The 72,089-nt window shown below is 36.6% G+C and overlaps 1 pseudogene; it reads left to right on the top strand.

Annotated features, from left to right (window-relative positions):
• Positions 1-47,855: 47,855 nt before the first annotated feature.
• On the top strand, positions 47,856-49,681 carry LOC150021313 (T-complex protein 1 subunit eta pseudogene; annotated as a pseudogene).
• The last annotated feature ends 22,408 nt before the right edge of the window (positions 49,682-72,089 follow it).

The following is a 72,089-nucleotide window of genomic DNA, read 5'->3' as shown; positions in this document are numbered from 1 at the left end:
TTAGAATTTTATGTAGGGAAGGTCATGTAATCAGAGGGTATTTTAGTAAGCATGAACACTCTGATAAAGTTCTGGGGGTGCTAATAACATCCTTTTAAGGCATTTTACACTATCCAGCAAGCTTTCAGGTCTTTAGTGTTCATTAAACAAGATATACCTGATGTGAATAAATTTGCTTTGATGGGCAACATACTCCTAAATTAATTGAAAAATGATTAAATGAATTACATAATGAACTATACTGCATAGAAAAGTGGCTAAAAATTTCTATTCTAAATCTTCTCATTTAACTATGGCAGCTTTTAAACCAACCTCAGCAAGTGGCCTTTTTTATTTTTCACAGTCCCTCTTTATAAGCTCTTGTTGTTTGCTTTTGTAAGCTTTTAGAGTGATTTACTAAAGTTCAATTATTTCTTATAACGAGATCAATGTTACCACCAATCTGCTGCAGGCTTAAGTGTTCTGTTCAATGTCATATGAGTCAGAAGAGAGGATTATGCATTCTTTCATTTAAGGTGAGCACAGTACAAGAATTTAATTATAGTGAATATCATTTTATAGTGTTGCATTGCTTATATTGTAGTATCTTGTCATTTGTTTTGAAATTATAAATTTTTTTGTGTCATTGAATTAACCGATTTACTTAGTTTGTAAATAGGCATGTCATTCTTCTGGCACTGAAATATTAAGAAAACACCACTATCATGTGGCTGCACCTTAGATTTTATGCTGGAGAGGATAAAAGCTTACTGGAATCTGCCTGAGAAAGTTATCTTTTGCTACTTTGAGGGGAAAATAGTGGCAAATCATTTTTGCAAAACTCTGTGCCTTATAAGAAGTATCCCCCCCCCCCCCAAAGATACTTTTGGTTCTGGATTCTTCCACCAAAATTTGTCTTTGCCTAATGCTTCTCATTTTAGGAGCCACTTCAGAAATGGCTGGTACTGTTACAGAGTGGGGGTCTCAAAAAATTCCCAGATCCTGCGGGTTGGGGGATGGGGAAAAGGGAACAGTTTTTAAGATGCCTTTGCATGACTATGGCTAGTAGCAGCTTAATGTCTCAGTCATGCAAATGTTTTGGTTCTTCCAAAGCCCCAAGAAGATGGGAGGTGTTTTGACCACGGAATGGTGCAGAAAGAGAATACTGAGCCTGAGCAAGGGTCTGTGAATGGTCAGAACTGGTTACCACACCCACTGCATCACAGGACTCAATCAGGGATTTAAAAATAGGTGGCAGACATTTTGGCTAAGAGAACACCATGAGACTTAGAAAAGAAAGGGAGAACTCCATGCAGTTTACAAGGAGAGCAGAGGAGAACTCCATGTGGCTTTGAAAGGGCAAAGGGAGAACCATGTGTGATCCAGTGCAACATTGCACATGTTTTCCTGGACTGTTATATGGAGACTGATGACACTATACCCTAAATCCTGAAGGAGAGAGCTGCCAGATAAGGGATGGGGAACTTCTGAGCATGTTTTTGGCTTCTAGCCTTTTGGGGAGCAGGGCAAGTGCTGGGTCCCATGGGAGAACAGGGCTCTGAGCTGAAGTGCTCACTGTCCTCCCCAATTAGAATATTGTAAATAAAGACCTGTTTGCCTCAACACTAGTTGTTGGGTTTTACACCAAGGTGCCATGTGAAAGAACACCCTTTCATTCTGTAACAATACCATAAAGGTATCAGCTACAATAAGTATTAAAAATCTTGGATAACAATCAAATTTTTTTTAAGTTTTAGATATGTGTAGGGTTTAGTTCTTATCATAAAACAGAATATTTTAATAAATAAGAATTTATAGACTCTTACCTTGTGTAAAAACATATGATCATTCTTGAGGCTTCATCAAAAACATTTTTCATTTTCCTTTCAAGGTTTTATGGTAAATTTTCAAACTTTGTTTTCTTTTCTGTCCTGCTATGAAGAATGACTTTAAACTCTCAACTCTGTTAAGATTCTATGTCACATTTTATTCCATAAGGATATCTTGATAAATTCTGTTATCTACTGGACATATTCTACTTCAACCTGGTTGACCTAGTTAAATGCCATACAGAATTGAAATACTTTCAACAGAGGAAGAAATAATGACAAGCAGACTTTAAGTATATCTTTATCTCTATCCAAAATTCAGTCTGCAATCCTCATTGACACTGGAACAGGAAGTGCCCAATAATAGGACCTTAGGATTCTGAAAGAGAGACAACCTTAAAGATGGTTAGAACAAAATTTCCCTTCTCCACTCTAAATGTATCTAATTACATACACAGCAAGAAGATCCCATGGCAATATTTGACTCAACTTCCTCAACATCAAACTTATCATTATCTCCAATACCCTCACATTTTCTCATGTTTTGTGTAGCCATTTGTTGGAGCACCACTACCAATGCAGAAACCTTGATGTCCTTTCTTCATGACCCCTCTCACTCATGCTTTCTACATACTAGTCAACAAGACCTGAATAGCCTACTTTCTAAATTTCTTTCCAATGTATTATCTTTTCTCCCTCATTTAAACAGTATCTTGTTAGGCCTCTTCAAAATTCTTCTCAACATATCTTTTTCCTCCTTTGTTATTTTATTTTTAATTATATTTTATTGATTATGCTATGACAGTTGTCTCAATTTTTCCCCCTTAACCTCCCTCCATCCAGAACACCCCACTCCCTCAGGCAATCTCCACACTACTGTTCATGTCCATGGGTCACGCATATAAATTCTTTGGCTACTCAATTTCCTATATTGTACTTTATATTCCCATGGCTATTCTGTAACTACCAGTTTGTAATTCTTAATCCTCTCACTTCTTTACCCATTCCTCCACACCTCCTTTCCATTTGGCAACCATCAAAATGCTCTTTGTATCCATGATTCTGTCTCTGATCTTCTTGTTTGCTTATTTTGTTTTTCTAGATTCAGTTATTGATATATATATGTATATATAGGCAGTTTATTGTTCATAGTTTTGATCTTCTTCTTAAATATGTTCTTTTAACATTTCACATAACAATGATTTGGTGATGATGAATTTATTTAATTTTTTTCTTGTCTGGGAAGCTCTTTATCTGCCCTTTGATTCTAAATGATATCTCTGCTGGGTAGAGCAATCTTGGCTGAAGGTTACTGCTTTTCATAACTTTGAATATTTCTTGCCAATCCTTTCTAGCCTGTGAAGTGTTTTTTGAGAAATCAGCTGAAAGTTATGGAGACTTTCATAGAGGTAACTGCTCTTCTATTGCTACTTTTAAGATCCTCTCTTTAACATTTGGTATTTTAATTATTATGTATCTTGGAGTTGGCCTCTTTGCATCCATCTTGTTTGAGATTCTCCATGCTTCATGGACTTGCATATCTATTTCTCTCACTAAATTAGAGAAGTTTTCTCACATTATTTTTAAAAATAATTTCCAGTTTCTTGTCTTTCTTTTCTCCTTCTGGAATCCCTATGAGGTGAATGTTGGAATACTTCAGGTTTTCCAGAGGTTGCTTATACTATCCTCAGTTTTTTTAAATTCATTTTTCTTCTTGTTCTGATTGCTTGTTTTATGCTTCCTTATGTTCCAAGTCATTGATTTAATTCTCAGCTTCATCCACTCTACTGATGTTTCCCTGTAAATTGTTCATTTCAATTAGTGTAGCCTTTGTTTCATTTGGGCCATGTTTCTTTGTTTCCTCATTTTGGCAGCTTCTTTGTGTTTGTTTGTATTTGTTAGGTAGAGCTGCTATGACTCCCTATCTTGGTAGCATGGCGTAATGTAGTAGGTATCCTGTAGAGTCCAGTGGCACAGCCTCCCCTATCACCCAAACTGGGTTACTTGAGGGGCACCCTTCGTGTGGGCCGATTACACCCTCCTCTTGTAGCTGAGCCTTGGTTGCTGTTGGCAGATCAATGGGAGGGATTTATGTAGGCCAGTCAATTGCAAAGACTGGCTGTGACCATTGACACCAACCTCAGCTCTCCATAGGGGATCAGCTATGTGGGAACAGGGTGGTGGTGCTCTGACTTGGCCTGTAGCTGTCCACTGGGTGCACAGGCTCTGGGGGTTCTTGGGTGATGAGGGCCAAGGTCAGCCCCTTCCTGTGTTCTGCCTGTAGTCATCCTGTCTGAGCTATAGAGCAATCTGAGATGGCTTCTACTTATGCTGGGATTGGAGATTCCCAGGTGAAGCCAAGGTGTGAGTCTTAGCTGGTTATTGGTAGTGCCAAGCTTAGGACCACTTAGCAAGAAATAAGGGGTCTGAGGGCTCACTGAGGCCAGCTATTGCTTGTTTAATAGGATTAAGGAAGTTGTGAAGCATGAACCAAGATCAGCCATTTATATAGAAAAGTCTCTTAACAGCTTGGGTGGGCCCGTAAGTTCGGTGGGATGGAGTCTCTGGGGAACTTCAGGGAGAGACAAACAGTGTTAGCCAAGTTGATGGAATCTCAGATATGGTACCCACCTGCTGGCCCTGTGGCTCTGTTGGGGGGAGAGTTCAGAAAAGAGACAATGGCTTCTGCCTGCCTTTCTGTCTGGGAGAAAGCTATTGCCCAGTTTTTGCCTTGATTCCAGACACTTCAGTTCCTTCCTGTATGCTGCTACTCCAAGGCTGAAGCTCAAAGGAAGTGAATCTGAGTAAGTGCATGTGTGGATTCTTTGATAGGAACTGCTTGGGACTCCAGAAGTTTCTTCAACTGACTCAGTCTCCACTGGTTTTTATAGCCAGGAGTTATGGGGACTTACCTTCTTGGCACTATAACACTAGGCTAGGGGCCTAGTGTGGGGTGGGACTCCTCATTCCTGAAATATCCCTCCTGAAGTTTTATCCACCAGATGTGGATGTAGGTGGTTTCTTTAATTCTGTAGTTGTCAGATGCTATTCAACTTGATTTCTGATGGGTCTGAGTGATGGTAGTTCTATAATTTAGTTGTAATTTTGATGTGGTTGTGTAGAGGTGAACTGTGTTTACCTATGCCACCATCTTGACTGGAAGTTCTCAATATAGTTAAATCATAAGTTTAATAAGATCAATGATAATTTTTAACTTATGAAGTATTCCTTCCTGGAAGGGGAGAGAAAGGAAAATTCTTTTGCAGAGGCATGCACATTTCTCTCTTGGGTTGATTCCAAGAGATGCCCACTCCCTAGAGTTCAAAAAACAAAACAAACAACAACAAAAGTGGATTTGGTGAGTACTGTATATGATCCTTTCAATTGTCTGTTAGTATACAGACATTGTAAATCAGTTTTTAAAGAGCCATAAGAAGTGGTTTTCTTTAAAATAGTTTTCTTATGGAAGAAATATTAATACTCCTACACAATTTATTTGAATTTGAACCCTCTGAACCCCTCATTCTTGGTATTACTCACCAGTAACTCTGAACAAACTGCCCACCTCTGGATTTTGGTTAACTCAATCTGATATCATTCTGGTTGCATCACACATCCATAAATAGGCAAATGAAAGCCACAGGACACTGAATGGAAAGACAAAGGCTTTTTCTGTTTGTCTTGTTTGTAAGTGTATGCCAGAGTAGAGAAATCATCAAAGATTTTTTCTAAAAATAACTACAATTAACCACAGATATCTCACTTTGATATAATTCTGCTCATTGGTCTAATCTCATTATATCCACTTTTAACTATTTTTATTGTTGACACTACTTCCGGTCCTTCTTTGCTCCTCTCTTTGCCCGCCTCCACCCAGCCCTGCCCCATTTCCTCTGATCATCACCACACTGTTTTCTGTGTCTATGGGTTATATATATGTATATATATATACTTTTTTTTTTTTTTTTGGCTAAGGCTTGTTTTTTGTTTGTTTGTTTGTTTTCAGAACTCAAGATGAAAAATTGGAACTGGCTGGCTTTGTGGAAAGGATTGAAATTCCAGCCTTCAGCAACCATTAGCAAGCATCAAAGAACTTGTGCTCGCTAGATTTAATGCCTTAGTCATAAATAAGGGGTAGAGTCCATACCTGACTCCTGAGAAGTTATGAGATGACTAGCCCTCTGCTTCTCTGACAAACACCTCTGAGGTGCCTTAGGGCACAAAATAGTCTCAATCAAGTTAGGACCTAACCCATTTTCCTTTAGGATTTTGGCAGAATAGCATGCTCCTATCTATAAGGACACTGTAACTCTCTAAGCAGAACCATATTGGATATTTTCAGCATACACTCTATTAAAATGTGCTGTATAGGGGCCAAAGCAACTCTCTTCCACCAGCAGCAACACAGTAGTTGAGGATGTCTAGCACGCACATGACCACAAAAGGCACTGACAAATTTGATATGGAAGCTCAGAGTAACTGTCTAAACTATAGATGTGTTATCCATAAAATTTGAAAAAATTTTAGTGAAGATTAAATGAAGGTACACTTTAGAAATCATATAGTATAAGGTACATATTAAACGAAGACACACTTTTGTTATTCTTCTGCCTAGTATATAATAAATGTTTATAAACTATTGTTATGTGGTTGTTGGTATTATTTCCTATGTGCACAGCTGTGAAAATATATTCTTCATTTCCCTAAAACAACATTCTTCTCAGAATCATCCTTTATATTTTATGCAAACAGATCACTGGGTATCCATTCACTAGACATCTGAACTTTGGGATGAAATCAACTTACATCTTCAATCTAAAACACCTGTAACATCAGTTAACTCCTCAGCGCCACTTTTTTCCTCTTTGTAAAATGGGAGTTAAACTATCTGCCTTCTTCCTAAATATTATGACAAAAAAATTGCTTGTTATTTTTCCTTTTACTCTTTTATGTGAATTCAAAAACTCTTTCTGAATAAATATAATATGCCAGATGATGAACTGGGCAATGGGAGTAATAAGAACTAAATTCAGTGCTTGTCTTCAAGGGACAAAGGTATGAAAACAAAGGTATTTGAGGCAAAGTAGTATTAAGTATAATTAATTTTCTATGGACACATATTAAGTGTAAGAGTATGTGGAATAGGATTTTTCCCTTAAGCCTAAGTGTGTTTGTGTGATTTAGCTATTAATAATAAAGTTATAATAAAATTTATATCACAAAGTAGTTTAAATTTGATAATATCTATTTAAATAAGAGATGGGCATGAATATTTAAAATGTCTAATAGCACATTGACTCATTGACTAATTTGTATTCTCTTCATGAAAAAACATGATCATTAAAAGATACAAAGCTATTACTAAAATTTACCTAGGACTTAAACTTGCTTTAAATCTTCTTTAGAATAAATCACAATTTTTAGAATTTTTAGAATTTCTGATGCTGTATGAATCTACTATTATGCAAAAAGTCTCAAAATAAAATCATGACTCTTAAAGCCATAATATTTTTTTAAAGATTTTATTTTATTTTTAGAGAGAGGGGAAAGGAGGGAGAAAGAGAGGGAACAAAACATTGATGTGTGAGAGAAACATTGATCAGCTGCCTCTCACATACCCCCAACTGGGTACCTGGCCCACAGCTCAGGCATGTGCCCTGACTGGAAATCAAACCAGCAATCTTTTGGATCACAGACTGGCACTCAATCCACTCAAACCACATCAGCCAGGACTAAAGCCATAATATTTTAATACTAGTATTAAAATTATCTTTAACATGCTTATAACCCAAAATTGAATTTCTATCACAAAGTCCCATTATTTATCTCCATAAATACATAAAGTAACGTATGACTTCCCTTGCCATTGTCACATGCACTGCTTCCTGTAAGCAATAACTGCTGATGAATTCAAGACACTCCTGGTTATACACCTTTCAATTTTACATGAAGAGGTAAGAAGAATCTGTATTCTAACTTAATGGTTCTTTAAAGATGATGTTTTAGGAAAAAAAAGTTAGAAACATAGACTTAGGTTATATGAACATTAATTTAATAGATAAATAATTTAATTAATTAAGGCATGTAAACAAGGAGAAGACTAACAGTGATAAGGGGGAAGGAGGGAGGGAGAGAAGGAGGGTAAGAAAGGGAAAAGTCTAGTTAAAGAACATGTATAAATGACCCACAAACATGGACAACTGGGTGGGGACTGATGGTGGGAGAGGGGGTGGGCTGGGGTGGGCAATGGGGAAAAAGTGGGACAAGTGTAATAAAAAAATTAATAAATAATCAAATTTTCTTTTGCGTAATAGATAATTTAGTGGCTTAATTTACTTAAATTTGAGGGTGAATAATATTGATCTGAAGTAGTTTCTAATTTTAATGTTAGTATTTCTACTAAAGTGCTGAAACTTTTATAGATCAATATTTTTTTCCAGATATGTTCAAAGAGCCTATTTAGGTGTTTGAACTGTAACCTTGTTCACATTCTATTTTGAGTGTCCCTCCAAACTCAGATCCCTCCAATGTAGGGCAAGCTGAATGCCTGATCAGAAGAAATAAAGCGATAATGACCCACAGTTTTAAATCTTTTGAAAACTGTCAACTTCTTATTTTCTTGAAGATTTTATTCCTACATTTAAAAAAATTTTGTTTTTAGTTAAATGCAATTCAGTATTTTTTGAGGATGTAGTATATTCTTAGTACTTTGTTGGGTGTTGAGAGGGAAAACAACATATGAAATAAGGCTATAATAAAGGGCAATAATCACTCCTTTATGATTATAATTTCCACTCCAGTCTTAAAGTTGAATCTGATAATTTTGAACCATTTTCTCATATTGACTTGAACTATTTTATCACTTAAATTTTTTTCCTCAGCCTTCAATTTGACAGTCATTACTGGAGGAGCTACTCTTGGTTCCATAGCCATTCTTTGATTTGTAGGCCCTGATGATCTTATGTACTTTTTTTTGTCCATTTGTTTCTTCTACTTTGTTCGACAGATAATTTACTCCGTATAACTAGGCTCATTTGGGGAGAGAAACAAAAGAAATATGTTTTTTCAAAAACATATCAAAGAAAGTCTGTTATTTCAACACTTTTGGTGGTTTATCATCTGGATTGAGCCATAAAAATTCTTTATAAAAATATAATGTACCTGTATACTTTGTGGCTTAGATTGTACCACCAAAAACAAAGAAAAAAGAAAATATAAATGTGACCTTTGTTTCTAAAGCATACGATGATTTTTATTCAAATAACAAAGGAAGAGAATCACTTAAATACTTATGCTAAATATTTGTTTTAAAGAACCAAAAAAAAAAAGTCTTCAAAATTTATCATTAAAGTTCTGTCTAGCAATCATGCTTTCAGATTCTCTTTTGCCATAATTTGAAATTGACCTAAACAGATATGGATTTCCTAAAAATGAAAAACATATGATACAGAGTGACTGTTCAACAGGATATATATAAACTTTTTGTAGGCACTCTGTAGGCTCATAAAAATGAAACTGTATCTGCATTTATAATGTTAAGAATTATGTTTATCATATTTGTATTATATCCACTCCAGTACTTTATGGGAAATGAGCTCTGATAAAGTTATCAACCCAACAAAATTATGTGACATTTAAATTATTGGTCGTCGTCGGCAGCCGTCCGTCTCGAGAGACGATGGTGTAGCTTCTTAAGAGTCTATCTGCACCGCCGAGAATGGTTGTGCAGTCCGACTCGGGAGTGACACGGTATCTGTCTCCTCCCGTGTTGAATCGACATCTTGCGATGACGCTGGAGTGTCCTCTCCAGTGGAGCTGAAGCTACAGAGCCTGGGCAGGGTGATATGGAGGGTCTGCTGTTGCCCATGCAGCAGACACCCCCTCTCTTCGCAGCTGAAGGGTCCAAGGGAAAGACGGAGTCAATACAGCTTGGGTTCAGGTGCGCCGCAGGAGTTGCCGGTGTTGACTACAACGTCAAACCGCCTTAGGGACTCCGGCTCCGGATTTTCTGTCGGGGTTTACTCCCTTAGCCTTTCCCCTGAAGAGGTATGCCACAAGGCAGCGGAGGTTTTTTGGAGTCAGAGTTTTCCTTCTCTGATGTGCCCTGACTGGAAGATCGAACCAGCGACACTTAGCTCGCAGGCCGACGCTCAATCCACTGAGCCAAACCAGCCAGGGTTAAATTATTGGTAATTAAATAATTATTGCTAAAATCACTTTTTTCCATGCATTTCAGATATTTTCACTCATCTGAGTAGAGTAATGCAGAATTTATATTAATATAAATTTTGTTATGTTAATATAGTAAATATAACAGCATTATAAGTTGGAAAGTAAGAAAGCACTGTCAGAAATTTAAAATGCTCAGTAGCCAAAACATTTTCCAAACTAATTTTATTTTTTATTTTTTTCCAAATTAATTTTAAACATTATTTTTATAACTCATTATGCAATCATGTTATGAGGCAAACTCCATTTATCCTTTGTTGTTATTCTTCATGGCAACATTACAATGAACACTAAGTTCAAGAGATTAATCAAAAGCAAGATATGTAGCCAAATTTATTTGTATTTGGTAAGGCCTCTTTGAATTTAGAAAGAGATATCACTAGTCTTTTTTTTTCCAGTAACTTGGCCAAGGTACTGCCAATAGGAGGCAGGCCCAAGGAATTTCTTTCTTTCTTTTTCTTTAAAGTATATTTCATTGATTATTCTAATACGGTTGTCCCAATTTTACCCCCTTTGTACCCCCCCTGACCAGTACCTCCCTTCCCTCCAGCAATACCCCACCCTTAATTCATGTCCATGGGTTGTGCATATAAGTTCTTTGGATTCTTCATTTACTTTGCTATTCTTAACATCCCCCCATCTATTTTGTACCTACCAGTTATGCTTCTTGATCCCTGCACCTCTGTTTCCATTCTCTCTTTTCCCACTCAAATGATCTCCATATCTATGATTCTGTTTCTCTTCTGGTTGTTTGCTTAGTTTGTTTTTGTTTCTGTTTTTTTTTTTTTTTTAGATTCATTTGTTGATAGTTGTGGGTTTGTTGTTATTTTAATATTCATAGTTTTGATCTTCTTCTTAAATGTATCCCTTTAACACTTCATATAATAAGGGCTTGGTGAAAATGAAATCCTTTAGCTTTACTTTGTCTGAGAAGCACTTTATCTGCCCTTCTATTCTGAATAATATCTTTGCTGGATAGAGTAATCTTGGTTGTAGGTCCTCGCTTTTCATCACCTTGAATACTTCTTGCCAGTCCCTTCTTGCCTACAGTTTCTTTTGAGAAAGCAGCTGATAGTCTTATGGAAACTCCTTTGTAAGTAACTTTCTTTTTTTCTCTTGCTGCTTTTAAGATTCTCTATCTTTAAACGTAAGCATTTTAATTATGATGTGTCTTGGTGTGGTCCTCTTTGCATCTAGCTTGTTTGGGACTCTCTGTGCTTCCTGGACTTGTACATCTACTTCCTTCACCAAATTAGGGAAGTTTTCCTTCATTATTTTTTCAAATATATTTTCAATTTCTTGCTCTTCCACCTCTTCTTCTGGCACCTCTATGATTTAGATGTTGGTACATTTAAAGTTGTCCCAGAGGTTTCTAAGACTCTCCTCATTTTCTTTTTTTTTTTTTATTTCTTGTTTCTTCATTCTGTACTGGTTGACTGCATATTTCTTCCTTATGTTCCAAATCATTGATTTGAACCCCGGATTCATTCCCGTCACCTTTGGTTTTGTGTGAATTTTCCTTTGTTTCATTTAGTGTAGCCTTCACTTTTTCCCTATGCATTTGCCATACTTAATATTTCTGCAAGCATGTATGTTTGTTAGATTGGCTATCTCCCCCTTGCTTAGTTTTTCCTCTGGAGCCTTGATCTGCTCCCTCTTTGGGGCCATAGTTTTCTGTCTCCTCAACTTGACATCCTCCTGAGTTTGCCTCTGTGTGTGAGGTAGTGCTGCACACCTGTTACATTGTAAAGTGTAGAGCCTTAGGTATTTGTCAGTGCTGGGCAACTGGTTTCACAGCCTTTTGGGGCTATATGTGGGGGAGGCATCAGAGAGGGAACAACACTGCTTGCTTGGCACTAGCCCCTTTTCTAGTCACTTACCTGCTTCTTACATGCAACTGGCACCCCTCTAGTTGTCCTGGTGATGGTTCCCAGAGTGGGTAGTTTGCGTATGTTTTAGGATCATGAGGATCCTCTAAATGGACTCTCCTCACACTGGTAGTTTCTTCTGCCACTCCACCCCCACTGGTTTTCACAACCCGAAGCAATGAGGCTTTGACTTCCTGGCACTGGAACTGTGAGCTGCGTGTCTGGCCTGGAGCTTGGATTGCTCCCCAGGTGCCGCCTCTGGCTTTTATAATGTGTGACTGCTCTTTCTGCTGGCCAGCCACAGCCACTGCCTTGCCAAGCCATTGCCACACCACATCCTCTCCACCCCAGCTCCCTATCTCTACCCTTCCAACCTGTCTGGATGAGAATTACTTCTTTATATCTTTATTTGTTGCACTTTCATGCAGTTCAATTTTCTGGTAGTTCTTATATGAATTCCAATATACAAATATTGGCTCTCCTGCTGCCAGCAAGTGTCCTGAGACAGAAACCAAGAAGGTGAAGTTATACTGCTGGCCAGCCCAGCTTTTTAAAAGTTCTAAAATGATATAGAAATTATTTCAAATAATATCACTGACCTCTTGGTTTCCCTCAATATTATAGGAATAATTTCAAAAAGTGTCAGTGACCTTTTACTTTCCCTAAATGTTAGAGTAGAAAAAATGTGGTTTTGAGTCTCTATTCTACTTGTAACATGTAGTACAGTTCTAGATTGTATGAGGTATTTATATTCTTGTAGTAACCTTTATACAAGTCCTTACAAACTTATAGAATAATAATTTACAAAAGTGTAAGGTACATATTAAATAGTAGATAGAACAGTGCCTATGCCACTGATATAAGAATTTAAATACAATATGCAAATACTAATTTGGTAAGGATGATACTAATTTTGCTGGATTATTCAAGAAAAAGTTTATATAGGAGAATTCAAGTCACAGATTAATAAACTATTAGAAGTAGGACCAAAAACAGACACAACCTAATCTGACTTTCCATTTTAAAGATGAACAAAACAGAAGGATAAAAACCATATGACCATATCAATAGATGCAGAAAAAGCATTTGATAAAATCCATCATCCATTTCTGACCAAAATTATCAGCAAAGTAGGAATAGAGGGAATATACCGAAAGATAATAAAGGCCATATATGAAAAAATAGACTGGAGTGGAAGCATGTACTGGAACATTCATTGAAAGAAGAAGGTACTATCATTATAATGTTTGTGGAACATTAGGCTATGGAACTTAAGTTCTTTTATAGGCAATAAAAGTTTGGAGGTTTATAAATGGGAAAATGAGATGGAAAATGTGATTTGCAAATAATAACTTTGTGACAGTGGCCAGGGAGTTGGGGAAATATAAAATAAAGATGTGGAGAGTAGTTAGTATAGACTACTGTGTAACCCAAGCATGAAGCAGTAAAAGCTTTATTAAAATATGTTAAAGGTAAATCAAACTGTAACAATGTGCTGGGTTCATTAAGGAGGAGTGGGAGCAAAGTGTCAACAATGCATCTGAGCTTTAATTCACAACATTCCAGAAAGAAAAAAACTACATTAAAAAATGAAATCAGAAAGGGAATTTAGATTATTTTTTAGGGCAAGAGAGTGAGAGCAGAGAGGGTTGATTTAACTCTAGAATTACTAATTTTGAAAAAAATGGAAGTCTATCTAAAATTAAATATTAATAGAAATAATAACAGCACAATTAACTTCTGGAAACTTTTAAGGGTAGAATTTGCCATTTAAACAAGAATTTGTTTTTTGTTGAGAGTTACATACTTAGAAAGTTTTAGGTTCCACAAGTTAAGTCTAGAAAATGGAAAAAACTAGTTTAGCAATGCTAAGTGTGACCTTTTGGATTTCTCCTGTCATCTCAGAGGAGCCCAAGGGCAGAGGCAACAGAAACCAGACATAGATGCAGGACATTGTAAGGTGTTGTGTTAGGGATTTTTGTGAGTTTCTAATCTTCCTCTAAGGGTTAAATGGAAAACTGATTGACAGAGAAGTTTCCAAAAGATTTTAAGTCCTATAGAGGTATCTTCTCCAATAGAGTCAAATGAAGGAATGTCAGGAATCATTTATAGGGTTGACATGTCTGGCCTGAAAGTGGGGCATTTGCAGATTGATACCTGACTCACACCTTAAAAATGTCTAAGGGCAAGAAGCTGTAGAAACTATGCAGAGTGAATAGAGGAACAACAGTGAGAACAAGTGAGGTTAAACGTGTGGAATTTTGGTGGTCCAATCCATCAGTTCAGCCAGCTATGGTGGAAGAGAAACAGCTCTTTAATTTATTTTTTCTTAAATTATTTTCTCTGTAGTTCCAACAATGCAAGAGAATTATAAGTTCATGAACTTACAAGTTAACAAAACTAAGGATTAAGTTTTAAAAATGTAAACCCAGGGTGAGATAGGCATACACATATGTCTTCAGAATATATTTGATGAAAATTAGGGAAGGGCCATAAAAGTAGAACTTTAGGTGAACCTTCCATTTGTGACTCATTTTATTTATTAATCTGTTTGTTGCATTAGGAATGTCCTGATTTCCTCATGTGAACCAAAACAGAGCCATTCTATGGATTCTGAGAGGGCAGAACATCTTTTGTTTGGCCTTTTCTAGAATATCAGTCCCTTATTTTCTACACTAAATTTGTTTCTTCCACTTTTACTGAACAACATGTTTATTCTTACAACTGAATTTTCCCCCACATATAAAACTTTCTCTTTAGTATCTCTTATAATTTTCTTTATTCAGGTTATGCTTCCAATATGGGAAAATCCTTTATGCTCTTCTCAATGTGAGTTATTTTTTTTAATGTTTTTCAGTTTCCTTTATAAAAAATGAGAGAGAAAAGAGAAGTCAAGAAAAAAAAAATAGACATCCTGATATATTTCAGGGTTCTAGACAAATGTAAGGTCAATTTTAAGTCCTTCAGAGACTATTTGCCTTAAAATCCCACTAAGAGTTAAAACTTGTAAAAGGAATATAACTGCATAATGAATGATGATCAAACATTAGAACAATATGAAATTTACAATATTATTCATAAATATTTATTTGTATTTCTCAACAAACTGAATTAGGTTGGGTAAAAATTTTTACTTTCATTTCACATAGAAGGAATTGAGAGGGAGGGAGTGAGAGAAGAGAAGAAAGAGAATATGATGCCTTGTTAGGGAGGACTAAAGCTAGACATTTTTAAAGAAGATGTAATAGTCTGCTAGAACTGCCATAAAAAATACCAGAGACTGAATGACTTAAATCACAGAGGTTTATTTTCTCACAGTTTGGTGGACTAGAAGTCAAATATCAAGGTGTTGGCAGTTTGGTATCTCCCAAAGTCTGTCTTCCTGGCTTGCAGAAGGCTGCCTTCTCACTGTGTCCTCATGTGGTCTTGTGTATCCACATCCTTGGTGTCTTTTGTGTGTCATAATCCTGTTCTTCTAAAGACAGCAGTCAAATTGGACTGGGACTCACCTTAATAATGGCATTTTTACTTAATCACCTCTTTAAAGGCCCTGTCTCCAAGTGCAGTCACATTCTGAGGTAGTTGGGGTTAGAACTTCAACATATTATGTGGGGGTGGATGGGACACAATTTAGTCCATAATAGAAAATGTAACACTTCTGTTAAGGAAGACAAGAATATTCAGTGATAGTAGTAATAGAAAGGTGTAGATTACAGATAAATTTCTCATGTAGAACTAAGAGGATTTAGTCATTGATTTGATATAGTAGGGCAGATATAGGAAGAATTGAGAATGTCTTTAGGTTTTCTAGCCTGGCCAGCTGTATATATAGCAGTATGCTTAATTAAAGTAAAAAAAGTATATAGAAATTTGGGGCACAAATTAGGACAATTACTTATTAATTCATTCAACAAATATTTAACACGCTTTTATCACATACCAAGTCCTTTTAGAAAAACGAAGTTCCTGATCTTACATAGTTTACAATTAACAGTTCTCTAAATATATAACACTTGGGGATCAATTAAATATTGAAAAGATTAGATATAGAAAAGTAGAGATGTTGAATAAGCAGTTGAATGTATCAATCAGCGGTTGGGTTGGCACCACTGTTGTGAATTTGGACATCAGAGTATATACATTATTAAAGCCATAAGCCCAAGTGAGTGAGTTCACCTAAGAAATAAGAAGGCTGGGAACCAGTCTCTGAAACAGGTAACTGTGCATGGCTTATTAAGGGGGGAGAGAGAGATAGAGAGAGAGAGAGAGAGAGAGAGAGAGAGAGAGAGAGAGAGAGAGAGAGAGAGAGAGAATGAACCAGTAAATGATTTGGGGCAAGGGGAGAAGGAATCAGAGTTCAGAGAAGCTCAGGAAATTGCTCAAGATTATACCACATTAAAAAAAAAATCAGCCCTGGCTGCTGTGGCTCAGTGGATTGAATATTAGCCTGCGAGCCAAGTGTCACTGGTTCGATTCCCAGTCAGGGCACATGACTAGGTTGCATGTCAGGTTCCCAGTTGGGGGCACAAGTAAGAGGCAACCACACAGTGATGTTTCTCTCCCTCTCTTTCTCCTTTCCCCTCTCTCTATAAATAAATAAATAAATAAACAAACAAACAGATACATAAATTATAAAAAAAAAAATCAAGGTACACACTTGCAACTGGTAGATAAGTCTAGAGATCAAATGCACAGCATAGTGATTAAAGACAACAGTACTGTATTACAAACTTCAAAATTGCTAAAAGACTAGGTCTCACTTGTTTCTACCACAAAAAAAAGATAAGTATGTCATATGATAGACATGTTAGCTAAGCTACAGGGATAGACATGTTAGGTAAGCTATGGTGGTAATTATATTGCAATATATAAGTGTATGAAATCAAAACCTTCTACACTTTAAACATACAATGCTATATGTCAACTGTATCTCAATTTTAAAAATCCAAAACTTTTTTTTCTGAAGCTTATGCTAGACTCCATGTAATGAGCAGTATCTATGCAATCCTTTATACTTTTTTTGTAGTTTGGAATAATTTGAAGTACTTTATCTCCCCAGAGTTTAAGTATCTTATATCAACTTATATCAATATATCAACTTATGTCAACATATATTAGGATAGAAATTAAACTTCTGACACTATTTCAAAAGTTTCTTAGTTGGAAAGTAGTAAGGATAGAATACCTTAAAATTAATTTAAATAGTATTCTATTCATAGCTTCTAAAGGTGAAATGTAAATCTTTGCTTTCACTCCAAAAATGTGGTATTCAAGAACCATGAAAATGTGAGCACACTCAGTGTTGTTAGCACTGAGACCTGAATCCTGTGGCAGTAGTTTGACAATCCCACTTAGTCATCAAAAACAATATTTCAGTCAAGTACAAGGGAAGCATTTTTGTCATCATTACATTTTTATTTTTGTAGAACTATACTTCCAGAAAGCTTAATTATTAATTTTGAAGTCTTTACACAGATTTCAAGGTTTTAACAAGTGCTACACCCATGTTTATGTAAAAATTTATCTTAAAATTTCTTATAGGTGTTCAATGGAAGAGATCCAAAAAATAACAAGTAATGTAGTCCCTTGCCTAAGGCATCAAAATGTCTCATTTTATGCAAAGTGATGCAAAATAAATCTGCATGAATAAATGCCAAAACTAGTCTACCTTGAAATGACTTTGATTTGGTCGATGCTCTCATTTTTCTCCCTGAAATATAAATTAACAAATAAAATCCCCATCTCTGGCATTATTACCATCTCACTGGTACTTGGTTATTTTATTCCCTGTGTGAACTTTCACCCAGAGAAATCGAAATTATTTTAGTTCATATCTCAATATTTTTTCATTTAAAATTACAAGACAATAGCATAGTCGATTGTAAAATTAAAAGATATTTATTTCTTCATACTTTTCTATATATTTGGTTCTAAAATAATGGCACTGATTTGAAAACAAGGCTTAAAGATAATATTCTTTAATAGGTATCAAACATTAAAACTGCTTTATCTTAAACAATACCTATTACTTGCCCCAAATCACTTTATCAGATGATTTAGAAACTAAATGTACAAACATACAAACTAGATATCTGTGGAGTATAGAAAAAAATAACACTGTGTTTTAAAAATAAAATTATTTATAATAAAATAAATTTGGTTGTGGAAATTATCAAAATATAAATCAATACTTGAAATAGGCTGCAAGTATTATACTATATTAATTTATTATCACAAAATGATTCTAATGTTTTTATTAATATTTTTGGCATATTAAAGAATAAAAATTTTAAAACATATTCTAAGGTAAATTTAGTGATCATAAAATTTACCAAAATTGAGACTTCCAGCCAAGATGGAGGCTTAGACTGACATGCTCTGTCTCCTTCCACAACTAAGTAGAAATACAATGACCTCAAAACCAAAGATAACCAGAAATTCCAGAAAATAAAACTACATGGAAGCCAAACATATGAAGTTGTAAACCAGCAGTGCTTGTCAGAACGGGTAGGAAGGGCGATCGGAGCGGAAAAGTTGGGCAGTGCTGTCTGTGCTAGCAGCAGGGATAGCGGCAGGACTGCGAGAAATGCCAGGGGAGCAATCCTGGCTGCAGTTGAGACCCGGAAGCTTGCGATTCCAACGCTGGGGAAGGCAGACCCTCACATTGCCTCCTACTGTGATGCCCAGAGGGTGTGGGGATGGAGGAAGAGACTCCTGGTCTCTCAGCGGAGAGTAACAGCGTGAATCTATCTTGGATCCCCATCCCCACACAAAGTGCCACAGAGCAGTGAAAAAGATCGCTGGTCACCAAGTTTTGATCAGTGCACGGGGATCTGCCCCCTACAGTCGGCCCAGGAAACAAAGGTAAACAGAAAACTGTCAGGATGAAACAGGCCATGATTGAAATCCCAGTGACGCAGCTCATCAGGCAGCAGATGAGGGACCTAACTGATTAGCAAATAGGAAATATTTCTGAGGCTCAGTTCAGAGCTATGGTCATAAGCTGGCTTACAGAATTAACAAAAGATTTGGAACAAGACAGGGAAGGAATGAAAGCTAGTCATACTGAAATGAATGAAAACACATATGAGACAAGTGGTGAGGAAATGAAGACCAGAGATCAAATCAACAAATCAAAACATAGGGAAGAAACAAATAGTTGACCAGTGCAGAAAAAGGAAACAAAAAGTAAGGAAAGTGAGGAGAGGATCAGAAACCTCTGGGACAGCTATAAGCGAATGAACATTGAAATAATAGGATTGCCAGAGGGTGAAGAAGAAGAACTAGAAATTGAAAAATTATGTGAAAAAATAATGAAGCAGAACTTCCGAAACTTGAGGAAGGAAATAGACTTACAGGTCCAGGAAGCACAGAGAGTTCCAAAAAAACTGGACCCAGGGAGAACCACTCCAAGACACATTATAATCAAATTGTCAAAAATTAAGGATAAAGAGAGAATCTTAAAAGCAGCAAGAGAGAAGAAAAGAATTATGTACAAAGGGGTCCCAATTAGACTATCAGCTGATTTCTCAAAGGAGAACCTGCAGGCAAGAAGGGACTGGCAAGAAATATTCAAAGTAATGAAAAGCAAAAATCTACAGCTATGAGTACTCTATCCAGTGAAATTGTCATTCAGAATAGAAGGACAGAGAAAGTGCTTCCAGGACAAAGTAAAACTGAAGGATTTCATTAGATCCAAACCACTATTATATGAGATGTTAAAGGGACTGGTTTAGAAGAAGGAGGATCAAAGCTATGAACATTAAAATGAAAACTGTATCACAACAACCAACAACAGAAGGTAGGGAATCGAAACAAAGGCAAACTAAGTAGTTAACGAGAGTGGAAAAAAATTATAGGTATGGGGAACATATTGGGGGGAGGTCATCAGGGGGAGGGAAGGGGAAAAAGGAGGGAGATAGTACAGGATTAAGAAGTATAGTAGGAGGGAATGGAGTAGACAGGAAGAGGTTGAGAAGAGCTATATGTACAACCAATAGACATGGACTAAAAGTGGGGTACAACTGGAGGGAGGGGGGTCACTGGGTGGAGGGGAGCAAAGGGAAAAGAAATTGGGACAACTGTAACAGTATAATCAATAAAACATATAAAAAAATTCACCAAAATTTATGAATATATGTTAATAATGTGATATCTGATCTTGAAGGGTTATTAGAACTCCAAGTGCCAATACAATAAAATATCACTTAAAATAGTACTTTAGAACTTATGCTAAAAATCTGACATTACTATTCTAATAGTTTTAAAAAATCTACATATCAGAGAAATTAATACAATTCAAATAAAATGCACCTATTAACAGTTACAAGTTAAAGTCTTGGAAGTGACATTTATGTTTGAATTTTATAAAAGTGTTACAGGGGAGACCTGAGTTAGGGGAATCCCTCTCCTCTGTTCTTGTCTCCTCACAAGAGAAGAATCATATGAGAGACAACAGATATAGTGGAAATGAGATAGCAAACTTATTTATTAAATACACTTGAGCACAGAACTGCATGCGGGCATCCAGCTAGTCTGAGTGCCCCAAATATAGTGGAAATGAGGTTGTAAGGTTTGTTTATGAAATATATTTGAGCACAAAGCTGCAAGCAGGCATCCAGCTAGTCTGAGTGCCTTAGCGATTGGGGTTTTGAGTGTCCTATGCTTGTAGCCAACTTCTAGTTTCCCTCTCCTCCTCTCCCTTCCAGACCTTGGAATTAATGCACAGTTTCAAAGGCTTTCTTTCCCAGATACATACTGAACTTTAAGGACTCCCTCCTACTGTGCTGTTATTTTATGGTTTTTCTTGTGATGTTTGGAACACCTGGCAATCTTATCTGGCCAGCTCAGTACTGCTGCATTAATAGGTGAGATAGTCTTCTGCCCCTCCCTGCCTTGATTTACTATCCATCCCACTTACTATAAGTACAAAATTTATTAAAATATTTTTTTCTCTGGTTTGGTTAAGATTCTCAAAGCTTTATTGCCACCAATTAGTGAGTTAAGCTTATGGCAGCAGAAATATGAAAAACTTAAATCTAGGCATACAAGGGTCCATGTTGGCCTCTAGTGGAGTCTATCTGCTTACATCTGCCTATCAGCCTCTGTATTTGCTGAATTTAATGGTGAATTTAGTGACCTTTGTGTGGTGAGGATGCAATCACTACTCTGGATCCAGTCAATGAACACAGTGATTGCCTTCAGTCTGGAGATTCTGCCCTTGCCAATCTTCCTTAGCTAAGACCTTCCCTAGCTGGCCCATCAGCTCATTTGTTTGTTAGTTCTACATAATACTGAGCCAGGGCACTAATAAATTTCTGGACACTACAGAGTACACGTGAGAGTAATACTCAGGCAGAGTCATCTATCTAGCTGGGTCAACACTCATCATTAAAATATAATGCAGCCCTGTTCAGTTCCCAGCCAGGGCACATGCCTGGGTTGTGGGCCAGGTCTCCAGTTGGGGGCCACCAAGAGGCAACAGATCCATGTATCTCTCACACACTGACGTGTTTCTCCCTTCCCCATTCTCTAAAGGTTATATCATAAAATTTAAATAAAATTTAAAAACTATATCATGCAAGCTACATATATGGACTACATAGGCTATTTTGAATTTTCTAGTGGGCATATTAAGAAAAACTAAAAAGAAACAGTAAAGTTAATATAAATACTTTTCTTTTTTCCAATATGTACAAAATATTGTTATACTAACATTAACCAACACAAAATATTAATAATGAAGTACTTAATTTTTTGTGCTGAGTATTTGAAACAATAGTATGCATTTTACATTTATAACCCAGAATAATCTAACTTCATTTTAAGTAAAAAAAATAGCCACATGTGCTTATTGACTACCATTTTGAACAGTGAATATTTAGACACCTCTTCAAACTACCACTCCTATGTCATGTCTTCATGGGTTGATGGACACAAAGACCAACTGTATGCCTTTTTTATTGGAACAGTGGACTGCTATCCCCAGTGCTTTGAATTCCTTTATAACTATCTAACACTTTGATAGGAGACACAGCCCAGTCCCTTCTCAACATATTTGGGACCCAATCCTGGTGTGTAGAGGTAGAAAACAAACATACTGGGCCTGACTTCCTCACAACATTTCTTTCTTTACATGAGTCTCTCTCCACCAACACAGGAGCCTCCTCATTTCCTCTCTGATAGCATGAGGTTCCTTCATACCACAATCTGAGTTTTCTCTACCTGTGGTTTCTGGTGGGCTTTCAAAGTCACAAGCCCTGGACTTTTACATGCTGATGTGACTGTACAGAACTTAGAAAAATGCATTTCTCTCTCAACAACATCTGATTACTAAAACTACAGTCCCCCTAAGGATTCCAAAAACCTTTGCATTTCTGATTTAACAACTTCTATTTTCTCTGTGGAGATTCTGAGATAATTCTAGACAGTGGTGTGCTTATAGTTAACAATCTGCTTCCCCCCCCCCCTTTTTTGCATTGGGGAGTGTGTTGATTTTTATTGGTTGCCTATTTCTGTTGTATAAAATCTTCACTGAACTGCTGAGCTGATGTGAGATCATTAAATCCAGAGATAAAAAGAGATAAGAAGTGGTACATCATCTTACACTATTTCTACAATAGAGATACAGTAGTAGTAACTAACCTTGAGAAAAAAATATATAGTAAAATGATGAAGAAGATAAGTTTTGAGTATTTATTACCCATGTTTTTAATATAACTTGTTTAGATATAAATTTATATCTTGTTTGCAAGATTCCTGAAAATTTAAACATCAGCTCATGCAAGTCAGTACAAATCACATTTAGCATATGACCTGCTCTGAAATCACTAGAGGAAAATGATATATAAAGAAATGTTAATGCTAAACTGAACATGGGAGTTCAAATATCTCTCATTAATCCTGATTTTATTACTTTTGAATGTATACCTAGACATGAAACTGCTGAATCACATGATAGTCCTGTTTTTATTTTTAAAGAAACATCTCTACTATTTTTCAAAGAGGCTGCACCGTTTTACATGCCCACCAACAGTGTGCAAGTGTTCAAAGTTCTCCACATCCTCACCAACACTTCTTATCTTATTTTCTTTTTTTAATAGCCATTTTAGCAAGTGTGAGGTGATATCTTATTGTAGTTTTGATTTGCATTTCCCTATTAAGTAATGATGTTTGATATTTTTTTTTATATCCCTATTGACAGTTTGTATTGTATGCCTTTTATAGAGAAGTATTTGTTGAAGTCCTTTGCCCATATTTAAAACAAGGTTATTTGTGGGTTTGGGGGGTTTTCCTTGCCATTGAATTGTAGGAGTTCTTTATATATTGATATTAACCTCTTATCAGATATATGAATTGCCTTTGCTATGCAAAATCTTTTGATTCTGATGTAGTTTCACTTGTCCATTTTTATTTTTATGCCTATGCTTTTGGTGCATATCCAAGAAATCCCTGCCAATACCAATGTTAAAACTTTTCCCTTATGTTTCCTTCTAGCAGTTATTTAGCTTCAAGTCTTATGTTTGGGCCTTTAAGCTATTTTGAGTTGATTTTTTTCTTTATTGTCTATTTTTGGCTCCATTGTCAAAGTTCAGTTAATCATATGTGTATGGGTTTATTTCTAAACTTTCTGTTCTATTCCATTATATGACTGTCTTATGCCAGTACAATACTATTTTAATTATTATAGCTTTGTAAAATATTTGAAATCAGGAAGTCTGAGTCCTATAATTTTATTTCTTTTTCTCAAGATAGCTTTGGCTATTCTGTATTTTTAGTGATTTCATATGAATTTTAAAATTTTTTTAATGTTTCTGTAAAAAAATTGGGATTTTGATGAAGTAGCATTGAATTTGAAGATCATTTGGGCTAGCATGTACATTTAAACAATATTATATCTTGTAATTAATAAAAAAAGAGATGTACCTACATTTATTGCATCTTTTAAATTTTTATCAATGTTTTATAGTTTTTATTGTAACAGTATTATGTTTAATAGACATAGTGAGAGTGAGCATCCTTGTCTTGTCCCTGATTCTAGGGGAAATTTTTTCAATTTTTTATTCTTAAGAATGATGTTAGAACTTTCTGCCAAGATGGAGGCCTAGACAAACACATTGTATCTCCCTCCACAACTAAGAAGGAATACAACTACCTCACAACTAGAGACAACCATGAGTTCCAGAAAATTAAGCTGCATGGAAGTCCAACAAAGATATAAAGAAGAAATACTCATCCAGACAGGTAGGAGGGGCAGAGCTGTGGCGGAGAGGATGCAGGGCGGTGGTGGCAGCAGTGGTGGCAGTGGCAGGCTGCCAGAAAGCTCAGTCACACCTTCTAGAAGGTTGGGAGGGATGCCTGGGGAGCATTCTCAGCACCAGAGCAGAGCATATAGCTCACGGTCCCAGCGCTGAGGAAAATAAAGCCTCATTGCTTCTGACTGTGCAAACCAGTGGGGGTCAGGGCAGAGGAAGAAACAGCCAGTCTCTTAGCAGAGTCCACTTGTTTAAAGAGCCCCTACAGTCCTAGAACATCTGCAGACCCACCCACTCTGGGAACAACAGCCAGGACAACAACTAGAGAGGCTCCAGTCCTATACAGAAGTGGGAGAAGTCCTGGAGAAGGGGCGAGTGCTGAGCAAGCGACATTGTTCCCTCTCAAACCCCTCCACCACATATAGTGCCACAAGGTGGTGAAACAGGTCACCTTCTACTGATGAGAAAACTTAAGGCTCCACCCCTTATAACATAACAGGACCAACAGCTCTACCTAAGACACAGAGGAAAACAAACTCAGGAGCCTGTCAAGATGAGGAGACAGAGAAGTATAGCCTAAAAGGGGGAACGGATCAAGGTTCCACTGAGAGAATTAAGTGACGAGGAGATAGCCAACCTAACAGATGAGGAGATAACCTAACAGATGTAAAGTTCAAAACACTGGTGATAAAGATGCTCACAGGCTTGACAGATATGCTTAAGTACAGCAAATGCATAGGGGAAGAAGTGAAGTCTATGCTAAATGAAATGAAGGAAAATCCATACAAAACCAATGATGAAGGGAAAGAAACCGGGGTTCAGATAAATGATTTGAAACATATGGAGGAAAACAGCAGTCAACCAGTACAGAATGAGGAAACAAGAATTGAAGAAAATGAGGAGAGGCTTTGGAACCTCTGGGACAACTTTAAACAGGCCAACATCCAAACCGTAGGGATGCCAGAAGGAAAAGAGGAAGAGCAAGAAATCGAAAGCTTATGTGAAAAAATAATGAAAGAATATTGCCCATATTTAGTGAAGGAAATAGACATACAAGTTCAGGAAACATAGAGTGTCTCAAATGAGCTAGATCCAAAGAGGATCACACCAAGACACATCATCATTAAAATGCCAAAGGTTCAGGATAGAGAATCTTAAAAACAGCAAGAGAAAAGCAGAGAGATGCCTACAAAAAAGTGCCTATAAGACTATCAGCTGATTTCTCAAAAGAAACTTTGCAGGCAAGAAGGGACTGGCAAGCAGTATTCAAGGTGATGAAAAGCAAGGACTTACAACCAGGACTACTCTATCAGCAAAGCTATCATTTAAAGTGGAAGGGCAGATAAATTGCTTCCCAGACAAGGTAAAGGTAAAGAAGTTCATCATCACCAAGCCATTATTATATGAAATGTCAAAGGGACTTACTTAAGAAAAAGAAGATCAAAATTATGAACATTAAAATGACAACAAACTCACTACTATCAACAACTGAATCCAAAAAATAAGAACAAAATCTACCTAAGCAAACTAGAATAGGAAAAGAATCATAGGTATGGGGATTACTCATAGGGTTATCAGCTGGGAAGGGGAAGGGGGAGAAATGGGGAAATGGTGCAGGGACTAAGAAGCATAATTGGTAAGTACAAAATAGACAGAGGGAAGTTAAGAATTATATCGGAAAGGGTGAAGCCAAAGAACTTATATGCATGACCCATGGACATTAACTAAGGGGTGTGGGATTGCTGGAGGGAAGAGGTGTACTGGGCAGATGGGAGCAAAGCGGAAAAAAATTGAAACTATTGTAACAATAATCAATAAAATATACTTAAAAATGTAAAAAAAAAATGAAGTTAGTTGTTGGCTTATCATATGTGGCCTTTATTGTGTCAAAGTACTTTACCTCTATACCTGGTTCGGTGAGAATTTTTTATCATTAAAGGGTATTGAATCTTGTCAAATTTTTTTTCTGCATATATTGAGATGATATGTGATTTTTTATTTTTTATTGTGTTAATGTGATATATTAAAAATTATTGATTTGGGTATGTTGAACTATCTTCATATCCAAGGGGTAAGTTTTCCTTGGTCATGGTGTATGATTCTTTAAATGTGCTGTTGAATTGTTTACTAGTATTTTGTTGAGGAGTTATACATCTATGCTCATCAAGAATATTGGTCTATGATTTTCTTTTTTGCATTACTTTTGTCTGATTTGATTTCAGTGTAATGCTGTCCTCATAAAATGAGTTGGAAGCATTCCTTCTCTTTAATTTTTTGGAAGAATTTGAGTAGGATTGGTATCAATTCATAAAATGTTTTTGTAGAATTCAGTAATGAAGGCCATCTGGTCTTGGGTTTTTATTTGTTGGAAAGTTCTCAGATATTGATTTAATATTCTTACTTATAACTGGTCTGTTTAGATTTCCTATTTCTTCATGATTTAGTCTTAGTACATTGTATGTGCCTAAGAATTTATCCATTTCTTCTAGTTTATTCAATTTGTTGTCACATAAAGAAATAGAAACAACCCAGTGACCACCAGCAGATGAATATATAAAGAAAATGTGGCATATACAAATAATTGAATATTACTCAGTTTTTAAAAAGAAGTAAATCCTCCCGTATGTGACAACATGGATGAACCTGAAAGACATTAAGCTAAATAAAATAAGCCAGCCACAGAAGGACAAATATTGCATGATTCCATTTATATGAGATATCTAAAATAGTCAAACTCATGGAGGCAGAAAATATAGTAGTGGTTGCTAGGGATTAAGCAGTGTTGTTCAATGAGTATAAAGTTTTAGCTGTGCTAGATAAGTAAGTTTCATAGATCTGCTGTGCAACATAGTACCTATAGCTAACAATATGGTATTATGTATATAAAAATTTACGAGAATAGATCTTAGGCTAAATGTCTTTACAGCACAAAAAAATAAAAATAGAAACATAAAATGTCACCAAAAATCTTTGAGAGGTGTTAGATATGTCTATTATTTTGATTGTGGCAACATATTATGAGTATTTGCATATCATGGGTCGCCAAATTCATCAAATTGTACACATTAAGTATGTGTAGTTCTTTACATATCAATTATACCTCAATGAAACTGTTAAAAATGTGACTAAGAAAATACATTAATATATTTCAAAAGATTTACTTCTCCTTACATAAGCACTGAGTTAGAAAAGGAACATTTTACAATACTCCTTAAAGTTAAAATGGACTTCTGCTCTAATGTGGAGGAGGCCCACAGAAAATGTGTGAAAACCTCATGTCTTCTGAAAGCAACAACCTGACAAAACTTTGGGAAGTCCATCAGTCTTGCAATATATTACTTGGAAGATTTAACAGATCCGAGTCTCAAGTTTCTCTGTATACAATAAATATAAATAGTTCCTGAATGGTGGCTAAAGGGTACAACAAATTTAATAATAAAAATGAGGGTTGCTGTTATTGTTGATTAAAATCCTTATTTTTCACTTGAGCAAAACTGTCACAGAAAGCACAGACATGAGCATGGTGAAACTCACAGTAAATGAAGCTGAGGTACTGTATCTCCCAATGAGTATGAGACAGTCTCTCCTTAATCCCACTCCACAAAACCCTATGAAACATAAGCAATTATTCTTTTGCAGCATCTTTATTTAACTTCACAGAAGTAGGGCACATCTGGTATAATTCTCATATTGCCTAAGGGTGCCTTTCCCAAGGTATTTCAAGTATGATAGAATCATTAGCTAACATCCAGTTTGATTATTCATTAAAGTTTCTCTATAATACCAGGCAATAAATTTACATAATAAGTAATAATAAACAATATAGTTTTTGCTCCATAGTATATAATTGAGCACATCAAAGAAATTTTAACTTAGTAAAAATATTCTTTAATTGTAATGAAATGAAAATGTTCATTAGCTTAATAGCTTCTGAGATATGAAATATGAAAAAATTGCTTGAGGGCAGACTCTATTAGTATAAAATTTAAAGTCATGTCCAAAACCTATTCTTTTTTTTTTCCTTCACTGTAGAAACTCTGGCTTATATCTGAACTTATAAGGGATAACCAGTGTAAGGAGAACAGTTCCCAGTCTCTGCCTCTAGATTAAGACAAGTAACTAACTTCTAGCTAATAGGATCAAAAGAGAAGTTTTAGGTGGAAATTTTAGGATCTTCTTTAAAAGGGAGCTTTACATAACCATGACATTTTTTTTCTTCCCTTATTCTATATTGTTTCAAACCCAGAAACTACTATCTTTGGTCATAAGAATAAGGGCTGCACCTTGGAAATAGGGAAACGGGAACTGGAAGGAGACTGACTCTGAGGGAGCAGAGATGATGTACCAGCCCTAAAATGATCCTTTTAGAATGTTACTTATTAAGACAGAAAGAACTTTTGTTATTAAAGCACTGTTATGATTTAAATCATTACCTGTGGTTATTCCTCAAGTCATACAACAGGTTTATGATATAAACTCTTATTGTTATCTCATTTTATCTTATTTTTTATCTTTTACTTTTATCTTGAACATTTCAATTTATTAAGGATTTTGTGAACTTACAAAATAATGTATTGGCTTAGTTGTGTTACAACAAATACATATTAAAATGGAACTACACATTTATTGATAATATTAGTTATGTTTATTTAGCAATCCAATTACCCATTTTAATATTAAGGGAAATATTCATTTTAACTTTTTAAAGATATCAACATGTAGCTTCATAAATACCATATATAGAGATTTATTTATTTTTTAAGTATATTTTACTGATTATATTGTTACAATAGTTCCAATTTTTCCCCTTTGCTCCGCTCCGTCAAGCACCCACCCTCCCCCAACAATCCCCCCCCAAGTCCATGCCCATGGGTTGTACATACAAGCTCTCCTGCCTCATCCTTTCATATATTTTTCTTTTAAAAAAAAAATAATTAATTGATTATTTTAAGAATAAAAAATAACAATTCCTCCCTCTTAGACTTAAGACCCTTCATAATCATATAAAGGACAATGGGCAAAGGTCTCGAGCTCCTTTGGCTGCTTCAAGCTGGTCGTCATCCTACCTACCCTTGGGTCCAGAAATCCCTAATAAGAGTGGGGGTGTGGAGGGGAGGGTGGCCTTCCCACATGGGGAAGGATCATGCAGACTCCAGGTCAGTTGGTTGTCCCCGGAAAATGGCATGCTTGGTTTAACAGGCTGGCATCCTTGTTGTATTCTGGGGGCAACAGATTTGGCAACAGGGTTAAAAGACATCATTCAATCCATAACCACTAGATGACAAAAAGCAGGTATTAATTTTTCAATGTCCCACATTAGGGAAAAGAAGGGCTTCCTTGGAGGAAGGTGTGCCAGGTACATCTCACCTGTCCAAAACCCTTTTGCCCATTATACTTAGTTTGGGCTGAGGAAAATATTTTAGGTTTTCCCACCTTGCAGACCTCTGGGCCCTTTCTGGCCAAGGCTAGAAAAGAGAAACCAGTTTTAAAGTGAAGCCCACAGCCCACCCCATTCTTTACCAACCCAGCCACTTTGTTCAGCCAAACCATTGAGTCTCAGGAGGCAGCAATGTAGGCAAGATTAAGTGAGGCCTATATGTACAGATAATCACTCAGGTAATGAGATCATAGGCTTATGCCCTTTGAAAACAGAAAGCATGTTAATTTGTGTAGCATAACCCACAAACAAGTCTCTAAATTTGTAAGACTGTCCTATTGGAAAGACATCCAGTTGCAAGACATTTGACATTCTTCTTGCCTTTAAATTAAACATCTTTGATAATACCACAGACATAGTTTAACTTTCAAATGAAAACAAATTTTAAATGAAAAGAAACTATAAAGATGGTTAGCTGCACTACTTTATAGTCTACCACTGAGCACTGTGATTTTCCTTGAATCACGATTTTTCTCCCTAAGATTACCCTCCTTGTCATTAAAGGGACTGCATTAAGTCCATTTTTAATTTGTCCTGTTCATTTGCATAAACACAACAAGAGCAGAAAATGATCACTTATGATCTTTAGTTCTGCTTTGCTGGAACTTACCCAAGGAACATTTAGGGTGACCTTCAGTCTGCCCTTCAGGGCACAAAAGCAGAACCACATACCACATTCAGCCTTGCCTGTAAACACCTGTGTTTTCCAAGTCCTTCTGGTTTTCCATTGTGCCTTAAGGTCCCTTCTAGCCATCTTTCAGGAAAACAACCTTCTTTCCTTTCCTGGAAAGATTGCTATGGGCCGCACAACCAACCAAGGTACCAGGCCTTTTATCTCGTGGGCTTTTATTACCTTAGAAAGTCAATCCCAGTTCCTCAGGGCTTTCTGGTAACAACCAGATCCCAAGCATGTCTCCTTTAGGCACGACATTCCAGTCAAAGTCTTAGTAAAAAAAAAACCTCTATTAACAACTGGTATTATTAGTTTTATGCAAAGAAACTTATGTCATTACTTACTTCTTTAGAATGCCAAACTCCGGATGGATCAGATAGGGAGAAAAATATACAGTGTGATGGAAAATCCTTGTCCTTCTAATATACACTGAACTTGTATTTCCATTCTTTATATTTTCATTTTTTCCCCCACTAAAATTTTTTTTTGTTTTTCCATTACAATTGTCCCACTTTTTTCCTGCTCTTGCTTCCCCACACCCTGCCCCCCTCTTCTCCCACATTCAGTCCCCACCCAGTTGTCCATGTCTGTGGGTCATTTATACATGTTCTTTGACTAGACCCTTCCCCTTCTTACCCCCTTCTCTCCCTCCCCCCTCCCCCCTTGTTACTGTTAGTTAATTCCTTGTTCACATACCTCTGGTTCAATTTTGCTCATTTGTTTGTGCTGTTCATTAGTTTCCTGTAATAGGTGATAGCATAAGGTATTTTTCTTTCGTTGCCTGGCTTATTTCACTAAGCATAAATCTCTCTAGTTCCATCCATGTTGTTGCAAGTGGTAGAAGTTTCTTGTTTCTTTCTGCTACATAGTACTCCATTGTGTAAATGTACCACAGTTTTTTGATCCACTCATCTACAGATGGGCACTTCGGCTGTTTCCAGCACTTGGCTATTGTAAATAGTGCTGCTTAAAACAGACCCTTTAGCATCTCTTGCAATGCTGGTTTGGTGGAGATGTATTCTTTTAGCCTTCTTTTGTCTTGGAAACTCCTTATTTCACCTTCCATTTTGAATGAGAGACTTGCTGGGTAGAGTATTCTTGGTTGTAGGTTTTTGTTTTTCATTGCTTGGAATATTTTTTGCCGTTCCCTTCTGGCTTGTAGTGTTTCTGCTGAGAAATCTGATGATAGCCTTATTGGAGCTCCCTTGTATGTTATTAGTTGTTTCTCACTTGCTGCTTTTAGGATTCTCTCTTTGTCTTTGAATGTTGCCATTTTAATTATGATGTGTCTTGAAGTGGGCCTGTTGGGGTTCATCTTCATTGGGACCCTCTGTGCTTCCTGGACTTGTGTGACTCTTTCTCTCCTCATGTTAGGGAAGTTTTCTGTCATTAGTTTTTCATGGAGGTTTTCTATTCCTTGCTCTTCTTCTTCTCCTTCTGGAATTCCTATGATATAGATATTATTATGTTTCATGTTGTCCTGCAGCTGTCTTAGGACCTCTTCATTCTTGTTCAGTCTTTTTTCATTTTGTTGCACTGTCTGAGAGTTTTTGCCTACATTGTCCTTCAGCTCGCTGATCAGATCTTCTGCTTCCTCTAGTCTGCTTTTAATTTCTTCTACTGTGTTTTTCAGTTCAGAGGTCATATTTTTCATTTCCTCCTGGCTCTTATTGATAGCTTCTATGTCCTTTTTCATGTTGGTGTAATTCTCAGTAAGTTCGTTGTAGTTTTTCTGGAATTCCTTGTAGTCTCCCTGGAGTTCTTTGTAGTTTCTGCTGAGCTCATTGAGCTTCTCCATAATCCATGTTTTGAATTCCATATCTGATAGTTTGCCCCCCTCTATTTCATTTAGCACCCTTTTGGGGATTCTGCTTTTCCTTTTGATGGGGGGTTGTTTCTCTGTCTCCCCATTTTTGTGACTGTTATTGTTTGTTGCTGCTTCTTAGAATGATCTGCACTTCCTGGCTCTGCCCCTGGTTGTGTCAGATCATGTACCAGTTTGGGTATAGGTAGCCTGTTGGAGACTTTCAGGGATCTACTGCCTTCGTCTGTCTCCTTTAGTTGTTAATCTATTCAATCAGTTATTAGCCATCAGGCTTAAGGACTGAGGGTGTGGCAGCTTAATTCCTGTAGGCAGGGCTTTTGCTTCCCCTCAGGCTGACGCCACTTGGAGGGGAATGGTCTGCCTGCAGTGTGGGGATGAGTCAGCACTGGGACCCAGCAGGCCGCTTCCCCCGCTCTCCCCTCAAAGCCACCACACCAAACTCTCCCCAAGTGTCTCTAGTCCTCTCTGCCTTCCCTCTGCTTGAGCCCAGGGTAAGTGGGGGCCAAAATATTTTTGTGTGTGATCTGCTTAAGAGCTCTTTTTCTCCCGCTGTTTCTCTCTGGCTTGCAAAAAACCCTGTGGCTTTTCACTTTTCACAGCTGGATACTATTTTACTTTCCACTCTGTTGCTGTAGGCTGGGGAGCCCGGCTGGGGGTTTAGACCCTGCCCTTCTCAGGGGGAACCCCCAGCTGCTGAGCTGTTTCTCAGTCCCTTCAGCTGCCACCCGTGGGAGCCCAGCCAGCCCTTCCGAGTCTCCGCACTCCCTACCAGTCACTTTGTGATGTAGCAGCCTTTTCTGTCTCTCCATGGTTATAAGACTTCTCTCCAGCTAGTGTTCGGTTGGTTATTCCAGATGATTTCTCCAAAATTAAGTTGTAAATCCAGACTAGTCCTGGGAGGAGGTTAGTGTAGCTTCCACTTACTCTTCCACCATCTTGGATCCCCTATAGTGACTTAAATGATATAGTGTTCTCCTTGAAATAACTACTTACCAATACTTAGCTCTATAATTTTATTTTATTTTCTTTTTTTTTAAATAATTTATTTATTTGTTTGTTCATTTATTTTATTTTTAGAGTGAGGGGAAAGGAGAAAGAGTGTGGTTGTCTCTCACTTGCGCCCCCAACTGGGGACTTGACGTGCAACCTAGTCATGTGCTCTGACTGGGAATATAATTTTCTTTATGTGCATGAATTCCCAAGTATGGCATGATTTAAGTCGCAAAGTTTATTGTACTATAGACTGGCAAAATGGAAAATGTAGTAATTAATTTAAGGTTTATATTTTCAAATTTGTATTGTACTTATGAAATTAAAACAAATGTCTATAAAATATTTAAATTAAATTAAAACCATTAAACAATGACATCAAGTTGAAAGAAAAACTGATATACTGTTCTCATTTAGAGCATTAGCTAATCAATGTTGAAGTGGAAAAAAATACGGGGAGAGTCAGCAAAAAAGATATTTTAGAATTTTTTTTTTTTTAGTCTCTGGCCTTTGTGGGTAATATTTGTAAACAGGTATAATAAAAGTCAAAGAGGAGAGCAGCAAAATGATGCTAGTGGTTTGCTAAATGGGGCTTGAAGAAGTTAACATTATTGCATTGCTTTTTTTTTTCTTTGACATTTTACTACCATTGAGTGGGTTTATAGAAAGTCATCTTTCCCATCTACATGTTCTGGCTTCCTCTTGTGAAATTCAGAAAATCTCTGTTAAAACAAATGACAGCTCTATCTGTTAGTCTTCTCCCTAAAATAACACCAAAGCATGCAGGATTCTGGTGTCTGAGCACTGCTAATACTGAGTATGAAACTTGTGTGGAACATTTCTAAATATTATTCTTAGATTTCCATGAAAAACATGTCATCTTATATGTATTTCCTACTCCTCTCAAGGGAAATATTTTCCTTTCTCTTCTTGGTCAAAGTCCCATGAAATATGTTGCTGAATGCTTTGAATCAGTTTTGAACTTTGTGGTAGATGTAAATTCTCTACTTAGAGAAAATGCTAATTACCTCAATATATTTACCAATATGTTGTAAACAAAATTATATTTTCTTGAAGAATATACTTTCCAATCTTGAAGCATACATTTGTTATAATATTAATAAATATTTAGCTATGTAGTTGACTGAAGTTGATTTGTAAAATAACTAACACATTAACTTAGTGTTGGTATTGAGCTGTGGACAGAATTACCATTGAAATATAAGTCAGTAAATAAGATGCTACAAAGAAAACAGGAGACTTTAATTACTATTTTTAAAAAAAGAAGGTGCTATCAGCACTTGAGTGAAAAATAGGTAGACAGGGACCTAAAAAGAGGTCAAGAGGAGTGAAAAATAACTGAAAGAAATAAAATATGTTTTGTCTGTTACTATATCCTGTGCACTTTGAGATGCTTTGTCTGTTACTATATCCCATGTATTTTGAGATCTTTGTACAGAAAAATGAAAACTGGCATTGCTAATGGCTATGAAAAGATTGAGAAAATGGATATAGATGAATCTGTGGTTGACATCAGAGACAGGGTTTTCCAAGATTCTTTGATTTAAAATGAGGGTAAAATTTTGTAGTTAGAAAAAAATCTATCATCAAAATAATTTCCATGTGTGTGAACAACATTATAAAATCAAAGACTGTGGATTTGGACCTAGCCTCATTTTCTTCCATTAATAAGAACACGCTTCATTATAATTCCTTCACTGCCTGGTCCTACCATTCCCTCCCCAGGCTGATCTTCCTCATGCTTGCTCTGCAGTCTTTCTCACCTACGTAGGGCTAACCAAAGTCCATTGAATTGGAGGCATGGCTGCCACCAGATGAATGTTTGGTTTTTATGGAGTTCCAGTGCATTTTCCATTTTAAACACAGATAGAAAATTGTTTCTGAAACACCCCAGAAGAAAGAGTAGTAAGCAAAAGACTTATTTGTAAGGAGGCAATGAGGTGAAACTGAAATAGGTAAGCAGGCAACCAAAAGATAGTCCATTTCAACTCCCACTTTCTGAATTCCTGAACTGGGAATGACATTGTCCTAAGCATTAGTAATCCAAGGATTTCTGCCCTCAAGGAGATAACAATCCACTGGAAAGGAGAGATAGGCAAAAGAAGTGCTAAATAAAAGAAGATAAGCATCGTGAGAGCTGAAGGAATGAATAAAGAATCAGCTGAAATGCATAGTATTTCCTGTAAGCACACAAAGGATTCAGAAAAATTTTCCTGAGAGAAAACAATACCTTTCTGAATCTAATGGAACAGTACTAATCAATGAAAAGATCTGAGAAAGAAGGGAAAGGATACTCTAGGCAGAAGTAATAGAATAATCAGAGAACACATTTAAGAGGAGGAATTCTGGAGTTGGGGAGTTTAGTGAGGCGGTATTAGAGTAATTAATCTATGGAAGATAGCATGGAAAGCCAGAACTAGGTTTTTTGTTTGTTTGTTTGTTTTACTTTAGCTAGAGAGACATATTGGATTAGAGAATTGTTTTGGAAGTAAAATTATAAAGCCTTAGAAATTTATTGATGTAAATAGGAGAAGGGTTTACTCAAGGAACTATAAGTGATCCAATGGACATGGACAACAGTGTGGGTGTAACAGAACCCCTGGGCTTCTCCGATTGAAACAGAACCCACAAGCTGTTTAGTTAGGGGCCCGATTGCCTGCTGCCAGAATTATAACTCTCAATACCAGAGTTAAGTGAAAAGAAAAAGAATTGTTTATTTGCACATAGTTCTGCCTCCCCTTCTCAGACCTGGCCAGTCTTAGGAAAGTCAGAAACACTGTTTCCCTACTTTCTAGACACAGTTCAGCTTTACCAGTAGCTGCCAGTCACTCAGTTCTGATTGGGGAGGCCCTTTCTGTGATCCAGCTTTCAGTGCAGAACCACCTGGATTCTCAGCCTCCTTGTAAACTGCCTTCTTCCTGCAAACCACATGGATCTCCTCTCCTTCTCAAAACTTCATGGTGAGAGCATCTCCTTAAGGCAGCCTGGAGAGCCCCCTCCTCCAAGCCACCTGGAGGGAGTGCACGAGCTAAAATGTCTGCAGCTGCTTATATATCCCTGACTGTGTCCTCTGACACAGTGGGTGTTGCAACCAGTTCTGACCATTCACAGAAACTTACGCAGGCTCTGTAGGCTCCTTCCGTATCATCCCACAGTCCAAGACCTCTCCCATCTTCCTGGGCCTTGGAAATTTCAAAGCGGATCTTTGTGCAACAAAGTTTACAGCCACTGGCCCCAGGCATGCAAAGGCATCCTGAAAGCTGCTTCCTTTTCCCTATCTCCCAGCCGCAAACTCTGGGGTTTGTTTTTAGACTCCCCTGTTTCTGTAACATGGGGATTGACTGTGGGAGAGGGGGAGGTAGGTGGGGCATTGGAGAGCAATGGGGGGAAAAGGGACAACTATAATAGAACAGCAATAAATTAAAAGAAAAAGAAACAAGTATCCGTATATATCTTACATAACAATGTGGATGATACTGCCAACAAGTGAAATGAGATTCAAGTTGTATAATTCTGGAGGGTTAAGATTAAGTGAACTTGTTGAACAGGAAGTATCTAGAGAATGTTCAGAAATACATGTTCATCAGTCAGTTTTATAGAAAAATATAAAATACAGATACCAGATTAATGTTATATATATATATATATATATATATATATATATATATATATATGGATGTTACTAGCATATTATTTTGATTAAAAATATGGCAGTAAATAAGCTCACACAGAAGATAAAAGTAGACTAAAAAGCAAACAAAAACTTAGTGAGCATAAATTAGTCATGAACATCAGTAATATCTAATAGGAGAAGAAATATAGAATTTCATAAAGGAAACCAAGAAAAAAAAAGTTCAAAGTGGTTGGAAGAAGAACCAGGAAAATGTCATACTATAGAGAAAAAAAAAGGAGTAATTTTGCAGAAATAAGACAATATCAATACTTTGAAATGCATGGATGAGATCACTGTGGGACTAAAAAGTGTCTGAGAGACTTCATGAAGACTGAAAAGTGTCCAATGGATATGAAGATATGAAGGCTTTGGTGACAGTTGCCAGAAGACTTTCAATAAAATGATTTGGAGAATGTTGAGAATTAATTGGAAGGGAAGAACATGAGGAATGTTCACATTTTCAAGATCATTGTCAAACACAGGGAAGAGTACAAGGATAGCATGTCCCATTACATAGTACACAGTCTGATAGAGGCTTTGCTTGAGTCTGTAAATTCAAGTTTGTAATGTTCACTTCCATTTTTATTTTATGAACTATACACTTTCACATTATCTACATACACTCAAGATTTTATTAATTTAAATATGAAATTATTTACATATCAATCTTTCAAAAATTATATTAGAATCAGCTCATTTGTAATAATTTATGTGATATAGTGCTTAATTTTGAAATAGTTAAATTTGTTCTGTCTACTTCTACATTAGCACATTATTGCTAAAGAAAAGACGTCTATTGTACTATATATACACAAAGTGTAAGGACTAAGAATTTAGCAGTTAATTTATGGTTTGTATGTTCAGATTTGCTGTCATAAGAAATATGCAAACCAAATTATAAAAGCATATTTTCAGTTAAAATAGAAGAAAGTAAAGACATCATTAGTTACAAAAGTCCCAAAGCAAACAATAAAATAAATTTACTCATAATATTATCAAATTAATTTTGGAATGCAAGCAAATGAGAGAAAAACTGCACAGAAGACATTTTAGAAATTATATAAAATGCCTGCCCTTGTTCAGGTAACATTTACCAAAGCAGATAGAACATTTTTAAGAGCGGACCAGAAATAGTTCTTAAAGATTTGATAAATACAGTTATAAGAACTGAACATTATTAAGTTGCTTTTCTATGTTACTGTCATTTTTATTTGCATATGGAAAACACATTTTCCAGTCTATATTTTCTAGCCATCATTTGTGAATTTAATTGAATTGCCCTTAAAACAAATTTGCAGTTTCCCTGGGTCCTTCAAGTTATAGAAAAAGAGCCAAATCCTTTAATTTATATTTGCTCATATTTTATTTGAGTTTATAAATGTTATTTTACAACACAATCTCACAGTCTTAAAAATGCAGCTCTGGTGTGATAATCATTTTGAAGGTTCTCCAGTATCTGCTTCTCCTGCCCTTCTGTGTACAAAAAGGAAGCTCATCTCAGCCCCCAGCAGATGAACAGTCTTATGATGAGTTCTGGGCTGTGCAATGAGTGCAAATCTAGGGTTTGTCACTTCTTGGCTGAGGCAGTGAAGAACTCATAAACAATTTTCTAGTATCTTCTGCTGTGGTAATTGTCGAAGGGATAAATTATTGAGCTAGTGGATCCAAACAGTGGAAGCAACCTGAATCATTGATATGCCACATGGAGACTGGCTGTCCTGAAGTTGTCCATAACTGTAGCTAACAGGGTGAACAAGAAATAAAGAGTACAGGCATTGAACCACTTAACTTTGGAGCTTATTTATCATTGCAGCACAACCTACCCTCTCCTGACCATATGGTATTCAGAGTGGCTTTTTTTTTTCAATCTAAAGCAAAAGCTGTCACCTAATTGCCTTTTTTCTTAGTTGAATATCTGTCAAGAGGAGTTGTCAAAAAAAGGAAAGTAAGCGGAAAGTCAGTGGGTGGAGCCAAGGGAGATTTAGTAAAATCCTAAGACCATTTAGTGGACTACAAATATTCAACACATTTTTAAAGTCTTAGTAAACTTAAAAATACATTTCTGCTCCTTGCCCTCTCCAACTCAGTGAAGAAATAACGTGCTATCATGATTAGAGAAAATTCATTATCCAGATTTAATGAGGCACCTGTATGACATTTCAGCTCTCTCATGTTTGCATTCTTTTATTCACTTAGACATTGTCAAAAAAAGTATAAATCACTGCTTTCCTTTCTACTTGCAAACTTTTGCTATGTATTTTGCTGTAAATGAAGATTTTATTATTACTACAGTCTTTATCTTCCTACGTCTTGCCCTGAATGTTGCATCTGGGTATCTCCCAAGTATTCTAGCTCTCGTTATATCCATTCAGTTGCTTGTAATTACAAAATGAATCAAGGAAAAGTATTGTCTTTGTGCATGAAATGATTCTACTACCTATGACTTAGATACTAACCACCCTTCCCTGCAGGTTCATAATAACCTCAGATTGTAAGACTTTTTTTTTAGCTTGTCTTGAAAAATACTGTACATGTGTATATGCATATGTGTATGTACACAAACATGTGCTTCTACATATAGTTAGTTGTAGGTATGACACTGAGTGAAAAAAAAAAAAACTTGTAATGATTAAAGGGATCCAACAATCCAGAATTACATGTCATTAAAAGGTGAAGTTATATTTTGCAAAGGTACTGCCAATACTAGATGGTTAGACAGAGGATATATTCTCTTGTAGAATCATTCCTTAGGATAATTAACTTTACCCATTTTTTTATGATTATTATTAACCAAAATGTAATTCCAGTTCCAAAAAATATACTTGGGCATGTTGGCATCATCTCTGTGTTAACACAGGTAGCACAATATTTTTGACTGTTCCCAGAATTTTTGGAAGTATATTTTTGGCTCTCCCTGTGGTAGTGCAGCCTAGCAATCTGTTCATTCTCCCAGTACCGCCGCTTTTCTTTGAGTCCATTATTGCAGAGCTTATTAGTAGGTGCTTGGGATGTTGTCTACATGCTGGTGATCGTGAGTATGTTTAGTCCTTCATATGCTATTTATCATGTCCCCATTTCTGTTTAGGTGATTTCTGCCAAGTGAACTGGGCCCCATTTGCTGTTCATCATTTTGCATTTACTATCCTTGCATTAGCAGATATTATGGCACATATTCCTTCATTCAAGGAGAGAGTTATAGATGTGCCAAACCCCATCATCCTCTCCTTGTTTTATGAAACATGTTGGGACCAGATGGTATTCTAAATAGAGCTTTTAGAAATAAATTTTCAGCATGTTGTGTTTCAGGATATATCTCCTCTCTTCAGGTGAATAGGTGATTCCCTTGGAGGGGGGGCATGTATGAGTCTCTTGCTCTTTCTTTTCTTCTTTCTGTAGACTCCTGAGACATTTTCATGAGGGAAAAGAAATGAAAGTGTGTGTACTCCAAACTTTAAAGCATAATGGATAAAAATAGTTATGTTCAAAGTGCTTTTATATAATACTATCTCTTTTTAGTTTTATAGCAACCATTAAGATACAGCAGAAAAATTATCTCTGTTTAAAATTCTCAGGAAAACCTGAGAATCAGAAAGATTAAATTTCTTGGTTTCTGTCACAAAGTCCATGACAGAACCAATGTTCAATATTTCATGTGTTACTTTTTCCATAGTACTTATTAATGGCTGCTATGTCAAGACCCAAATCATCACTACTTTCTCAGAAAAGATAGAGAAAAAAGGGAAAATATATAAATTCATCTTTTCTCTTCAGTGCAATTTTATTTTTCCTGAACTAAGAGGAAGGTGCATGTAAGAATTTATAATTGGATGAGGATCAACAATGAATGACATGAACATCACTTCTAAATACTTGACAAAGATTAGGGAGGAAATAATACATTGAAAAATAGTTCTTCCATAAATATATACATATATAGTACTTTATAACCAATTGAAAATTATTTTATCCATTTTCTTGATTTGGTTGGTTGTCAACCATTTTTTTGATTTGGTTGGTTCTCTTTTCAAGGAAAATATAAATTTTACTTAATCATTAAATGTTTTGATCAAGATCAAATTGATGGACTTGGTAGATATTGCTATTTGCCTCTCCTACACTATTTATGCTGCCAATTTATTTCTTATCTTTCTATAAAGAACCTATACTTCTCATGACCACAGATAATTAAAAGGCTCAGGCAATGCCTATAAGACCTACACATTCTCTTTCTGCTTTCATTGGGTTTGATTTAATTAAATGATTAAAATTATTCCTTATTCCAATTTACTTTCAAGGAGAAAAATATCTGTAATTAAAACCCTAAATATAAGACAAAACTACAATGGTGTGTTTTTACAATTCCAGCCTTAATTAACTGGTATTTAATAAGATGTCATAAAAGGGTGATCATTATATAATAGATGTTTAAAATTGCACTAGAATATTCATAAAAATAAGTTTCTAGAAAAGCTTTAGAAATATTTTTATATTTTATTTATATTTATATATTGTCATCATGTACTAACATAAAATGCTACTTTCCTATTGTGTACTTGAACATGTTCTAAAATGTTCCAATTTCAATTAATATGTAAATTTTTAACATTAAATGGGAAATCACTATCTAAAAAGAGTTTTGTATTTTTATAATTTAAAATAGAAGATTTATTTTGAGGGATCTAACTTAGGCCATATCTAGAATGTAAGTTTGTCTTCATCATTTCTCCATCTTTAAAGTTTATTTATTTTTCCATTCATTTTAAAATCCCTTGTAACTACAACTTTTAGGACTGCTGATCCCTCAGATCCCTATTAGGTGTCACACTACTAATGATAAGACAGGCTAACCGATCAGTGACTCTATTCTTCAATCTTATATTTCCTTCTCAACAAGAATTTTTAAAAAAATTGTTGTTCTTTTTTGTTAAATGAGAAAGCTATATTTTAAACCCTTGGATAAAAGACACACATTGTGTTAAATTTAATAATATGTACTTTCATGGAGCAAAGTCTTATCTAAAACTCATTACTTTTTAATACAATAGCACAGTTGCAGTAAGGTTATAAAGTAAGGTATTAGACACTTACTCTTCTCCCTCAAATTACATTTTTCTAGGACTGCTTTCTCACCACATATCTCCTTATAATAATCTTTTTTTCCCTGCTTTCTCCCCCCTCACTCAAGGATACGTTCATTGATTTTAGAGAGACAGAAAGTGGCGGGGATGGCGTGGGGAGAAACATCGATGTGAGAAGTAAACACCAATTGGTGTGCCCTACCTGGGATTGAACCCACAACACAGGCATCTGCTCTGATGGGAAATCAAATCTGAACCCTCTGTGCACAGGACGACATTCTAACCAACCCACAGGCCAGGGTTCCCTGTAATAATCTTAAATAAAGGTTATTTTACAATGACTTGGGGGCCAGAAGAAACAACTGAAATCCCTTCTACTAAGGATGATATGATTTACTTCCCTAAGACAAATACACAAATATGTGGTTTTAGTTCAATGGATTCATATCCTTAATCAACAAAACTTTATTGTCAACTTGCAGCATTCTAGTTACTGTGGAACCTACAGTGTAGTGTTTAATAATAACAAATGAATGCCCACATTTCATTTATCTTATATTTTACATATTTGAAGTATGCTTCTTAGCTACCAGCCAAATTCATGTACTTCTAGTCTGGCAGGTGGTCTTCTGTGTGGCATTTGCAAGTTGTGGCTCTGCCAGTCACTATTTCTTTGGGATCCTCTGCCTGTAGACAGGGTGACAGGAAAAAAGAAACATAGAAAAGCCCCACTAGCTGTGTATAGGTCCTACCCTGGAATTGATGCACATTATTTTGTTATTATCCATTTGGCAAAAATAGCTGCATGCCAAGGATGCTGGGAAATAAGAAATCAACTCCCAGTGAGAACTTACCTTAGAAAAACAGCAAATCATCAAGACACATTAATATAGTGGTAAGGATTGGGTTACATGATTTGAAAATGAAAAGAGTCATGAAGTATACTGAAAATAAATTACAGTACAATTCTATCAAAAGATATTAATTGGGTAGTCTTGAGACATGTGAAATGCATGTGTCCCCCAAAATTGTTAATGTTTTCTTCATCATTAATTCCTCATCAAAATATGTATTTGTAAAGATTTTAGTTTATAAACAAAAAATAATCTAAAACTAGCTTTCAAACAAGAAGGATTTATTTTGAGAATTTAGAAGTATTTCTCACTACCTAAGAGCAGAAATATAGCAATGTGACAAAGTCACTAAAAATAAAGATGAATAAACTCTGACAGCTTTAATAATTCTTTGTCTCTAATGCTTTTGGTCCATATCTATCGTCTTGTCATTCTGAAGAGTAACTCTCAACCTCGCAGTCCACAGAGAGTTACAAGTTGCTTATTCTGTAATTCTCAGGTTTGTGCTTCCTACATTTGGAGCACCAGCTAAGTTGGACTCTCAGAATCTCAATTCAGAATTCTAGAAGGAAGCATCTGTTTGGTCCCACCTGAATTGGTTTTTATCCATAGACTAATTCATTGTAGGAAGACACATAGTATAAATGTAAGCTGAGTTATTTATATCTGAAATGTACCTTGGTGATCTCTACCTTATGGGATATAGCTCAAGTTGGCAACTAAAAAGCTTGTATCTATCTGATATAAAAACTAGATCAATGTGTTTGAATTAGAATATGCATAGACAAGAGAGGGAATAGGTGAAAATGAGATAAGTGGAATGCTACGCTGAGCAAAGGCACAAGGGCATGATCAGAATGATGGTTTGGAAGGATTATTCTGAAGGCATGGCCGAAGTTGATTTGGAATGAGAAATTATTTTGAAATTCCCCTTAGTGGTTGGCCTGGATGGAGGTGTTGAGGGAGAATAGTGACTGTTTCAAATGTAATAATCATAATATGACTCCTGAATGTACTTTTTCTTATATGTATACTTTTCAGTCATATGTAAAACAGATTTTAGTCATTTTTAGAGGCTTACTTAGCCACATTATATTAATTACAATATTTAAAAAATACACCCACAATGAACTATATTTACTATATGTTTGCTAGTAATTTTAGTGGCAAGAGTACTTTTCATAACATGTTTCAAAAGACAGGATGTTACCTTTTTAAATTGATTCTTTTCAACCTAAATTTTCCTTGTTTTACTTCTTGACACTTCTAGGACATCCAGGATTCATTTCATACTTTCATATTTAAAGTCTAGGAACCATAAGAATATATAATTAAGTGATATCTTTAGTTCTTAAAAAGTCAAAATATATAAAATTCATGTACCTTTCTGGTATTTTGATATAATAGAGTTTTGTTTTCTTCTTTTTTTTTTTTTCAATAGGAGTAATGAAACTGCAAAAAAGGTAACATTTTCTAAATACTTAATCTATATGCTTTTAAATGCCCTATAAAGTGTTGTCTTCAGCTCTTCTACCATTAAAGCTAAACCATACAATTTCTCAGCTCCTGGAAGGAGAGGACAAATGCTGATTAGGAAAAAGGAGTCAGAGATCAGCCCTGAGTCTCAAACTTCACCTGCTTGAACTGATGGTTCTTTTATATGTTAAGATTAGAACTGGTTGACTCTTTGCATTGAGATCATGTATAAATTGTGTAGGAGAGATGAAGAAAGTCAAGATATATGGTGCAGAGTAACCCAAATCAGAGGAACTTGAAGGACATCTTCGCCTCTGGTTTAAAAGGGAAAGCCTGTAAAATTAAATATAGAGAAAAGGAAAGGGCAAGTGGCAAGACAAGATGAGGGCACATGGGGAAGAGAGATTAATTTTACCCTCCTATCACCTGGAAGAAATGCAGGAATGAAAGACAGAATTAAAAAGTAGAAACTCAAGAAAAACTAAAAGCAAAGATTCTTTTGTTCTCTTTTCTGTTTTAAACTCTGAGAGGAAACAGACTCAGGGAAGTGGTGAAGGATATACCACTTTGAGAGAATTCTATTGCATATATATGGAATGAGTATATCTGTGTATTTTTTAAGTAGAGAGAGGGCAAGTGGCCCTCAGTGGGTAGCACAGCTGGTTAGAGCATCATCCCAATACACCGAATTTGTGGTTTGGATCTCTGATGCACCAATGAGTGCATCAATAAATGGAACAAGAACTCGGTATTTCTCTGTTTCTCCTTTCTCTCTCTCTAAAAAAGAAAATAGAAGGCAAGGGACATTGAGCTATTATTTCTAGGCCCTGCATGCTCTGTGATCTTGAGATATTATTGCTGTCTATGTTGTCATCGTATGAGGAAATTTCAGAGGTTCTCTTCTGTTATGAGTGTCTCCTTCACAACCTCAGCTCCATGGAGGTCTGCCCTGGTGGCCAGGCACTGGTGGAGTTGAGAGAGTGATGCCTACAGGGTTCTCTGTAGCTTATGGTGCTCAGCAGGGTCCTGGTAACCTGATGGAGCTCAGCCAAGCTGTCTGAAACCATGGACATTCCACCAATTGTTGTGATGTTCTGGGTCACTCTGGTCCTTAAGGCAATGAGTCAGGTGGTGGAAGTGGTGATAAGAGACCTTAGAACAAGCCCAGATCATCACAGATTGTTGTGAGATTTGATGGCATTTTTAGTTATAGTGGAATGTAGAAGTTTTAATCTTTAGAATCTTACTTTATGCAGTTAAGACAAAGAAGTGGCCACTGGAGTGTCTGCTCTTTAGACTGAAAAACAACATTACCTTAGAAATGTTTATTTTCATAAAAAATTATTTGGACACCTTGAATCAATTCTAATGGAAGCCAGGCTTGAGAAGACATTATCAGAAATACAAAAACTAGAAGAAATTGATAAACACCTGGAAAGCTCTTTACCTTAAAATATAGACTTTTAGAAAAGGACTGAGGGAAGAGAAATCTAAATAATTAGAACAAGTTGTGTTGATGGTAAATATAACAAGAACCATCTATTCTTTAAAAGATGCAACCAAAACAGTCTTCAAAACACATCAGAAGAATGAAGAGCAGCTTCAGACAGCACTAAAATTATTTTGGATGAAAATTTTGATAGTTAGGGAAGGATAAAAGTGCTTTCATAGAAGCAAAAGTGTAAAAAACAGTCAGTGAAATTAAGGTGGTATGCAACAAGTTCAAAAAGACAAAGCCATATCACAGAATATTTGCTGTTTTTGGAGAGAAGACATCATGGATGGTGAGAACATGGAATTCAGTATAACAAATGCATCACAACATAGGCACCTCTTAAAAGATGTTTTAAAGAAACCAATGAATGAGGCTGAGTAAAATACTACAGTAGACTAAATAATGGTCCCCCAAAGATGTCTATATCCAAATTCCTGAAACCTATGAATGTGTTACCTTACATGACAAAAGAAACTTTGAAGTTTGTGATTAAATTAAGGAAGTATATACAAGGAGCTAGTCACTTGCCTTTCCCACGCATGCAAGGAGTTCGGACTAGCCATCAGCCTGATGAAGACGAACGTTATGGCTCAAGGCACGGGGACTCCCCCATGCATCACCATTGACGGATACACCCTGGAGGTTGTCAACGACTTCACTTACCTCGGGTCCACCATCTCGAGCTCTCTGTCAGTCGACTTGGAGGTCAACCGGAGAATCGCCAGGGCAGCCACAGTTATGGCCAAACTGAACCAGCGAGCGTGGAACAATTCCAGCCTCACTGAGAAAACCAGACTGCGCATCTACCAAGCCTGCGTACTCAGCACTCTCCTCTATGGCAGCGAGACGTGGACCACCTACGCAAGGCACGAAAGGAAACTCAACAGCTTCCACATGAGGTGCCTGCGACGCGTCCTGCACGTCGCCTGGCAGGATAAGGTCCCCAACACCGAGGTGCTGAAGCGAGCCAACATGAGCAGTTTGCATGCAGTTCTTAGTGAGAGACGCCTCAGGTGGCTCGGCCATGTCAAAAGAATGGATGCAGGCCGTATTCCCAAAGACCTCCTCTATGGCGAGCTAGCAGAAGGTCAGAGGATGACAGGGCGCCCAAAACTGCGGTTCAAAGACATCTGCAAAAAGGACATGACACAATGCTCCATCAATCTCAACACATGGGAAGTTCAAGCAGACGACCGCCTAGCCTGGAGGCTCGCGGTCAGGCAAGGTACATCACGCGCAGAGGCTGCGCGCAACGAGGAGGCGGCCCAGAAAAGATCGAGGCGGAAGCAGCGTCAACAGCAGCAACAACAGCCATCTGCCTTCACCTGTAACAAGTGCGGCAGGGATTGTCACTCCCGAGTCGGACTGCACAGCCATTCTCGGCGGTGCAGATAGACTCTCAAGAAGCTACGCCATCGTCTCTCGAGACGGACGGCTGCCAACGACGATATACAAGGATATTATCCTGGGTTAACCAGGTAGGACAAATGCTATCACAAGAGGGGAGGCAGGAGGGTTAGAACTGGAGAAGAGAATCTGGCAACCAAAACAGAGGTTTGTGATGTGGCCACCAGCCAAGGTATGTGGGCAGCTTATAAAAGCTGGGAATATAAGAAATGGATTCTCTTCTTGGGCCTCCAGAAAGAACACAACCCTACGGGTAGATATGTTACATTAGCCTGAACTGCTTTTGGACATCTAATGTCCAGAACTTCAAGATAATAAATTTGTGTTGTTTTAAGCCATTAAGTTTGTGGTAATTTGTTATAGCAGCATGGGAAACTAATACACTCACTAAAAAACTCTTTAAAAATGAAACCAAATGTACACTAAATTACCTGAAAGCTAGAATAATTGATACACTTTGAGATTGTATTAGATTCTGCAAAGTGAGAAAACTTTGCTGCAGTCAAAAAAAAAAGTGAGAAGAAAAAGTGTTAGAAAAAACACCTACTCCTTTCTGAACTGCACTGAGGAAAATAAATGAATTTGTACTGAAGATTCAATTTAGAGAAAATTTATCACAAAAAGAAGAGAACATTTCCAAAATAATTGACTAGATCAGCCAAGCTTATGAAGAATCAGACACCTATAAAATACAAGTCATAATTTCCTAGAAAAATTAAAAATAATCACTGGCGGTTGCTGGGCGGGCCAGGCGCGGAGCTAAGAAGAAGCGTAGCGGGCCGCAGAATAAGCTTACAAAATGATGCCCACACCAGTTATCCTGTTGAAAGAAGGGACTGATAGTTCCCAAGGCATTCCACAGCTTGTAAGTAACATCAGTGCCTGCCAGGTGATTGCTGAGGCCATAAGAACCACTCTGGGTCCCCGTGGCATGGACAAGCTCATTGTGGATGGCCGAGGAAAAGCCACAATTTCTAATGATGGGGCCACAATTCTGAAACTCCTTGATATTGTCTATCCTGCAGCAAAGACTTTAGTGGACATTGCCAAATCCCAAGATGCTGAGGTTGGTGATGGCACCACCTCAGTGACCCTGCTGGCTGCGGAGTTTTTGAAGCAAGTGAAGCCCTATGTGGAGGAAGGTTTGCACCCACAAAACATCATCCGAGCTTTCCGCACTGCCACGCAGTTGGCAGTTAACAAGATCAAAGAGATCGCTGTGACTGTGAAGAGGGAAGATAAAGTGGAGCAGAGGAAGCTGGTGGAAAAATGTGCCATGACTGCTCTGAGCTCCAAGCTGATTTCCCAACAGCAGGCCTTCTTCGCTAAGATGGTGGTGCATGTGGTAATGATGCTCGACGATTTGCTGCAACTTAAAATGATTGGCATCAAGAAAGTACAGGGTGGAGCCCTAGAGGACTCCCAGCTGGTAGCTGGTGTTGCATTCAAGAAGACTTTCTCATATGCAGGGTTTGAAATGCAACCCAAAAAGTACCATAATCCAAAGACTGCCCTGTTAAATGTTGAGCTCGAACTGAAAGCTGAGAAAGATAATGCTGAAGTCAGAGTGCACACAGTTGAGGATTATCAGGCAATTGTGGATGCTGAGTGGAACATTCTGTATGACAAGTTAGAGAAGATCCATCATTCTGGAGCCAAAGTCATCTTGTCGAAACTCCCCATTGGGGATGTGGCCACTCAGTACTTTGCGGACAGGGACATGTTCTGTGCTGACCGAGTGCCAGAGGAGGACCTGAAGAGGACGATGATGGCCTGTGGAGGCTCCATCCAGACCAGTGTGAATGCTTTGTCAGCAGATGTGCTGGGCCGCTGCCAGGTCTTCAAAGAAGCCCAGATTGGAGGCGAGAGGTACAATTTCTTCACTGGCTGCCCCAAGGCTAAGACTTGCACCATCATCCTCCAAGGCGGCGCTGAGCAATTTATGGAGGAGACAGAGAGGTCCCTGCATGACACCATCATGATTGTCAGGAAGGCCATCAAGAACGATTCAGTGGTGGCTGGTGGTGGGGCCATTGAGATGGAGCTATCCAAGTACCTGCGGGATTACTCAAGGACTGTTCCTGGCAAACAGCAGCTGTTGATTGGAGCATACGCCAAGGCCTTGGAAATCATCCCACGCCAGCTGTGTGACAATGCTGGCTTTGATGCTACAAACATCCTCAACAAGCTGCGGGCTCGGCATGCTCAGGGGGGCATGTGGTATGGAGTAGACATCAACAATGAGGACATTGCTGACAACTTCAAGGCCTTCGTGTGGGAGCCAGCCATGGTTCGGATCAATGCCCTGACTGCAGCTTCTGAAGCTGCGTGCCTTATTGTGTCCGTAGATGAAACCATCAAGAACCCTCGCTCAACAGTGGATGCACCTCCAGCTGCTGGCTGGGGCCGAGGTCGTGGCCGCCTCCATTGAGAGGCACCCCACCCCTTACACAGTGGCTGGCAGGCTGGCTGCAGGGTGCCCTTACTTTCTCTGTCTTGTCTTGGTTAATTGGTGTTACAGGGAAGGTGTAGTGATTGTCCCACTCTGTTCTAACTGGGGGTTATTTAAATAAACCTTAAGGCTTCGGAAAAAATAAAAATAAAAATAAAAATAATCACTGGCAATTGTGAATTCCAGCTTGTTTTCTGTGAGATATATGCTTACAGTAACAGATTGAGAGTGTTGATGGTTAAAAGAAACCTTGATAATTTAAGGGGAAAGAAACAAAGTTAAGACAAATCTTAATTGAGGAAAAATTCAAATGTGAACTTTTCAATTTGTATTCATATGTTGCAATTATGTCCCAGAGTTTCCAGTGTGACATTTGGCAGAGAGGCCTGAGAAGATCACCAGAAACCTCCTGGGTACACTGATTCCCAAGGAAAGAGAAAAACCAGGCTGTGATGGCTTGGCCATCCAGGCTTTGGAGCCCAGTATAAAACAGATGCCTCCCAGTGGGACCATGACCGCAGGAGAAGGATCCTTCCGTGATGATAGTCCATTCTGATACAGCAGATCCTCCACAAGACAGTTTGTCCTCATGCTGCTTACACTGAAAAACTCTCTTGACCTCTTTTTAATTTAGTTATTTCATCAGAATTGGTTCTAGTGCTTAACATAATTCTCCAGTCAGAGGTCATATGTCACAAAGGAGTTCCTGACAAGAAGATCCCTGCCTTTTCCCTTATTCTGGAAAACAAGAGCAGACCTTTCTGAGACTCCTGCACCAACAGATTTCCCCAGCCCATCATATCCTTGCTGGTGATAAGAAATCATGCTACACCAAGCACTGGATTCAGGCTTCTGTCTACATAGTCTAAAAAGAGACGTGAATCATTCTCCATGTTATCTCTCTAATGAGTCAGCTTCCAGAATCCATAGCACAATGCTTTTACTTCTTTTGCAGAAGTTATTTTTTTCCTCTTGTCAAGATATTGCTATTAGTAAAGCCATTTGCTCAATAGAAGACTGATAGAATTATAATTCATAGGCTATTTTTATAACTAGATAATTTCATTGTGAACCATATGATTTAATTATTTCCACCTGATTGTACTGGGTGTTGTATATTTACAGCACTTTTGACATTTAAAAATGCATTAAAACAATCCAGATACACAGCAAAAGATTTGTTTTGTCCTCTAAAATGATTTAGAACTTTTTCTATTTTAGTTTTATTGCTATTAATTGAGTGATTGATTATACTATAGATGAAATGAAAACTTCATAAGATTATAATTCTTGGAATAGTTTTTTAAATAAATGTACATTATATAAATATAAATCTTATTAGTGAATTATTTCCATTTTATTTGATTTCTAGGTGGTTTAAACAGAGTATTTTTGATATTGCTATTTAACAGTTCTCTTTTTTTGATCCACAAGAGGATGAACTTTTGTTTATCTAAAGTATGAATTTTTTCAATTTGTTTTATTGGTATAGCTGAGTGATTGTACACTGATCAAATGGAAGTGTAACCAAAGTTATAATCCATAAGATAGTGTTTTACAACTGTAGCTTATTTACAAGTGAACTTCATAAGTAAAATATTTCTTTTTAGTCTATTTCTAAAGAGTGTAAGAATTGTCTTTAATTGTTGACATTTAACAAGTTTCTGATAATATGAACAGCATATGCCTTACATTTGTAGACATTTGAAACTTTAAATCTGTATCTGTGTCCTAAGTTCTGAATTTACTCTAGGTAAAAGACTAATATATTTACTTAAATAAAATTTAGCTTAATAAAAAACTCTGATGGCTGCCATTGTGTTTAGAATAAAATCCAAACTCGACCCTTTACTATGAATCATAAGCTTCAGTAAGAGACAGTCTTCTGTGGGAAGATTTTTTGGGTAAATGTCAAACCAAGACTGCTACAGAGAGGAAAAATATCAAAAATAACTGCTCCACCAAGAAGAACACAGCCAAGGGAAGCTCAGAGAAAGGGAGTTGGACTGTTAGATTAAGTTAGTCCCAAATCTCACACTTTATATTTCCAGTTATGTAAGTCTGTACATTTCCTTAATGTTTGAGTCCCTTTGAGTTGGATGTTTTGTTACTTGCAGTCAATTTCATACTAATTGCTATTCTCTCCTAATAACATTCAAACTAGAGCAACATTGAATGTTACTTTAGATATTTCAATAAGATTAAAATTCCTGCAGAAAACTTATGTAATAAATTTGCTCTCAAGTGAAATTATATCTTAATAAGATTTCATATCACAGATCTGGTAGATGATTTGACCTATTATCCAGAATCCCCTTCATAAATGAAGGTGTTAATTCCCTATCCCCACCATCTCTGATGACAGTGTTGCCACCAACAGCCCTCAGGAGGCAATCCCCTACATGATTTCCTCAGCTGATGAGAGCCGCTTGCTCAAGTTATGCCCTCCTTCCCAGGACAGCCTGCATCCAATAACTGCATGAGGTGAAGGTACAAAGTCCTGACCCACCTGCTCTAATTCACATCAACTCTGAAGGCTCATCTAGGCTTCTGACTCCCTTACTGGTTTGGCTGAGACTTCTGTTAAGAGGTCAGCCTCCTCCTCTACTCAATCAGGCTGCCCTCTTTCCTTCCCTTCTCTTCCACAGGTGCTGAGCCCAAGAGCTCTGCCCCACAAGCTTTCCACAGTTAAACTCAGTGTAAGAACATTCCCCAGGGATTTATACCCTCTTCCTGTTCCTTGATTTGCAGAGTTGTTGTATGTACAACAGTGGCATAAAAATATAAAAATGGATTTGTTTTTTCTGCAGCGAGCATGTTACTTTTTTTATTGTTAAAGAAATAAAGGAAAATATAATGACAAGGCTTGAATGCCATGCTAACCATGCCTTATAAATTAGATGGTATCTCCAATAAGAGTGGCAAATCTTTTCTTTTTCCTTTTTTGTCCCTCACACACTTTTTTGATAGATACGTACTTTTCTTGTTTATGCTATTACAGTTGTCCCAATTTTTCCTCCTTTCCTCCCCTCCACACAACTCCCCCCTTCCCACAGTCAATCCCCACACCATGTCCATCTCCATGGATCATGTATATATGTTCTTTGTCTAATCCCTTCACCTTCTTTCAATTGCAATCCAGCCAACAGGTTATGAGAATCTATTATATCTATAGGCAGCTCATATTCTCTCAAAGGTGGGTATGCACCCACTCTCTTTCACTTGGTTTATACAAATATTCAGGGACTGGGTAACTGTCAAGAAGAGAAGAGACAATGATAAAGTAACAGCAGTTAACATTTACTGGATGCTTACTGAGTACACAGCACTACTGTAAACTTTACATTTACTGATATATTTCATCTTCCTGCAAGTGAGAGAGCAGAGTCTACAATCTTAACCACCATGTTATACCACTCCACAGAAGCTTCGACAAGATCAGTCTGGCTTGGCATAGACAGATGTAAATCTTGATTCCAGAGGGAAAGCCTGAGCAAACTTCAATCAGATTGGGTATGCTATTCTCCAGGATGTTGATTTTTTCCCACATACAGTACCATGCACCAGAAAAAAACACTAGGAGTGTAGAAAACTTGACATTCTAGACATGACCACTTATTTTCTATTTCCCATTTCATTATAAATTCAAAATAATACATGAGCACAAGTTTGTTTAAAAAATTTTAATCCAAGAAAATTGAAAATATATATTCACCTCAAAACTTGTATTCACATTTTCACAGCAGCATTATTTGCAAGAGCCAAAAGGTGGAAGTAATCCAAGTGTCCATCAAATGGATGAATAGATAAGCAATTGCAGTATACACATACAGTGGAATATTATTCAACATTAAAAGGGAGGGAAATTTGAATGCACTCTATAATATGAATGAACCTAGAAGACATTATGCTCAGTGAAATAAGCCATCCACAAAAAGAGAAATACTGTATGATTTAACTTATATGAGGTACTTAGAGTTGTCAAACTCATAGAGACAGAAAGTAGAATAGTGGCTTCCAAGGGCTGGGGGAGAGAGAAATAGGGAATTGTTTAATGGGTATAGATTTTCAGTTTGGGACAATGAAAACATTCTCCAGATGGATGATTGTGGTGGTTGCACAACAAAGTGAATGCACCTAATACCATCAAACTGTATATTTCAAATGGTAAGATGCTAAATTTTTGTATATGTATTTTACCACAATTAAAAAAATTTTTTTAAAGAATATTTTCCAGGGAAATTGACCTGAAGTACAGGCTAGCACTCTTGCTTCACAGCATCAAGGATGGTTATATGGAGAATTAACCTCTCTCATATACTGGGGAAGCAGAATATCATTTGAAAAATCTGAATTTTCATTGTTCATTAACTTGCAATTCACTAGAATGAATGAATGTTTGTCCTGCCCTGAGGACTTCTCGCCACACTCCCAAGTCCTGTTAATAGGTTGTCATCACAGGGAAGTTTAAAAGAATTGTACAATTTTACTGCCATTTATTGAAAATTTTTAACTAAAAGCTATAGGGTTTTGGTCCTTTTCGTTTAATGCTCTCAATTTCAGACTACTCAAATGTGATAAGTTAGTATTATTTTTGATTGGTAAGGTTAGAGGTTCTCCTGATGAAAAATAGTCTTTTGCCTTCTAGTTTCCCAAACTCCATTCATAATCTGTCTTCTGAAAATTTCTCTGTACATGTGCTTACAAGGTCACTGACTCACTGTGCCCATCACTGCCTTATGTTTAATCAATATCTCTGTTGTCTATTTTAACACTGGTTTCTTTGCTGTTCCTTTATTCATTTTTTCCCTTTAATTTCCCCATTTCTTCGCTGTTCACTCTCTTGGGGCAATCATTTATGAATCTAAGGCACTATAACAATATCTCAGACACTCACTACTGCACAATACACAGATCAATATCTTTGAAAATGGCTAAAATAGAAAGAATTACTTCTTGAACATAAGCAAGTCTGCAATTTCCTTGATCATATCTAAGTGAATTTAAGTTTGACAAGTTTCTGTGTGCTGTGTTCTGTAATTAATATTATATTTATAGAGATGCAACAGGCCAATGTATATGCTACAAAATGTACCTTAGGGAGGCTAATTTCAATGTACTGGACCAACTCAGAGAAAGTAGGCCCAGGCCTAATGTGTCTGGCTTTAAATTTCATCTCTTTAATAAAGAAAACAGGCACATAACTTGATTCTCCATTGACCAGGGTATTGATAACTTGCTCCTCCTATACTTGCATTTTTCAGACTTCTGAACAAAATGTTTGCATGGAGCTTGAAAAACTATAAAGAAAGTAACATTGTACAAGAAGGTATTTTTACAGCATGTGAGGAAAAAACTGTGACAAAGACAGAGCTAATTTTTTGTAATATATACATGTACAGTGATTGTGGGTACAATATTCCCAGTCTTGTCTTTCTAACCCTATTTGCTTTTTCAGAGTCACAAGGAGCAGAATTAGTCTAGGTCCTAAATTATCAGGGTATAACATCTGATCAAACATTTGCTTACTAAGAAGTTAGACTCTTAATTTGCCCTCTACCCATCAAAAGTCAAGTTTTTGAAAACACACACCTTAGAAATGACCAATTACTAGACTTACCAGGGTGATTACTTCACAAGTTATATAAATGTATAATCACTATATTGTACACTTGAAACAAATATAATATTGTATGTCAACTGTAATTAAAAATAAAAGAAATACATTTTTTAGAAAGAAAAAAACCCAAGGACTTTACAATTAATAGTAAAATTATCAGCACTAATAGAGGATTAATATTCTCTAAAGAGCTGTTAAAATGCAAAATGGTCTAAACTGGTATTATTTTCGTTAGTAATGTGATGCTCTTGGAGATTCCCAGAATAAAGATGGCTAGTTGCCTTCCTGATTGCCTATAATTCACAGATAAATCCATAAACTTTAGCATGTACTAAATCATAAACAAGATTCATCAGTTAATATTAATTTTGAGAGATAGAGGAGTGTGAAAATCTATCAGTCTCTATAAGCTAATGTTGGCTTTTAGAGTCCATATAAATTTCACTGAAAAATGACTAAAACAATATTTTCCCTAGATGAAACCCACATTTCACAGTTCCTAGGACGTCTCTAATAACACTGGAAATAAAATAAAAGTTCATGAACACTTAATAAAATGCACATTAAAATATTCATAAGAAGAGTGACATATTAATCCAATGCCAAAATGTGAAGTCTTTAACCAAAGAATGAATGGACGAGGTAAGGATTACCAGAGAATATTTAAGTCTCAGAAACTGAAATGTGGAAATGAGCATCACATAAGAGATGACAGATGAGTGATAAACTAATGCTTAATGTTGGCTTTTCTTATTGAAACAACTGGGGCTTTATAATCATGTAATAATCTTCAGGGCTCAGGAGTGGCAACATCAGATGGTTACCATGACTACAGGACTGGTATCACAAGTCACTATTAATAACCTCATTACTGCTGAAGGAACCCTCCCATGAAAACTTGACCAGAGAATTACTTACTGTTAAAGAAAATATACAACTTCTTTCAAGGAAGGTTAATAAATTTTTCTCTAAATAAATTAAAATAACCAAGCATGATAGAAGCTCATTATGGAGAAAAACGAGTCTTCCAACATCGAACGCATAGTTTTGAAACCTGTCATGAAAAACTTTAATACGTGTTGAGCATTTTCACAGCCCTAGTTAGATTAATGAAACCTAACAGTAAAAATGTGTCTTTAAGTGTTTTAAAGAAGGGGAATTTTAAGGTATCTTAGGATATATGTGGACTTAATTTGTGGATGATGAAGATAAAGCAGTTATACATGTACATTAAAAGAAGTTTGATATTAAAAAACCTGCAGGTTGAAGTGCATTTTAATTACTAAGTATGTTTCCCTCAAAGACCTCTTATGGAAATAAGGTCACTTCTGAGTTAAATATTGTCCAAATCTTTAATAGAAAAAAGAAAAGGAAAGAGGGAGAGTAGGGAAGGATATGTTTTTTGTTTGCCTGTTCTAGAAAAAGTACTTTAAGAATTGTGTACCCATTGAAAGTAATGTATTTCCAGATCCAGTCATCATTATGATGGCATAGTATTAAATATGTCAGTTTAAATCTTTTTTCCCCTGCTTTATTGAAATATAATTGGCATATAACCTTGTGGAAATTTAAGACATACTACATGCTGATTTGGTACACTTATGTATTGGAATATGATTACCATCTTAGCAGTATTAGCTAACACCTGCATCATATCACATAGTTACCATTTCTTTTGCTTGGTAATAATAAATTTTATGTGCCAGCTGGTTGGCTCATGTTGCCCAGATATGTTGTAGAACATTATTCTGGATGTTTCTGTAAGGGTGTTTTTTTTTTATATGAGATTAACATTTAAATCAGTGGACTCTGAGTAAAGCAGATTGCTGTCTGTAATGTAGATGGGCATCATTCAATCAGTGAACATCCTGAATAGCACAAAAGAATGACCTACCCTGAGCAACAAAAAATTCTGCAGCAGACAGTCTTCAAACTTGAGCTACATTATTGGATCTTTGGCCTTCAGACTGGAACTGCAGTATTGGCTCTTTCCTGGATCTCCAGCCTTCTGTCTCACATGCAGATTTTAGACTTGCCAGTATCCATAATCACTTGAGCTAATTTCTTAAAATAAATCTCTATCTATATACATAAATATTGTATTAGTTCTATTTCTCTGGAGAACTAACACAGATTTTGGGAGTGCAAAGTGAGGTGCTGCTGTGACAGCTACTGAAAGTGGCTTTGGAACTGGCTATGTTAGAGGCTGAAAGTTTTGAAGACCATGCTGAAAAAGCCTGGATTGCCTTGAACAGACTGCTGCTAGGATATGAACAATAAAGGTGGGTCTCGTCAGGTCACAGACAGAGATGAGAAACATGTTATTGGAAACTGGAGGAAAGGTGATCCTTGTTATAAAATGGCAAGGAACTTGGTTCTAGTGTTTTGTGGAAAGTAAATGTTAAAAGTGATAAACTTGAAAATTTAGTTAAGGAGACATTTTTAGCCAATTGTTAAAGGTGTGGCCTGGTTCCTCCTTACTGCTCATAGTAAAATGCAAGAAGAGATAGATAAATTGAAGGTATTTGTTGAATGAAATGGGCATGAAGATTTGGAAATTGTCAACTTTTCATATTGCAAAATACGAGGTGTTCTTGGAGAACACCAAGGGTGTGGCTGGAAGCCCATTTGATAGAGAGACTTTGCGTATGACTCATGGGTGAAAAGAGACATCTCAGTAGAATCCAGGAATAGAGGTGGGGTTATGTCAGCAGAAACACTGCCAGCTTGGACTAAAGGTAACACTGACAAGACAAAATGAAGGGACACTGTTGTGCTTCTGGGATTCTATAAGATGAGACAATAGAATCCTTGACTATGAGCATGTGTTATCCTACAAAAAAAGGGAAGAAGGTCCTAAAGGCTTTTCAAAATTGATAGGGATGCCCAGAGGGTATAGAGGTCCAGGGAAAGAGGCTATTTCACTCTTGGTTTCAGCAGGCCACATGTTGCCACCCAGTGATTCAGAGACAAGACTGCTGTCCAGGACCTCAAAGACAAGGCCACCATCCGAGGCTGAGGGGTGATGCAAGCTGGGACTATCACCTCAGTAGTCCCAGAGAACAGAGCATTAAGTCAAAAAAGATTATTCTAAAGCATTGAAATATGATGAAATTTGCCACACTCGGTTTTGAATTTGCTTGGGGTTCCTTATACTTTTTTCTTGCTGATTTCTCTTGTTTGAAATGTGAGTCTCTGTCCTATGCCTATCCCACCATTGAATTTGTAAGCACATCACTTGCCTTTCACAGGTTCACAGCTAGAAAGGAATTTTCTCCCAGGACAAATTATGTCTTGAGTCTAACACACATTTTAGGTGATATTTAGATGACACTTTGGCATGGGAAAAAAGCAAGTATGGGTTAAGGGAGCATAACTGGCACATTCAAAAAACAATAAAAAGTTTCAGTCTAGCTAAGACTGAGAGAGTAAAAGTTGCAAGAGAAAATATCATGGCATAAAACTGTGTAGGCTTTAGGGCTATTGTAAGGACTTTGACTCTGAGTAAAAAGAGAAATAAAGCATCTGAGGCAGAAGAGTGGCATGATTTGACTTATATTTCTTAACTGTCTCTCTGGATTTTGTGAATAATATACTGGATGGAGTAAGGAATGACAAGGGTCAAAGAAAGACAACCAGTTTGAAAGCCATTGTAATAATCAAGGTGAGAGATGATAGTGTTTGGACATAAATGACAGAAGTTGTGAGAAATTATTAAATTGTACAACAGATGTAGATTGAAGAAATAGCTGATTAAATTTGTGAATGGATTAAATATGTGGTATAAGAAAAGAAAGGACTTAAGTATGTCTTCAAAGATTTTGTTTTGGGCATCAGAACAATGAAATTAACACTAAGATAGTGAAGAACATTAGGGGGCCAGGTTTAGGGGAATATTGAGAGCTCAGTTTGGGATACATTAAGATTCATATAAATACTATACATTTCAATGGAATAGTCAAGTAGGATATATTCTTGAGTATGGACTTGAGAAAGGAGCTTTGGTCTTCAGATATACAGTGAGAGAACTAATGATTTTGTTGAATTTTTAAGCCATGGCCTAGATAAAATAACCTATAGCAATGGATCTCAAAATGTGGTCCCAGAACCAGCAACACTGACATTACTTGGGAACTTGTTAGAAAGATAAATTCTTGGGCCTGCATCGGAACTACTGAATCGGAAGCACTACGTTGGTGGGGGTGGATCCCAGCATTCTGTGCTTTTGCATGTCTTGCAAGTGAGGTTGACTGACACACCTCAAGTTGGGAGGCACTGTTTCAGTCTGCTTAGACTCCTACAACAAAATATCACAGACAGGATGGCCTAAACAACATAAATTTACTATCTGACAGGTCTGAAGGTGAGGAGACTAATACCAAGGTTCTGGCAGGGTCAGTTTCTAGTGAAGCCTCTTCCTGGCTGGAAGCTGGCCACCCCTCACCTGTCTTGCCATGGCTCTCTGGTACCTTCCACTCCTTTTATAATCCCATCAGATTAAGGTCCCCCTGCCCAACCTTTAAAATTTATTTAACACTCATTGCCTCCTCAAATGCTCTATCTTCAAATACCATCACATTGGGGGTAAGGCTTCAACATATGAATTTGGTGATGGGAGCACAATTCAGTCCTTAACACCCACTAACCTTAAGAATGAATGTAGAAAGCTAAGAGTTCCCACAGTGAGTACTGGGGCACTTCACATTCAGAGATTAAGAAGGTAAAGAGCAACATCCAAACAAAGAGAAAGAACAGCCTTAGACGGAGCAGAGTCTGGATCTTGGAAAGCCAACTAAAGAGAATAACAAGGAGCAGTGGGTGATCTACGTATTCAGGAAAAATGGTATTGCAGGTCAAGCAAGGTAAGAGTGAAAATTAACTATTGGATTTTGCCATGCAGGATCATTGTTGGTCTTGACAAAAACAGCCTAATTGGATGGTGAAGGCTAATGCCTAATTGGAATGGGTTAGATAGAAATGGGAAAGAGGAATTGATATAAAGTGGGGACAATGTTTTCAAGAAGCATTTTATAAGGGGAAACATAGAAACAGGCTGGTAGTGGGAGGAAGATGTAGGATTACAAGAGTTTTATTTTTAAGAGAAATTATACTATATTTGTTTTCTGATAGGAATAATTTGGGAAAGAATTTTTTTTCAGGTGAGAGAGGAGAGAGTTTCTAGGTAGATATTTATGTGCAGATGAGATGAAATGGGGATTCATGAACAACTGTAGTCTTCAACATGGTGGATGAAAGAATGTTTGTTGTCAATAGAGGAGTTAGACTTTCACAAGACAATCATGGGCTTACCTTCTTATTTCTGATTGCCTTATCATCAATTACATGTATTAGAGAAGACTGGTTGTCTTTTAAAACTTGTAAAGGGTTTAGCAGTTCAATGCTGATTTTTTTTTTCTGAGATGCATATACATCTAGTAATAACATTCTGTGTGAACACTGCAAATGAAGATAGCATATGTGCAGAAGGGAAGTGTAATTTGTGTCCCAAAGAATAATTATAAACTGGAAGAGCAGTCATGTTAGTGAATTAAAAGTGAATTGGTAAATCAGTTAACAAATTTATCAATTCTATATAGAGGTTGTTCTTTTTGTTTTTTTGTTTTCAGCGCCTATGTGGATTTAGCTATTTAGTTAATTTAGTTTTCAGCAGGCAGAATTAAATTTTACTCTTAAGCTTTATCTTCCAAGTACTAATGAGAAAAAGAAAAATGTTCACTCAAGGGGAAAAAGAATTGTAACTCTGATGAGTCTGTTTACTACAGGAAAGCAACCAGCATTTTGTTTCCGAACATTTCTTGTACAGGTATTTTATTTTGAATGTTTTATGTGCTTGAACATGTACCAGACAAAATACTCCACTGCAAAATAAAATTCTCTGTAAAACACACTTTTCCCTTTGGTGATAGCCCCTTATGTATGTTGCTTAATGGCTATGGTTAAGTGTTAGCAGGTGTAAAATGTACTCTCCTTATCCCTTCTCTCATTCTTTCCTCTTTTGTTTAACACTGGAGCTGCATTTAAGCTGATGGATATGAGACCGCTAGTGACTGAAGAAGGTGCTGTCACAGAGGGATTCAGCAAACCAGTTGGTGAGTTTAGGCAAAAAATACCTGAGAAAATCCCCAAATTTCCTGTTCTCAGTTCACTGAGTGAGAGCATCAGACTCTTTCTGTGATGATAAAGATTCAGTGAACGTAAAACTGTTTCATAGTTGTGGTAAGGCAATGCTGTGGCAAAAAGCAACATGGAACATTCTGGTGGAAAACAGGTGAGGTTCAGAATGCCTCAGTAGACACCAAGTGGAGAGGTGATGAGAAGCAAAAAACAGTCAAGCAATGCACATCTCTAAGATACCAGTAAGAAAAGACACTAATTGGAGAGTAAACATCTCCTTCTGATGACATGGCTGTATGTAAGAAACCCAACCCCACTGGGAACCTAGATAATACCTATGGGAGAGGAGAAAGTGAGGAAAACACTTATTTGACTGACCTGAGAATTAAAATAACAGTATTGATTGAAAAATTACTAAATCTATTTTATCCCAGTAAGTAAAAAGAAGCTCAAGAATAAATTTAGTTATTGAATAATAAAAAAAAATGCCATGTTCTCTGTACATGCCATGTGTCTTCATACCACATATATTTACTGTGCATTTCAGAGTCAATGAGGTATTTTAAGTTATTATGGGCACATAATTATTTTGAAATCATCACAAATCTTCTAGGTTTTAAAATTACAAGTGTTAGTCATATTTATTTTTATTTCATTTTTTAAATTAAATTTATTGGGGTGACATTGGTTAATAAGATTAAATAGATTTCAAGTGTGCATTTCTATGGTTCACGATCTCTATATTTCACTTTGTGCCCACCACCAAAGTCAAATCATCTTTCATCACCATGTATTTGGCTCCCATTACCTTTTACTGCCCATGCCCGCCACTTCCCTCTCTTAAAACTCATGTCTGTGTCCATGAGTTTCAGTTTTATATCCTACATGAGTGAAGAAGGCCTTTTTAGGTTGAGGTAATTTGGCATTCTGTTTGCTTCTTGAATTTGACAATCTAGCTCTTTCCACGGGTTTGGGAAGTTCTCGTCAATTATTTCCTTGAATAGGCTCTCCACTCCCTTCTCCATCTCTGTTTCTGATATGCCTATTATTCTTATGCTGCTCTTTCTGATGGAGTCAGATAGTTCTTGTGGAGTCCTTTCATTTTTTCTTTTTTTTTTTTTTTTTTAATGCTCAGGTCTCTTTTTTCTAACCTCTCTGTCATTTCTAGATTATCTTCAATATCATTATTTCTTTCCTCCATCTGGTCAGCTCTATTTCCTATGCTCACTAATTTATTCTTGATTCCTATGCTCACTAATTTATTCTGGCTCTTCATTTTCATAATTCCTGTTTGGTTCTTTTATAAGGTTTCAATCTATCTGGTAAAGTACTTATTTTATTCATTGATATTTCTGGGTTCATTAAACGGCCTCTGTTTTCTTGCATCTCTTGAGTTTTTATCAGAACTGCAATCTCGATCCTTCCCTGTCGTTTAAATCACATATTCGCATGTCTTTAAGTTTATTTTCTGGAGATTTTAAAAGTTTCTTTCTGAGCAGCCTTGTTACCTTGGTTATTCATGGTATTTGATGGATTTCTTCTCTGCCTAGGCATCATGCATGAGTGGCACTTCTCTAGTAGATCGATGAAGTATTCTATTGTTTTCTAGTAGGTGTTGCTGAAACATAAGTTTTTTATTTTATTTTATTTTTACCTCTCTTGCACTTTTCTAGCTTTTCAGATCTCCATCAGGTGGTGGAAAATGGCCTATGTTCTCTGGGAAGGTAGGACCTCCCTGTGATCTGGTTGTTCCAGTCCGAGGCACCAACCATACAGAGGAAAGTGGTGGGCAGTGGGGATGCAAGTCCACGAAATCCCAGGGCTGTCTCCAGCAACCAAACGCCCGTTGCCTGTGCAGCCTTGATAAGTGGGGGCGAGGTGATCTGGGGGAACCCCGCCGGTTCCTCTGTGATTTGCCCTCCCAGCTGTGGTGATCAACAGATCTCTGCAGGGGTCCACTGTGTGTCTCCAGCCGACCCTGGGATTCATCACAGAGTGCACCCTTTTCTCTGGGAAATAATGTGTCTGTAGTACCAGTTGTCAGGTTTGCAGATAATGTTCTCTGCAACCCGACACAAGGGTGGGTGGGGGGGTGCTCTGGAAGTTTCAGGGAAGGCAGCCAAGCTCCATGGGTTTGTTTCTCTGTCTAGAATGCTGATTACCAGACAACTGTAGCTGCACCTCTGCGCCTCGACCCTGCCCACGTCACTGGGCTCAGCTGTAGCTCATATTGCCCACTCCTTTAGATGGCTCAATGCTGGGATCTCTCAGTTGTGTTTGTGCATTGAGCAGAGAATCCTATACTGAATTATAGCTGTTCAAATTGTTGAAACTTCCAGGCTAGAGACCAAGGGGATCTCTCGTGTTGTTATTCCTCTGACGTCACACTCAGATTTCTTTCTTTCCTTAGTCATATTTAAATGTAACGTAATGTTGGAGTAAGATTTAACTTTGGCTATGGATTTTAGTCACAATACCTACATATTGTGAAAAAAGGTATAGAGTTTATTAAAGGATAGCAAAAATAATTCCAGCAATGACAAGCCCTATGTGCTATATAAGAAAAGACCAGCAATAAAAATACACTTTGAAGGGACTTTAAGGAGTAGAGAGTGCATTGTTTATTCTCCCCATTCCCTGTAGAGACTAATATCTCTTAGTATGAGTAAAGTAAAGCTGCTAGTTTACACTTCTTAGAAATCAGCTTATTCAATAATAGACTAGGTACACATTTTAGTAGAGCATTTGTGACCTGCAATGAAACCTTAGAGCTTTAAACCCATGAACTCTAAACACTCATTCAGAAAAGATTTTTTTAAATCATGTAAAACTTCTTTAACTCATTTACGTTATGGCGAAGACATTTGGGGAGTAATCAAGGTTATTAAAAACATTTACACTGTGTGTAGCCTATTTGTCAAACCGTTTGGGTAAAAAAGGTGAAGTAACTTTTACAGCTGTTTTATCTGTGTAACCCGTTTCCACTTGCTGCCAATTCATAGGTTATCCAGCTCTCAGAGATGATGCTATTTCTTTGATACAATGAAACATTCCTGAGTGCCTTCAACAAGACTGTGAGAGCTCCCTAACCTTTCTTAATGTTTTAAAGGCAAGCTTGCTGGTTATTCCCTGCTCCAATTTTCTGCTTCATTTTGCATAACAGCTTTCCTCTATCAATGCTTTTTTAGTATGCCAAATTTTTATTGAAACTACTTACTAATTAAAATTACTTAAAAGGACTAAAGCACAGCAAAATATAGGTAGAACTTAAAACTGAATATGATACATTCATTTTAAAAAGATTTTCTTTATTTATTTTTCAGAGAGAGAGGAAGGGAGGGAGAAAAACATTCATGTGTAAGAGATACATCTATCTGTTGCCCCACTGACCAGTAATCAAACTGAGAACCCTCCAGTTCACAGGCTGGCATTCAATCCACTGAATCACACCAGCCAGGGCTAAATAGTCTTTCTTAAAGACCAATATGTATTTATTTCTCATGCGATACTATTCCTCAGAGCTCTACCTATATTTCCCCATAGTCCCTCTATCCTGAATCCTGCTTCACTGTAATTCAGTGTCCAGACACTGGGTATATTCAAATTAATTTTAATTCTCATTTAGACATGCAATATCACGTAAATATAGCAATGAAATACTTATTTATCTAAAAGAATTTGAGCTCAACTAAAATTACAAATATGTTCACATAATTCCACGTATTTTATATTTAATGTAAACGGCCAACCTCAGTAACTTCAAATTTGATGTTTAACAAGTCCCTGGAAAACATAATTATTACTCAAGTAATTTGAAAGAATTACTTAATTTTTACACTGAGTTTAAATATGTATGTAATGTGAAGAGATCACTTTATATGCTTTCTTTAAAATAATTTCATCTTCATTAGTTATTTACAAGGGTTAAAGTTTAAAGGATAAAATTCCAATACCATAATTTTGCATCTGCTTTTATATCAGCTTAGCAGATCCTATAATTTTCCCTCCCTACAAATCTATAAGAAAGCTCTCCTTCAAAGCTCAAGGAAGTGCTATATCTCTTTGGTAAATGCTTCCCCTAGTCACTATAAATCACAAGGCTCTACATGTTTAGTATAGGACTAAATTTTCTCCTGAGTAGTAAACCTTATCTAACTATGCTATACATTCTGTAACTTCCATTTTAATAAATTAAGTGCCATGTCTCTTTATAACTGTCTGAAAATAAAATCAAGGATACGATACATACTCAGTATATTTTAAAATAAATTTCACTGAATATTAATTATAGTGTGTTCCTACTTCACTGGTATTTAAAAACTAAAACTCCAATCTACAATAAAAATGATTATATGCTACCTTTTAGTTGGGAAAGAACTTCCTTTTCTTTTTTTTTTATAGTATAGTTACACAATATTATATTAATTTCAGGTGTACAACATAGTGATTCTACATATATCTAGTAATCATGTGTCACCTACAAAGTTATTGCAATAATATTAACTGTAGTTCCTGTACTGTACATTACATCATTGTCATTTATTTATTTTATAACTGGAACTTTGTACCTCTTACTTTTCTCTACCTTTTTCATCCATCCTCCTTACCCCTGACAACCATCAATTTGTTCTCTCTACCTATAAGTCTGTGTTTTATTCTTTGTTCTTTTTTTGGTCATTTGTTTGCTTAGATTCTACATATAAGTACAATCATACTGTATACGTCTTTCTCATTTCCCTTAGTATAATAGCATCTAGGTCCATCCATGTTGTTGCAAATGGCAAGATTTCATTCTTTTTTATTGCTAAACTACACACACACACACACACACACACACACACACACACAAAACATCTTCACTCATTTATTGATGGATTCCTAGGTTGGTTCCATATCTTGAATTTTAGTTTTTAAACAACATAAATAAGGAACAAACAAGAAAAAATGCTAACATCTCTTAGATCATAGGGGTTAGTAGATATATTGAAATTTTTCATAAATTTACAATTTTATCTCTAAGTTTGAGATATTTAACTAAGTGATTAAAATGCTGAAAACTAAATAAGGCATAATTTTATAACTGTACTTTACTTACTTGCTTCAAATAATCAATACCGGTCTAATATAAATTCCTAGATGATCATTGGACCTTTGGTTATATATCTTTAATTGGAGCTCTTTTTATAACAGGAAGACAGCAATGCACTGAATTTTCTCTATGGAGAGCTGAGCATAGTGACATCAGAAACTTCCATATATTCTGTTAACATGCATCTCTCAGATGGACATCTGAGACCACTACAGCCATTGGGAGTCCTGTTTTGAATAGGATATAAAATATATTTTCCAGTTGACTTTCACTTAATTTGTCAGTGAATATTTTATGGTCTGAGGCACAGTACTAATTTTTTTTTGTCAAAATTTGCTCGTATAATTTAATCATATCATGCAATTAAACAGATCTGGGGCTTAAACTTTCAGTAAATGTTGGTAGGTCTTTTCATGAGTAGACAAAAGCATCACACATGTGTAGTGAAAAGGTGCTGCTCCACGGAGAGTTCTTTGTGTTTCTTCTAGTCCTTCTGACACTCTCTCCCTTCTATTTGATTTTAAAGTCCACATGGCACTGTTTGAGGAAAGGTTTAAAAGTATCACCAGATATTTGTCACTATTTTTTAAATGCGTGTGTGTGGATTTTTTTTTTTTTTTCGACTCTCATGTTCAGAAATTGCTCTAAAAAGCCCCAAAGAAGTGGAATTTATACACTGATAGAAATTTTTAAACAGCTTCTGACTCAGGTTGCCCTTTAATAATCACTACATCTGCCTACAGTGCATACAGCTAAACTGTGCCATTTTTACTGTAAACACAATGTCTTTATAGGAAAATGAACAAGATGCCATTTGTTTGAAAATACTCTTGGTGCTGTGGGTATTAAAAACCCAATTATGGTTCTAACATGCTCATGGGTTATGCAGTTTCCAAGGAAATCCATGGTGCACTGTGATTGTAAAATACTCTTCAGATTGATTGCAGCCCTGGTTTGGGGTATTTTCTCTAATTTCAGAAGTAAGATATCACTAACATAAATATTTCTACCACATCAAGCCACCAACTTGGTTTTAACAAAATAGGGGGTATTCTTTAAATTTATTTAATATAATAAAAGTATGGGTTTTTAAACATGGTTGCAAAAGATGTAAATAAGACTTTATCTTGTGAGGACATCAGAGACATAAGTATGTTTTTTTCCCTACATTCAGTCAATTATTTTATGGAGTGTCTTATATTTGCTGTTAAGCACAATAGGTGATACTGATGCAGAAAATCATACTGATTCACTTAGTAAACTATAACACCTTATATTATTTTTTGAACTTGAGAAAATATTTTTGAGAATCTTCCAAAATTTTTGCAATTAAAAAAAAAGTATGAAAAATATGTGAGTAGGAAACCCTGAATATATTACTTTCTCATTGGCATAAAGAAGCTCTTATTCTAGATGTAGCTATGTAAGATCTTTCACCAAAAAAGAGGGAGGGGGGCACTTTTGCTTGGACTAGGACTGAAGGGAAAGAGTGAAGAAGAAAGTCAGTTTACCTTCCCAGATGATCCAAAGTGAACACCAACATTTTAAATCTAGTTTCTTTATATTTAAACACCTATCTTATGATTGAAAATTGGATAATCAAGAAAAATAGAGCAAAAAATAATCTCACATCAATTACCTCTGACTCTATATTTAAGAAACTGTAATTATTTTTAGTGACCTTTATTCCTGACCTCCTCCAGGAAGTCCAAAAACATCATCAGACTAACTTAGTCTTCACATGGCCTGTACTGAGTCCCACCTATGTTACCCTCCCCAGCTATCTGAATGCTACCAATCTTTCTTTTAAACTTCTCCTTTACTTTTAATGTACTCATAGCCCATCATTTTTGGCCAAGGTTTAAAGTGGGGGAGAGAGATGTGAGTCTGTGAATGTGTCTGTTCTAAAAAACTGTTCATATAATTCATCAAATTTTCTTTTTCTTTTTTTTGCCATACCTTCTATACCTTATTTTTTTAAATTATATTTTATTGTTTATACTACTACAGTTGTCCCAAATTTCCCCCCCTTTCCCCTCTCCAACCATCCCCCTGCACTCCCTCAGGCAATTCTCGCACTGTTGTCCATGTCCATGTCCATATCCATGGGTCCTACATATATGTTCTCTGGCTACTCTATTCCCTATGCGGTACTTTACATCCCCGTGACCATTCTGTACTACCAATTTGTACTTCTTAATCCCTTCCCCTTATTCACTCATCCCCCTCAACCTATCTCCCATCTAGCAACCATCAAAACATTCTCTGTATCTATGATTCTGCTTCTGTTCTGCTTGTTTGCTTATATTTTTAAGATTCAATTGTTGATAGATATATATTTATTGCCATTTTATTGTTCATTGTTTGGTCTTCTTTTTCTTGAATAAGTCCCTTTAACATTTCATATAATAATGGCTTGGTGATGATGAACTCCTTTGACTTTACCTTGTTTGGGAACCTCTTTATCTATCCTTTGATTCTAAATGACTGCTTTGCTAGGTAGGATAATCTTTGTAGGTCCTTGCTTTTCACCACTTTGAATATTTCTTGCCAATCCTTTTAGCCTGCAAAGTTTCTTTAGAGAAATCAGCTGACAGTCTTATGGGAACTTTTTAGTAGGTTACTCTCTGCTTTTCTCTTGCTGCTTTTAAGGTTCTCTCTTTGTATTTAACCTTTAGCATTTTAATTATGATGTGTATTGGAGTGGACCTCTTTGGGTCCATCTTGTTTGGGACTCTCTGTGCTTCCTGGACTTGTATGTTTATTTCCTTCACCAAGTTAGGGAAGTTTTCTTTCATGATTTTTTCAAATAGATTTTCCATTTCTTGCTCTTTCTCTTCTCCTTCTGACACCCCTATCATGTGAATATTGGTACACTTGATATTGTCCCAGAGGCTCCTTAAACTATCCTTTTTGGTGGGGCGGGGAGTCTTTTTTCTTCTTCTTGTTCTGATTGGTTGTTTTTTGCTTCCTTATGTTCCAAATTGCTAATTTGATTATTGGCTTCATCCACTTTACTGTTGATCTCCTGTACATTGTTCTTTATTTAAATAACTGTACCCTTTGTTTCTGACTGGATCTTTTTTCTGCTAACTTCCTTGAACATCCTTATAACCAGTGTTTTGAACTCTGCATCTGTTAGATTGCTTTTCGCCATTTTGTTTAGTTCTTTTTCAGAAGTTCTGTTCTGTTCTTTTATTTAGGCCTTTTTTTTTTCTTCTCATTTTGATAGCCTCCCTGTATTTGTTTTTATGTATTAGGTAGAACTACTGTGTCTCCTAGGCTTGATAGAGTGGCTTAATATGGTAGGTGTCCTGTAGGGTCCAGTGGCACAGTCTCCCTATTACCCAAGGTGGGCATCAAGGTGTACCCACTTTTTTAAAAGATTATTATTTACCTAATATGTTCTAGTAACATCTTTCCCTCCTCTGGTAGTTGAGCCTTGATTGCTGTTGGCATGTCCAAGGTCAGCCACCATTTGTGTTCTGTCTGGGGTCACGCAGCATAAGTTACAAAGCAATCTGGAGATGGATGCTTCTGGTGATGGACTTGGAGGTACCCTGCTGAGGCCAAGTTGTGAACCAAGGTTAGCTGCTGCTAGTGCCAGGCTTGAGGCAACTTAGCAAGAGGTACGGGTATCACTGAAGCCAAATGCTGTTTATTTGTTTAAGATAATTTAGGAAACTCTGAAGCAGGGGCCAAGACAAGCCATTCATATGGAGAAGCCACTGGAAACAGCTTGGATGGGCCTAAATGTTGAGTGGGGCAGGGCTTCAGGGAATCACCAGGGTGGGGCATACAAGTGTGAGCCAATCTGATGGAGTCGCAGATAGGTGTACCTATATTGGGTGCATATATGTTTACAAGAATTATACCTTCTTGTTGGACTACTTCCTTAAGTATTATATAGTAACCTGCATCTCTTGTCATAGCCTTTGTTTTGAAGTCTGTTTTGTCTGATATAAGTATTGCTACCCCAGCTTTTTTATTTTTATATCAATTTGCATGGATTTTTTTTTTCTTCCAATCCCTTCATTTTAGTCTGTGTAGATGTGTAGATATTTTGTTCTCAGGTAGGTCTCTTGTGGACAGCATAAATGCGGGTGATTTTTTTAATCCAGAATAACCTCATAGTTTTAGAAAATATTATTATTTATCTAATATGTGCTTGTAGCATTTTTCCAGGCCGTAAAGTAATAAACTTCTCAATAATGTTAATTTTGACATTTGAATAAATAACGGAAACTTTCTATTTTAAGGGTAAATAAGTGTCCCATCATTTGGAACTGGTACCTTAAAAAAAGGCAGCTCTTCAATGGAATTAATAGTGATTTAAAATGTTTGATGTAAGCAGTACTTTTATAAAATAAAGTATGCTGGAAATTATTCCCTGTAACGTTTTAAAATTAAAGGTCAATTATGGTAAAAAAATAATAAAAAAGAGCCAAAAATCCAGACAAGTATATTTCACATTTGAAGCACAAATAAAAATAAAAATCTTAGCTGTATAACCTCACAAACATAATTTAACTTGCTTATATCCATGAATAAATGTGATAAACATGACACAAAACATAAACCAGTAAATTTTACCAATAGCATCAATACCAAAAACCTAAAAAGAAAAAAGAAATCATCATCATTTAAGGATACATGAGGAATTTCTAAAATTGCCTTTGTGGTCTTTGTTTCCTGAGAAATAAGGAAAGGTAAACAAAGCTGTATCTTCATGTACTGCAGTTGCCATGATGAGAAAGTGTGCTCAACCAACAACTGTAATAATTTAGCTCTTAATTATTAAACATTGTCTCACAAGCAAGATAAATTAGGTGAACAAATAATAATTAGAATCTTGCTTCTAATAAAAATGTCTTACACAAATAAAGCAGGGAAATGCTACATTAAAAAAGCCTCTAATAGCATTTGTTCTAATATCCTTGGGGAGATAGACCAAGGTGGTACGGACGTAATGCAGAAAGTGGAGTGAGCTAAAAGATAAGATGGGGAATTGATAAGCAGGAACTGTCTGCTAAATTAGATGTCAGACTGAGAGCTCACTTAACCTTTTGACTTTCTATTGAATAGCCCAGGTACACAAAAATAAGCCATTCATAGTACGGGTAAAATGTAAACTGCATTTGTCCCCAGACACCTCCTCTTCACGGAGAATACCTGATGCAGAGAACTATGTCTAGGGATAGACTGCTGATGCCACTACTACCTCTTCTGCCCACTCTAGTTAATAAAGATGCCTCTTTATTTTGGAGGAGTGACATTTTAAGAGCATTCAAACAAGTGAGAATGTTAAAAAGAAGTGAGTTACATATTTTTTTCCTGTGCTTAATTCCCATAGCTCTTGATCAGGATGTGAGTTTTATGTCTGAAATAGCTTTCCCTTTGCTCTTTCATACACCCAATTAAACTATGCTTTTCTTTCCTATAAGGCCAAGTTAGACAGACACAAGAACAGCTGTTCCTCAGGAAGCGAACATCCCCATCTGGGGTGAGGTGAGCAGTTCAACACTAGTCAAGGTTTTCTTGTGTGGGTGTATGGTTTTATGGAGCTGCTGGACACCCTTCTTCTAGACATTGTGTTAAATGTGAAAAGCAACCTTCTGTTGTTTTCATACTTTGTTTCTTACATTTGAATTAGTACCATCCAATTAATGAGCTTTATTCTAAAAAAAAATGTGTTTTTAAAAAAG

The sequence above is a fragment of the Furipterus horrens genome, unplaced genomic scaffold, assembly GCF_987537825.1.
Source record: "Furipterus horrens unplaced genomic scaffold, mFurHor1.1.pri manual_scaffold_1, whole genome shotgun sequence".
Classification (NCBI taxonomy): Eukaryota; Metazoa; Chordata; class Mammalia; order Chiroptera; family Furipteridae; genus Furipterus; species Furipterus horrens.
This window is presented reverse-complemented; position numbering and strand designations above follow the sequence as displayed.